General features: G+C 41.5%; 1 protein-coding gene across 1 annotated transcript; it reads right to left on the bottom strand.

Annotated features, from left to right (window-relative positions):
• Positions 1-17,834: 17,834 nt before the first annotated feature.
• Positions 17,835-67,157, bottom strand: LOC138260832 (ranaspumin-like). The gene is made up of 11 exons (XM_069209257.1): positions 67,008-67,157; positions 64,447-64,508; positions 63,640-63,705; positions 47,536-47,595; positions 47,186-47,239; positions 45,395-45,460; positions 31,653-31,703; positions 23,424-23,456; positions 23,119-23,148; positions 21,556-21,627; positions 17,835-18,029 (listed from the first exon to the last, which is right to left on the bottom strand). Exons 1-10 carry the CDS (start codon positions 67,054-67,056, stop codon positions 21,562-21,564), a joined length of 537 nt encoding a protein of 178 aa, XP_069065358.1. The 5' UTR covers positions 67,057-67,157; the 3' UTR covers positions 17,835-18,029; positions 21,556-21,561.
• Positions 67,158-72,089: the final 4,932 nt, after the last annotated feature.

The following is a 72,089-nucleotide window of genomic DNA, read 5'->3' as shown; positions in this document are numbered from 1 at the left end:
AAAGAGGCTACTTTCTCACAGCATGATTTAAATATGCCATCCATCATCTATTTGTTACATTATGTTAGCATACTTACATTATTGTTAGGTGCACAGAGAATGACTGTTTTGTTATTATTTGTATTGCCATGAAGTAGTAAATATTGGTTATGTGTTTGTTTTAATAGTTGAGGCATGTGTGTGTTTTCATATGTTTTGGGGACTTTTGGTGTTTCTTTAGTGATTCTTTTTGTTCTAATTATTGGCCTTTTTAGGCTTTCTAAGTCAGGGAGTTGCTCAGCTACTTCTTCAGAAATATGAAGAATTATCTTATTTAGTATAGTTCCTGTGGGTTGTTGCGACCTTGTGCTTGCTTCTCTTAAGTCCTGTAGGACATCTTTAACTAGAATTCCAGTGACATTTTTAGGGCTGGTGATTGTTTTTTCTTTTTCCTGAGGATGGACCACATCCCTGAGGGCATACTCCCTTATAAAAAATTAGGAAGGGGCTCACGGGGCCCACAACATAAGGCTCCAAAAAGCCACAGGGGCCACCACCTCCCCGGGGTTACTTTTGATAAATATTCAGGGGTTGAGCAGCCCCCCTCCCAGGGCCCCTGGTATAACCACTTCCCCAAGACTTTATTCATAAATATGCACAGGGCCATGTGGACCCCCGGACTATGGGGACCACTACCTTTCTGGGGCTACATAAAGAAAAAGTATAGGGGTGCCCTGGGGACTACAAGTCCCTGGGGCTACATTGAATTATAAAAAGGGGGGCCATGTAGACCCCCAGACCCTGGGGACCACTACCTCTCCAGGCCCAATAAGTTAGTTAAAATGAAGGAGGGGGGCCAACTCCGTGGGGCTAGCCTGTACTAAGCAAAGAATTGGGACCGCACAGCCCCCCTCCTGGAGCCATATATGGCCCTAGGCACTGCTACCCACTAGGGCTGGCTCCTGCTACCACCTGAGATGCTCAGAGAAGGCTGTTATAGTTAGAGTTATTTCAAATGACTATAACTTGTTCTCTAAGGTAACTATTTCAAGTGTTCTTTCAAGTAACTATAACTTGTGCTCTAAGGTAACTATGACTCGGGTCCCTTGCCATGCAGTGCTAGTTACCCCAGATATTGCTGCACTCATGACATCTTTTATAACATCCGTGATAATATCACTGTGACATAAGTAGTACCATTATTGATGAGAAAACGGTGCGTGGTGAGTCATAGTTACCTTAGAGCAAGAGTTATAGTTACTTGAAATAACTCTAACAGCTGAATCTCTATGGTTTTGTACATTTAAATTATGAGTCTAACTATAACACCTCTGTAACCTTCGTTTTTTAAGTGAATTTATTTGGTGTTTTGAATTCTATTTCCTAACTATAGTGTCTCTGTAAAGTTTTTTTTTCTGTGAATATATTTAAAAAAAAAATATATATATATATATACATATATATATATATATATATATATATATATATATATATATATATGAATATAAAACGGTAATCCAGCCGTGAAGATTGCACCACTACGGTAACTATCATATGTGGGTCCGATTTGGTGCTGAAATGAAAACGACTAAATAATGGAACATTAGATTGGGCAAGAAAAGTTTTAAAAGAATCCAACATGTGACATTGTGACTGGACATTGTTTGGCACAGGGTCCCCAATGGAGGGGTATAATCCACACAACAGAACTACTGATCCCATCATGCTGTAAAATAAACTCATCTGGGAGGATCACCGGAGGGCAATAAAGGCAAATGGCAGATAAAATCAGTACTCCGCCATGGTGGTCACAATGCCTTTCAACTAGCCTGTGATCAAGGGCTTGGTAGCCCGAAACGCGTAAGGCAAGATTATTGTTTTCAATGTGTATGCGTGTTACTTCGCAGTACACCAGAGGTCTGCAAAAAATCTTTATTTATTTAGTCATTCTGCATCTACGCATTTCGGTCCCTCTGGAACATTGATCATGATAGTGGCTCCATATTGCCTCTTCCTTTTCACATTTCGTCCTCTGCATCATAGTGAACAACAACAAGAAAGGACCAAACTGGATTCTATTAACATGGTATACATTTTGGTACTTGCACGAAAGAGAGAGCCTGTGGTGACTTTCTAGCAATAATTAATTAGATGAACATACAATTTAAAATATTGCAAAGTGTTTGCATCCATCCTTATTGGTAACATGCATTTCAATAATCCCGAGTCATATTACTTCCCGATATATATATATATAAACAATACAAAAAGCTTCCACAGAAGGACGCACACTCAGGAATTCACAAAAAAGTATATAGAGTATTTATTAGCACAACGCGTTTCGGCTGTCAAGCAGCCTTGATCACGTGTATAGTTCCACCAATGTATACCTATTTAAATACCCACCAGATACAAACATAGAAATAGGACTACATATTGTATTGTCTTTCAAAAAATAAGAATAAAATGGGAATAAATCTATAGAAAAATTACCAAATACAGCTCATTCAGAATAAGTAAATAACTAAGTTGATACTTTTCCATATATTAAATATAAAAAAACACATTATTTCCATAAATGACAAGTTAAGGAATTATAAGATCATAAACACCCAATTAGACCAGCTGAAATTTCTTGACTGGCTATTAATCAATACCCATATGGATATATAAATATAAATATAAAATACATGATTATAAAATACATGGTTATAAAACTTTAATGCACCTTATACTTATTCGTTTAGATGAATTCAATATTCTTTTTAACAAGTATAAATATCTAAAAAAATGCAAAAACATTTTTTTTTCACCGTACCCAATTGTATATAAATATATAAATATTTAAATATAAGTAGTAACCAGTCTTTCAATTTTAGATTTTAAATTGTACGTTTTAAATTTCATTTCTCCCACTTGAGACATTAGAATTCACTTAGTCAATATATTTTTTCTGAAATCCATATTCAACTATCACTATATTTCTCCCTGAGATGACTAAAGACCTACTTCCCCTCCGGATCTATACAACACCAACATTTCCTACACAATTTCTAAGTATCCGGTATCCTTGACACCCCGTGAGTCAACAACAACTGTGTATTCCGGAATCCGGAATCCATCCGGACTCCTCCATTCTGAAAAAATAATAAAATGAAATAAATATATTAAAAACACACAATCTCTACAGAAACCCACTATTCAATAAGATAAGACAGTATTGTTAACTATTAATGACTAAAATCCCCTACCCCATACTGTAATCCTGAGAATAATCATCAAAATAAGTGGGTATTAAGCTCCTCACTCATATTCAATCCTTCAGGCGTATTAGTTTCTAAATCCACAATATCTTTGGATTCTTTTATACGTAAAGTCAACTCTCTATTGCCTCCTCTATGATGCGAAGGTACATGTTCGATGCCAAAATAAGATAATACAGTGGCATCAGAATTATGATAATCCTGGAAATGTCTGGCTACCGGATAGTGGGGGTCTCTTGATGTAATAGCCCGCATATGTTCAAGAATGCATTTTTTCACTGCATGTTTTGTACTTCCCACATACCACAGGTGACACGGACATTCCAGTACATAAACAGTAAAAGGAGTACTACATGTTAGAAACTGCTTAATAGGTCTATTTGTCATTGTCATTTTATTATTTTTTCAGAATGGAGGAGTCCGGATGGATTCCGGATTCCGGAATACACAGTTGTTGTTGACTCACGGGGTGTCAAGGATACCGGATACTTAGAAATTGTGTAGGACATGTTGGTGTTGTATAGATCCGGAGGGGAAATAGGTCTTTAGTCATATCAGGGAGAAATATAGGGATAGTTGAATATGGATTTCAGAAAAAATATATTGACTAAGTGAATTCTAATGTCTTAAGTGGGAGAAATGAAATTTAAAACTTACAATTTAAAATCTAAAATTGAAAGACTGGTTTCTACTTATATTTAAATATTTATATATTTATATACAATTGGGTATGGTAAAAAAAATTGTTTTTGCATTTTTTTAGATATTTATACTTGTTAAAAAGAATATTGAATTCATCTAAACGAATAAGTATAAGGTGCATTAAAGTTTTATAACCATGTATTTTATAATCATGTATTTTATATTTATATTTATATATCTATATGGGTATTGATTAATAGCCAGTCAAGAAATTTCAGCATGTCTAATTGGGTGTTTATGATCTTATAATTCCTTAACTTGTCATTTATGGAAATAATGTGTTTTTTAATATTTAATATATTGAAAAGTATCAACTTAGTTATTTATTTATTCTGAATGAGCTGTATTTGGTAATTTTTCTATCGATTTATTCCCATTTTATTCTTACTTTTTGAAAGACAATACAATATGTAGTACTATTTCTATGTTTGTATCTGGTGGGTATTTAAACTAGGTGTACATTGGTGGAACTATACACGTGATCAAGGCTGCTTGACAGCCGAAACGCGTTGTGCTAATAAATAATCTATATACTTTTTTGTGAATTCCTGAGTGTGCGTCCTTCTGTGGAAGCTTTTTGTATTGTTTATATTTTTCAACCGGAGTGCTCTGCCGGTTTATGACGCACCACCCCTCTCAGGCCTTTAGGAGCCCGGTAGTGAGCACTTTGCAGTTATATATATATATATATACATTAATATATATATATATATCTGTATCTAGATACATATATATATATATATATATATATATATATATACATATTGTTTAGAGTAAGAAAGAAGCAGCTATTTTTTCAAAATTTGTTTTAAATGATGGGTAGCAATATTTTTGTTAATGAAATTTGTGTTTTCATTGCTTGGTCATGTCTCTTATGTTTTAGTTTATTCTTGATATTGCGTTTACTTATACTTTTGTTTCAGATTTTAGATGTTTAGATTGTTTTGGCTAAAATCTCCAGTCCTGCCACTATTTACATGTGGCATTCATTCTACATCATCTAGCCTCCTTCACCCTTATTGAAGTTTTCGCCATAGGTTTACCATTTTCTTCGGTAATTCACCAATGAGCATAAATTGTGTATGTTTATACACTCTTTTAGTATAATGTGTGATTTTGTCCTAATCAAGAGTTCTGTGTGAGTCATTCTTTGTTACTGCCTGCCTATTCTTTCCCGAGAAGCTGCATCACCAGACTTAAACATGGTACTTGACATGTTTTGTCTATTCCCTCTTTTTCCTGGGATGCAGGCTTTCCTCCATATCCTAACCAGGTGGCTGCGTGTATCCTTGGATGATGGGAAGCTTTGCCTCAGAGTCATTGCCCATCCTTAAGAAAAAATGACAACTAAGAGGTAGGGGTGAATGCTAGGAAGCAAAATAGTCTAGAATCGTGGTCAATAGCAGGAGCAAAGGTCTAATCTATTTTTTCACTCTCTTGAGATGTGGGAAGAAGATTCACGTTCTATGACAGGGACAATTAATTTGCAAGCAGGCTTAAGGCGGAAAATATGGATTCTTTCATGTAAACAATTAAAATGGTAGGTACTGGTTTAGAGGCTTGGATATTGGAGTATATATTTGAAACAGGGATCAAGTTTTAGATATGATCATTTTAGTTGTAGAATTAAGTGGAAGGTTAGTATGGCGGGTGGGATAGAACACAATATGAGTGACAGTGTCTGGATATGGCTGTGTTGTCAGGGTAGGTTGTGGGGTATTGTTGTTGAAGTGGTGATAAAATAGATAGAGACCAGGGGATGTAGAGCGAAGTATAGGGTTACATTTTTGGCGTCTGCATTCTAAAAGTCGTCTTGATGCCTGGACGATTTTTAATTATGTCAGAGTATTGAGTAATTTGGGTGATTTTGCATTACTCTGACATGATTACATCCGTTCTTGTCATTCAGGGTAAATTGGGGCATAATTGCCTAACACAAGAGTGCAGAAATAGATCACCAGCAACCTCGGGCTGCCGCTGTTCATGTTTTGTTGCATTTAGCTCTATTTTCTTGGTGCAAAATGTATCCCTGAGTCAATTTTGGATGCAACAATGCATTTTGCACTAACAATAGCTCTAAATGCTGGGTTATGCTCCTTGCATAATTCTGAGTAATCTTCCATAGTCTTTGCAGTACTTTATTCAGCAGTTATGCCACAGAAAAACGACATGAGTTATGTCCACCACTGTTCGTCATCACTTTTTTCTAGCTAGTAATACTTTCTAGAGAAACACATTGCTGTTGTTGTAATATCTCTTTCTTCTCAGCGTGCCAATTGAGAGAAGGGTGACTGGAATGTTGGTAATTATTCCTCAGATTTGTTATTGTAGAGTAGGGAGTTTAAGATGATAGGAGAAACAATGTTTGTGAAAGAAATAACCTGGAAATAGCACTAGAAGGATCAAAGAAATTACAAGAAAGTAATTTTCTGAGTGGAGAGGTCCATGGGAGTCAGTTGCCAGAGACATGTAAGCAGTACATGAACGTAGGGACATTTTCAGTGGCTTTGGATACTGGTGCTTGCTAGACCTGTGGCAAATCAAGCATGTCTTTATTTTGTTTTTGTTTTTTAGTGCCTTGATACCCTCACGGGTAGGTAGTGCGCTTTACAAATTCTCTGATTGATAGATTGAGTAGCAATCACTCTTCTGTGCTAAATGAAAATGACTTGCTGCCAATGTCATCCATAGTAAGACTGACCCCATCAAATATTGATAACAGTAGTAATCTGAAAGATTTCAGTTCTTTTGACTGAACACTTGATAATTTGACTTCAATGGCACATCTTTGTCTCTTTAACTCGTTACTTGGCATACCTTCTGGAAAGTGTGATCTTTTGTTGTCTGTACTATACCTTTTGCTGTCAATATTTTTGCTGGGATCCCCAGTTGTGCCACAATATTAAGGTATTCCTCTGATAATCAAGAATGTAAGGTTTTCAGATGCAAGGAGTATCAGAGTATGCAATCAGCATGAATATGTCCCATCACAATTTGTAAAAACAATTGAAACCATACTCTTACAGTAATATTTCCTTCCTTTTATTGGTGGCGGCATTTCGGCTTTGGAGAGATTGTAAATCACTAGTAGAGCTTGATTGTAAAGTATAATTGTGAAAAACCTACTGCATGGAAGCAGGCGATGGGGTTAGAGTAGGCTCTCTCTCCCTTCATTAAGCTCCGGATAACAAATGGAATTTTCAGATGACCAAAAACAATCAAGGTAGGAGTTTGTGGGAGAGATGCAATAAAGGTATGTTGACGTACGGAATCAGCCAACCCGAGGCAAAACACCCCCATGAAGACAATAGCAAGACCGGGCCAAGAAGACTCCATGCGGAATAATAGAAATAGCTACAAATGATCAGGAGGGCATTTGGGTTGTTACACCTCCCTAATAAATGTATTTTCTGAATAGTTGGGTACAAGTGCTTTCAGTTGGGTATAGTGAGATGTTTGTCGAAGTTCACCACAAATTTGTACATACACACAGACAAAAACGCACACATGCCTTCCTCTCTGTTTTGAAAGTCCTCGAACACATTGGTTATTTAACAAAATATTGTGTTTTTCAGTTAGAACTCAATCCGCATTCCTCTTCTTTTACACTGCCCCTAGGCCCCTCTCATGCTCCCTGCTTCTCGTATAATGTATGCCCCTGAAAATGGTATAATCTAACCTGTGTATGTTTGTGTGTGTTTGGGGGGGAGGTGTAGGAACCTCGTCCAGTTTGTAGTGGGTACCTTGGGTACTTACAACTTATACCAGGTCCAGTTATCCCCTATTATTGAAGTAGTAGGGTTCTAGCAGTTTAGGCTGATAGAGGTAGCTGTAGCAGAGCAGCTTAGGCTGAACTAGGAGACATGCAAAGCTCATGCAATACTATTATAGTTACACAGTACTGATACACAAGTGAAGACAATACTCAGTGTTACCAGAAATAAAGGTAGTTTATTTGGGTGACACAGTACCACAAATACCTTAGAGGCAATACTCCTTCTGGCGGTAAGTATTATACACAATATATACACTAGATACCAAAAATAAGGTAAGTAATTAGACATAAGATAGTGCAAAGAATAGGAAATGCTATAGAATGCAAAGGGAGAAAATATGTCTAGGGGCAACACAACCCATATACTAATAAAATGGAATGCGAACCACGAATTCCCCCCTAGAAAAGTGTAGTGTGTGCAGACTCACTGGGAGAGTAAGAAGACAGTAAAGGTAATTAAATTACCCCACCCCAGAGCCCAAAAAGCAGGAGTAAAATACTGCAAGTTTCCTTAGGACACACTATCCCTCGTGATTGGAATTATTGCAATAACCAACCAAGTCTGCAAACAACAACTGCTGGATTCCTGGACCTGAAGACCTGCAAAAGAAGGGGACCAAGTCCAGAAGTCGAAAGAAGTTCCAGGAAGGGCAGGAGCCCCTTTGAACCCAGAAGAGGGTACAAAAGAAGAGTCCCCGGTTCGATAAAGACTGCAGAAATGCACCCTAGGAAGATACCACCGGGTTCCTGCGTCAAAATGGCGCTTGCTGGACCCAGGAGGGACCTTGGAGGCCTCAACTCTGTGAGGAGGAAGAGGAGGCTCTCAGCACATTAGAGAGCCCTTAGGACACCAGACAGCGGAGACCACCGGAGTCCCAGGACACGGGGACAAAGGAGGTACAAAACGCAGGTGGTGCAGCACTGCAAAGAAGGGTCCCATGCCGCCTGAGGTCAACTCAGCAAGTTGAGTGTCACAGGATAGAGTGCTGGGGACCTGGACCAGGCTGTGCATGAAGGAAGTTTGCAAATAGTGCACAGAGGCCTCAGGAGGAGAAGAAGACACAGTGCATGGGGTACTGTCGTTCACAGGGAAGGCAAGGTCTTACCGCCTCCAAATTACGTCAGCAGGACCTCAGGACAGTCTGTGGCGATGGGGTCTACCCACTGTGTATCAAGGAGAATGCTCGTCACTGTGAGAGGAGTCCAAGAGAACCAGTCGTCGACTTAGAAGGTGCCTGTGGAAGTAGGGGAGTGACTCCGTCACCCCACCGGAGATTTCTTCGGTCCTTCTGGTGCAGGGTTAAGACAGGGAATCCTCAGAGCATGCACACCATGGAAACTGTTGCAGTTGCTGCCTGGAGCTGAAGTTGAAGAAGAAAAGTATCCCTTGTGGATACTTTATTGCTGTTACAGCGGTTCCTGGAGCAGTCTGCAGTCAATCCGAGGTTGAAGTAGTAGTTGCAGAGGATTCCTGCTGGAAAGTAGAATCTTTGGAGAACCCACAGGAGAGACCCTAAATAGCCCTGAGAGGGGGATTGGCTACTGACCACTCAGAGCCCACTAGAGTGCCCCCACACCTTGCAAAGCAAGATGATTGAAGTCTGGGACACACTGGAGGAGCTCTGGGCACCACACCTAGGGTGGTGATGGACAGGGGAGTTGTCCCTCCCCTTTCCTTTGTCCAGCTTCACACCAGAGCAGGGGACAAGGGGTCCCTGAACCAGTGTAGACAGGCTTATGCAAGGAGGGTACCATCTGTGCCCTTCAAAGCATTTCCAGAGGCTGGGGGAGGCTACCCCTCCCCAGCCTGTAACACCTATTTCCAAAGGGAGAGGGTGTAACACCCTGCTCCCAAAGGAAATGCTTTGTTCTGCCTTCCAGGGACTGAGCTGCTCAGACCCTAGGAGGGCAGAACCCTGTCTGTGAGGTGGCAGCAGCTGTAGCTGCAGTGCAAGCCTCAGCTGGAATGGCAGTACTGGGGGTCCATAGTGGAACTCCCAGGATGCATGGAATTGGCTCCCCGATACCGGATTTGGAATTGTGGGACAATTCCATGATCTTAGACACCTTACATGCCCATACTCGGCGTTACCATTGTGAAGCTACATATAGGTATTGACCTATATGTAGTGCACGCGTGTAATGGCTTCCCGCACTCACAAAGTCCCGGGAAATGGCCCTGAACTATGTGGGAGTACCTTTGCTAGTGCAAGGGTGCCCTCACACTTAATAACTTTGCACCTAACCTTCATCAAGTGACGGTTAGACATATAGGTGACTTATAAGTTACATTAGTGCAGTGAAAATGGTTGTGAAATAACGTGTGTGTTATTTCACACAGGATGCAGTGGCAGTCCTGTGAAAGGGTTTGACTGAGCTCCTTATGGGTGGCAAAAGAAATGCTGCAGCCCATGAGGATCTCCTGGAACCCCAATGCCCTGGGTATAAAGGTACCATATGCTAGGGACTTATAAGGGGGTCCAGTGTGCCAATTGAAATTGGTAGATGAAGTCACTAGCCTACACTGACACATTTAAAAGCAGAGAGAGCATAAGCACTGAGTTTCGGATTAGCAGAGCCTTAGTGATACAGTTACGCACTATACAGACACACGCATTAGGCCATAAACTATGCACATTGGGATCCTGACTAGCAGGATCCCAGTGAGACAGGCAAAAAATATACTGAAATACAGGTACAAATGGGGGTAACATGCCAAGAAAGATGGTACTTCCCTACAGGAGGGAGTGCGGAGGGGTGCAAAAGTACCAAGGGAAAACCCATGCATTTATAACTGACTTTATCAAAAGAATGGTGGTGCCAGCAGTAGACCATTGCGCATGATTAATGTCCCTAAGCTAGCAAAAGGAATGTTGGTCACTGTCACTCGGAGGTGTGGTTTAATATTTTGAAAAGAAATCAACATATTTTACAAGGTGAGTATCATTACATTGATTTGTTGTCAACAGATGAGAAACAATTGATGATCTGGTGTCCTAGACCTTTCACGCTCCCTGTAATGGACACCGCCCGCCAATTTAAGTAAAGTTATCCACCCTTGGAGCAGTATGTGCTCCCCTTGACAAACGTCTGTGGCTCTACAGAAAAATATTCATTAAGTTAGGACTCTGTTTTTAAGGATGTCGATTGACTTGCTGGAGAAGCCATGGAAAATGTAGGACATCAATTGAAAATGACAGATAAAGTGGTGCCTAGAAGCACAAGTAAAGTTTCTACAATTAGCTGTAGTGCTGAAGATAATATCTATTTGATTGTTGATCTAGGTCCAGAATGTAATAAGTTAGGTTCTAGTTATGTAGCTGAACTGCTTGATTTTTTTTCTAGTGAATTACACCAAGGGTAGATATTATCTTGGAATTTAGCAGGATTACAATTGGATCTGTCTAACGCTGAATGATCTCATTTTATTGACAAATTTGATTTATGCATTTTCCTGGTATCTCAAAGTGATTTTTCGCTCTGCATTTAGGAACTATAGCAGAAACACCCTTTTTAAGGGATGCGTCTTATTGGGACCAAAATATATTAGCTAGCGTTGCATTGCTAGAATTAATCAGATCTTCAGACTTTGATTCATTGACATCCTGGGCATCAGTACCAATACATGTGATGTCCAAATATACTACATTTCTAGTTTATATAGTCGCTCGGCTAGGGGTAACAAAAGCTTTGTAACAATCAGTCAGCAAGAAACACGCGCTGATAATATTAACGCTAGGACTTACTGATTGTAGCCGGAGATTTCAATAAAGCTTATAATCCACTGGAAACTGGAGACTTCTCAAACACTGCAGAGGAGGATTCCCGAACTACAAATCCCTTTTAATAAACAATGGTCACCACCTGCCATTCAGCTAAATGCCCTAACACTTTTGTAGGGACTTAGGCCTTTCAATAGTCAAAGCTGCTCTGACACTGTTGGAAAACATACTTATAATAGATCTAGCCATACTAGTGAGTTAGACTACCTTTTGCTGGCCATAATGATATGGCTATTATCGAGCCACATGATAGCGACCAGAATGTCCTTAGTCTGACTATTAAAGGCACTCTTCTGCACAGGAAAATCTCAGACACTATAATGCTAGAAAGGGCACTCTGTATCTCAAATAACAGATTAGAAATCAATTGGGGGGCCTTTATCCAGAAACAATATCTAGGATGTACAAAAGGAGGGCCTAGACAAATTGTGGCAAAAACAGTCTGGTCATGATATGGTTATTAAGGTTCATGAAGAAATCTTCTTCTCCTTACGGAACTTTTCTTATACAGTAGTGAGATGAAGTAGAATACTACCTTTTCTAAAATAATCTCTTAGAAAGGTAAGGAATGCAGATCTGGATATGATGATATATAAGACGGCTGCAATTTGGATAACAAATGGTGACTGTTTCATAAATGCAAGTTATCTAAATGAAAACACTTTGATGACAGCAAAAAGGGAATTGGATCATAATAATAGGGTAAATGCAGCCAAGGACACAAAAACAAGCTATCTTTGCACTAAGTAGCACATAGTGACTGAAAGAGCCTTGACCATTTTACTAGTCTATATCTTTCAAATGATCACCCAGGTAGTGACAAATGACTCAAGTTGATCTTATGTCTCTAAACAAAGAAAACCTTTGGAAATAACCCTAGCAGATACCCTACAAGCAATCAAAGGCATTGGCACCTGGTCTTGATAAGATACCAGGATATTTCTTTCCTTCAGACATATAAATATGAAGCACTTAGGTGAACACATTGTCTAATAGAACATTAAATAGTACTAAACTTCCTACCACATGGTCTAGGTGCAGAGATTATTCTAATTATGAAAAGGGACAGAGGAACAGTCCAGGCAAATATTGACTTCCCAGGTTTATAAATAGTCTCCAAAGTCTTTTTGTAGACAAATACTAGATAAACTATGAGACTGGACAGACGAGTATGGCATCCTGTCAGACCTACGAACTGGTTTTAGAAAAAAACATGTTTGATCAAATGTTTAGATTTATGCTGTTATACTGTAAAACTGTGGTACATGGCAAAGGACGCCTTAGGTTTGCTTTTGACCTGATACAGCAAGAAACATTTTGGCTAGTTTTAAAGGAGATAGGTTTCTCTGACAAAATTGTACCCTTCATAATACTCGTGCATTCCTATTTGCAGATGATACACTATTGATCTCCAAGTATTGGTTTTACAGGTCTTTTTACATTGATATAAAGACTTCTGCAGGCATTGAGGGTTTGAAGTGAACACAGCTAAGACCAAATTCATGGTCTTCCACACACAGAAGAAAATCTTGGGACACCCTCAAACTTAAACATGAAGGGGTATAGTTCGAAAGAGTTAGTGATACAATGTCTTGGATTAGCGAGATCATGCCTATATTGCAACAACATAGATGGCGGACTGTAAGACCTCCTAAAATTACCCTAGCAAAATCAGTCTCAGTTCTACTACAGCTATAGGATGTACAAGCATTGGGGGTAGACCTTATATGATGTAGAGCTCAGGGGGCACTCTAAGGTGCATAATCTGGTAAAAATAGAAAAAACATTTCTCAGGTCTATGGTTGATTTGACCAGAGTACCTCATACCTCTTCAGATGGATATGGGAGACCTCAGCTCTACTGGAGGTGAATCTGGTACACAGAATTATTTTTTCTTATGGAATGGCATTAGAGGAGGTCATTGCTGTGAATTCCACTTACAAAGTTCCTGGGTAGAAATTTGTCAAAGCACGGATAAGCATTTTAGGTCTGCCAGCCTTATATACAACCCCAATGGAAGCTACACAGATAGCAAATGATCTCATAAAATATAAATATTGGCTTCATGTTTTGGGGACCGGTTTGTGCTGTGTTTCTCCTAGTCAGGAAGTTTTACTTTTACATTCTCAGAGTTTAAATCCACAATACCTGGACTTTGTACCACCACCCACCCTTGGCTAAATAGCTATATGCTAAATTTAGGGATGGAATTCTTTCCTTAAATGGATTTCATAGCAAAGAGCCTACAGAAGACTCTATCATCGATTAAAATCTAGTGTGAAGAAATATAATTGGGGCTGTAGAACATGTATTGTTTTTCTGTACAGTTTAAAATCTAGAGCAGAAAATCAGTTGTCCCTCTATGAAGTCAGATTGAGGTGCTACAATATGCACCTGCTTTAGAATTTTGAGATTCTAGTGAAACCATTGTTGTTGGCTTGCCCAAATTTCTTATGTCTATGTCACAGCATAACCGTTTTATCAATTACATTCTATTTGTTTAGTAGTATTTATTAGTTCATAATGGATTTCATTATTCTAGCATATGCTAGAAAGATAAAAAAATTCGATATAATTTCTCAACCTGAATGCAGAGATGTGCGTCTGTGGAAGCATCACCAGTTGTCTGCCTCTGATTGTTTAAACAAAGCAGCAGTTAATAGGGAATTGTGTAACATCAATAGTACTTTAATTTTATATAAAAATGTACAAATTATGTATTATGTGATTGTTTAATGGGGATGACCAGGAATAAACATTTTAACTGACCGGATACAACATCACTTTCCTTACTCACTCCTCACTGGGCATGCGTTGAAAAACGTTGGTAACTAAACCCACTGCACTGACATTTTCTATGAGTTCTGTGCAAAGATGAGAGTCAAATTTTAATACATAGCCTGCGAGAAGACCATCTCAGGTCTTCTGATGCCAGTTAACATTTGCATGACCTGTTGAATGCTATGTCTTGTTTAGGGTGTGAACAGAGTTCATGTGGTGAGAAAAATAGCTTGCCATACCCAGAAATGATCTGAGGTCTAACTCATCTACTGATGAAGAGGTATTTCCACGTGTCTCATGGCTCCACCTGTATTCCTTGCTAGGAAAGGAAATGGCAAACAAACCTAAGCTCATGCTTGTCAAATTCACATTTCTCAGTGTTCTGCATCACTTACAGCATCAGAGGATTTCAACAAGAAACCTTGTGCCATGTTGATTCAGAAGAATGTGGTATATCATCAATGGAAGGTGAGCTCTACGTGTTCATATTCTTCATACAAAACCAGTTTTGAGTAATATCCAGATCATATTCAATGATAGCTGACCAATGTGGGGTGCCAAATCCCTTTCTACTTCGATGGCCAATTTCAGCAGACAAACATTACGACAAATGAAGATTATTCATATGCCTTTCTAGTGTGTGGCCATTATAAGCAATGTCCTCTTTACCCACAATTTGGACTTAGTAGTTAATTGCAATCTCTCCCTACAATAGTAAATTAATATATTTCTACTTTAATTAGCTAGGCTTACTTAGATGAGGAGTCAGTTATTAAGTTGTGATATAAATATTCAAATTAATTACTCATATATCATTAACATATGGGGTCATTACGAGTTTGACGGACAGAAAAGCCAGTCCACCAAACTCCCAACGGAGTGGCTGCCACCTACGCGGTGACCTCTCCGTCGTAGTCATTAAGAGATTCCTGCTAGGTCGGAGGGCAGAAACCTACGTATCCACCCACTGGCCTAGTGGGGCACAGACAACAGCATTGTCACTGGCTCATGATCAAGCCAGCGGCAATACTGTACCAAGCCAGGTGCAGCAGTACCCTCACTATGTTAACTGTCTATACAGCAGACAGTGAACACTGCAATGGTGCTTGGCAGGGGGGCCCCTGTACCTGCTCCCCATCAGCCTTTTCATGGCGGTGTTACTGCCATGGAAAGGCTGGCAGAGAACGAGGTCATAATCCCCAGGGCAGCGCTGCCCTAGAGGTTTTGGATCTCTGCCACCTCCAGACTGCCGGGATCCAAGATCCTTGTGGTGCTGGCAGTTCCCTGGCGGTCTGACCACCACATTTGTAATGACCCCTATAATGTCTAAATACATAAATAAATGTGGGCAGTGCTATGATTAAGTAAGAAAGTGAGTGATACCTACTTGGTGGAGCCTACAGCTATTACAAAAGTATATTGCTCTGAAATGGTACTAGGTTTGTCCCCCACTTGTGGCTGCAGACTAGTCAAAACCTGAGATAAATATGTGCAGGAATTGACTTGATAGATTGATGTAAAGTATGATCTAAGTATCTTAGTGACAATGCTCTAATAAGTGTCTCAATTGTTTGTCATTGTATTACTGGTGATTAGGTTTTAGTTCATCACCATGAGTCACATTAGCTGTGCTACACCTCTGTTGAGGAAAATAGGGCCAGGGCCTACACCCCTCAGTACATATAGGTCATCTTAATGGCTACAACCTCATATTTCATAGCTTTATCTAACTATCCCAACAAAACATTTGAACAGTGGATGCTGACAGTTGTTTAGACATGTACGATGATAGTTGCTGCTTCAAAGCCATTTTCTCCTACTCAGACGTACAGTTGTTGTTTTGTGCTCTACTGTTATCCGGATTGAATTTTGTCATGAGTGGCCCCACATCTAGATCTAATGAATCTGGTCCTTTGATGTCAAATTGCCACAACATATTCACTCTCTATGATATAGAGAACATATTTGTGAGGTTTAGAAGAGCACATGTGAGAGAAAGAGAGAAAGAAAGAGAGAGTGCAAGAAAGACAAAGAGAGAAAGAAATAGGTAAAGGAAATTAAAGTACAACACAGGGATGTGTTTTAATGTCAGAAGGCATCAATCATTCCTTCCTTTAAAGTGTGACAGTTCATGGAACTATATGTAAGGTTCTTGTGTATTGTTATTGCAATTTAAGCTCTTCTGAAGATTCCATTTGTGCCTTATCTAATATTTTCCCAGGGTAGTGTCAAAGGTATTTTATTTCAACTTTAAATGCCTTCCTAGTTTTCTTACAGTCTGTGTGAGAAACAAAATAGTTCGCTAAGTTACTAATACGCATTGTTTTGTTTCCTATCTTTAGGGTTTTAAAATTTCTCTTATCTCTGTTTTCATAGAAAAAGGATCCAGCTACTCAGTGGATGGCACCCATTTCCTAGGTACATGTTGTCTGTTGGTTTAGTATAATTGAGGCAGTCCTCAAAACCCATCAGTCCATTTATGCTTTTTTAAGGTGGGTCCTCCCAAGTATTTCTGAATGACTTGTTTAACATTGGACCTAATATTCGATTTTGCTTCGCTGTCAAAAGAAATCACTGCCAGAGATGCTTCTTTGTTTGTCCCTACGTGCCTAATGTGCTAATCCCTATTTGCGAACCAGGATGTCCAAATTGTAAGCCAGCTGGTTTGTGAACTGCAAAGCAATTTGACAAGTGACCAATGAACAAAGAAGTCACATTGCAAACACCATATTAACCAGGAAGATCACAATTTCAGCCACCTGTAAAGCCATGTGAATGTAGGGATGGTGGCCTGCAAGAGACTTCTTTAACATATGAAACATTTTTAATGTGACATTTGTCTACTAATATGACATGTATTGATTTAAAAAAAACTGTTTCCCATTTGGGAACACTTTAGGGGGAGCAGGCTGTAGTCATCCCAACCACTACCTACTTCCCCTACTGTTGCTTCCTCCCTGTTAGAAACTATTGATACATTTCACTGGGATTCCAAAGGAGGATTGGTATTCTTTTGTATCCCCACCTCTTTATAATTCAAAATGAGAAGCAAAACTGAATGAACGAGCTCTAAGATACCTTCCATACTTTTGTTTTCTGCTCACAGAGCCTATGAGTTTGTGGGTTCCATGTCTTCAGACAGCAAAAGAGTATCGGACATCAGGCCTTATGTGTGATGTACTTGCAAAAATACACACACAATTAACAGATTTGGCATTTACCTACTGAAATTAAAAGTGTCATACTTGCCAAGAAGGATCTCCAATCCTATGATAAAGATGTCATCTTACGGCCAAAGCAACTCATTAAGGGAAGGTTTGAAGTGAGTCAGAATATTACAGCCTACAGCTATCAGCAATAAAAATAATAATGTAATAAAAATTGTTCTTCCTGTAGATCTTCATACCACACATTCATTTTATATGTGCTGTAAATAGAAGTGTTACCAATGCACTCCAAAACTCTTTTCTACTTAAGACAGTATTCTTCTGACCTAATTAATGAACATTGTAACCTTTGTAGAGGGGGCACAGTAACTTGGATGAGACAGTATTTAGTATGCTTTTGCTACTTTATTGAAGTATTGGCACAAAACACAGCAGGATAATACAAAATTCAAAGTGAACAATATGCATGATGTGCACTTGAATAGAAGGCAATCTCTTGAATAGAAATGTAGAAGAGAGAAGGATCAGGCAGCCATCATCAGAATCCTTCTGCTGGTGCACAGACCAGAGACTGTGCTCCCTGGAAAGAGAAAACAACCATAAATACTGAGCAGTTCACTGAGGATAGTGAAGATAGTTCAGTTACTGAGTGAAAATGAAGTTGAACTGAGGCTGATGATGAGAGTTCACAAACCTTCACTCATGTATTAAAGTAACTGCTTTATAGTTTGTATAATTGTACAAACTGCATGCATGTGGTTGTGTTGCTAAATGAGTTGGAGTTTTGGAATTTAACCAGGTTACAATAAATGAAGGATCTATGTTTATGATAAAGAATTGAGTAGTTAATCAAGGAATCATCTGAGTTAGTATGATGCTGAGTTAAATAGTTCATCCTTAGGCCATTCTTATGAACAATCCTATTAGGCTCTCACTTTACTAGAGAATTGCTTACCATTTCCAGTCATCGAAATGACAGGTAGTGAAGGTCTAAACAGCCATCAGATATAGGTGCTTGTAGTAAAGTTAAGTAGTTGACAGTTTTTTAGTATAATCTATTTGCTTGTACCTGTCTGATATACCTTGTACATTACCTAGTACCTAGGAATGATTTTTTATTGTTATTGGTTTCTGTTGTTATGAATACAATAATGATCAAGTAAGTATTCAATATAAGGTCAGGCATATACCAATAAGTTACATTAAGTCCTATCAATGTAGGCAATCAGAGAACAGCATACAGTATCAAATGCAACAGTGATAAAGCATCTCTCACATTAATTCCAATTACAGCGGTGAGAGTTCACCCAAACATCAGTAACACCTCTATATGCTAATCAATTGTATTTGTTCCGTAGCAGCCATGTTTTATCAAAACATTTTAATTCAATTCTAGTTGTTATCTTGACAATGCCTCAATATGCAACCAACGGTCCTATCACACAACAGTTGAATATATTTTTGTGGGGTTTGATTGGAAGGTGTTTTTTTCACTTTACCACAAAACACCTTACTCCTATAGTACTACCAAATTTTGACAAAAAAATGCTCACCTAACCTTAGAGCATAGATCATCATTTGTCTTCCCAAACATATCTGTGTGAGTGTGCAGTAAATCCCTATGAACAATTTTCTGTTGCACCTGTCTGAGTCCACGTTCGATTGCTACATCACGTGGGTAAAATTGTGCCACTCCCCTTTGCATATTTAAATTGGTCAGGCCTTTCTGTCACTGAGTCCTCAGGAGACTTATTTTGTGGGGTGAGTTATGAACTAGCAGTTTGTATATCTAGGACATTTCCTTTGTTGTCAGCCAACACCATATTTGCGTTAAGAACGTATTTGGGATGTTGCTATTTCAATGAGTACACTTTCTCAAAGCATGTCCTAGCTGCAGTTACCTAATTGCTGGGGACTTGAGTAGCACTAATAAATTGCATAGTTGATTAAATAAAATCATAGATGACTAGCACAAACATCTTTGAGTTTGGAGATCCTATACATGTCCCACTTCCCACATGCTTCCATGTCTTTAAGGTTGAATAGGCTGAACTAGTTACTAGTTGGAATATTGTTCATTCTAATTTGACCATTTCCATTTCCCAATCCAAACCACTGGTGTGTGGGCAGTGATTATGGACCACCATCTTTTTACCATATATGGCATTTAATTATCCGTTGTCACCTAATGAGTGTCAGTTGAACAAGAGAGAGGGTTCATGTTGTGTTGAGAATGACTATTGTTCACTACCATCAACTTGGATGCACACTACTAAGCGTGCCTAACTGGTAAGGCCCTGCCGTAATCTTACGTTCTTCTACTCAGCATCACAAAGGAGATCCTATATGGACCTCTACCCCACAGAGTACAGAGAATTGTGGTTGGGCTCAAGTAAACATCCCAGACAATGTATTCTGAAGTATATATAGAAAATGTAAAAACAATATTATTTTATGTAATTCTGTTTGTCAAGTGTTGAAAAAGAGGAGCTTTTCAAAATGTGTTTATAATCACCCTTAAATTGTACAAATGCCCATGCCCAATTATTTTCAAAGAAGCACTGGTTATCTGTCCATATCTTGATTGACAAATATGTAAAGCTTTTCTAGAAATCTGGAAGCAACTGGAGTAGAGTAGGGGAGTCTAGTCTGTGAAATAAATAACCATTTTGACAGGTTAGGAAAACCTGATATCAAATATTAAACAAATTACTCCTGAGCAAACCTTGCTGCTCACAAGGTAGGGTGCATAATAGTTAATGGCGAAAATTCTGACACAGTAGAAATGGCATGTTCTACCACTGACTAGGCCTAAAACTGACATTAAACATATTTAGAGACCCAACCCAGAAGGGTAAATTTCCATAGAAAAAAAGTTTTTTTGTTAGAAAAAACCTGACCCACCAGAGTTACCCTTGGTGGCATGCTTCATCATTGGGTTTCCTCCCATTCTGCTGCAGAACGAGGCATGCTGCGAGCGACAGAATACGTGGGAGCACTGTTGGTATGAACGATGTGAAATGCTAGAAAAAGATAGGAGTGGTGGGTCCTTGGTAAGTCAAAAATACTACCCTCTGGATGATACCATTAATTTAATATGTCTCACAGGGGCGGTATGATTAAAAACGGGTGTTAAGAGAGTGGGTATATTATGTACCTGTCCTCCTTAGTGGTCTACATGTTTCAGAGTTTACCCCTAAACTCCTCATCAGGACCAAAGTGATCTCCCTAGTATCACTCCTTGTGAGCCTACCACTAATGGAAGTACTATTACTATTCACTTTGGTAAGGTGATATATACAATTAAATTACCAGGCTGACCTCCCAGAAATCGGCGCATTATCTCGCTGCGTGAATAGAAATGACGCATCACCTTCACAGTGCCGGAAGAACCAACGCATCTATTAACTTTCCGACACATCTCCTCCTCTGTAGCCCTCCGCGTCATAGTTTTAGATGCATTCCAGGTACTTTGTGTTAAAAGGATACACCCACTGATTCTTAAGAACTGAGGCTCATCTAAACCTTCAGAAAGTGATATCTTGACTTATGCATATTGAATTATTGTCGTTCTGGTCTTATTTTATTTAGATAAATATTATCTATTGTTTGGAGTACTTTTTGAGGTGTTTTCACTGTGTTACTGAATGAGTTATTCCACAAATACTTCACACAATGCCTTCTAAGTTAAGCATGCCTGCTCTGTTCCAAGCTATCGGAGGGTAAGCACAGGATAATTTAGGTTGTGTTGTGACTTACCCAGACTAGGATTGTGTTCCCTACGCAGACAGGGTGCATACCTCTGCCAACTAGAGACCCTCTTTTTAAAACCCTTGTATTTGTTTTTAGTCTCTGAGTCTCCTTATTTGAAGGTGGTGATGTGAAGACATTCCTATTATTGTCTTTGGAATTACTGAAGAAAAGTACAGTATTTCCTGAAGATTTGCATTTATATTAGGTCCATGGCTTAAGCTGATGCCTTTTTTTGTACCACCTGTTCATCACACAAAGGAGTTGAACTGTGACAGCCCCTGTGGTAAGAGGTGCGTTGCAGGGTTGACATCATCATGAAGGATGAATGTATAGAAACCAGAGGTTGGCGTTACCTTGATTCATTTGCCAAGAAGGCCACCGCCACTGAGAATGCCACCACTACCGAGAAGGCCACCAGTGATGCCCTTGTATTGAAAAGAAAATGCCTTATTATTAAAGAGAAGTATTTTTCAGCAAAATGCAATACATGAAAACAAAACATTATCAACCAGCTGAGGGTGAAATCATCCTGGTTCTCATTCATAATAATTCACAATGTGAAAGCTGAGATCCAGCTGTGTGTTTTAGTTGAATACTATGGTGTAGTGTGTGTGACTGACTACTCAAATAGAGGTGAAATTCAGTATAATAATGATGATAAAGACACCTCCATTGTGAAATGTCTTAATGTGTTTGAATATTAGATTTGGTAAGTATCCAGCTCAATAGTAATGAGTTTGAAAAAATGAAAGAATGATTCAGTGCTGCTGGGGTTTGAATTGTTTTTGTATTGAGTGTTACTAATCCTGGCTATGTTAGTGTGAGAATCTGACTAATTATTTACAGAGCGAGTACCTCATTGTAGAGATGATAGAATTGATGGTGGATAGTGTTGTACTCCTCATCAAATACAACACTTGTCCACTGCCTTCAAACAACACTTACAATCTGTATGGAGAAGAGTTAGAGATCTGTCATCGGAGAAGTTGGTCATTAATCAAGTATTGTTGTATATACACTCATCATTAGAGTGTTCTACTACCTGAGGCACTTCCTCACCATTAAAGTGTAAATATAACCTTAGCAACACAGTCAGATTCAGATCCCATGAAGACCTCTTTAGAATATCACGTTTTAGAAGAAGGAACAAGGGTTTATAAAGTTTTTTATAAGCTTAAAAGAGTTATAGGACTTTCTGCAGCAAGGAAATATGTCTTGCTTAAGAATGTTTCACAATAGTCTCTAAAATACTGGGTCCATCGTGTTGACAAGGAGAAAGTCAATCATTAAATATGAAGTCAGAAAATATGAATAATTATAGCATCATCCTCATCTTCATTATGATAATCAATGTTATTATTTAAGGAAAATATGTACAAATCCTATAGATTTTAGTTTAACATCAAAAAGGTGACCTACTATTTAGATTGATAGCACAAAAGGTAAACATGGGTAATATAATTTTATATTTGAGGCTAGTTACTTCATAAAAATAAGACATTCAGTTACTTAAATATCACTTCTACCTTGTAAAGATATTTGAGAATTGAAATAAAGGCCAGATAAAGTTTGTCTAGCTGGGAAGATGAGACTGTAGAGAACGAGCACACTGAGTGAGAAAGTATTAAACACTAGAGGAAGGGGAGGTTCATGGGGGAGAGATATAGAAACTGTGATGGAGGGAAGATGAGACTGGAGAATGCAAGATGACAGAGGGAGAGAGGCAATGAGATGTCTTTAGCACTGTCTCAAGTCAGAGGACCCACTGTGTGTGTCACCCCTATCTTTCCAGACTGTTGTCAGTCTGGAAAGCTCATTATAAGTAAATGAGCTGATATTTTGATTACAATGAAAGCCTGTATTTTATTTTTATTTGAGGTAACCATGCAACATGAGAAACAAGTTAAATGACTTACCCCGAGATTTAGCTCGTCAGTGAGGTTGGTCTAAAAAAAACAATTACATTGTGACTGTACTGAAAAGAAGAAAAATGTTCTGTAGCATCCAATGATCACATGTATTGTTTATGTAATGCAACTGTATTTGTACAATTATGTCTTACAGAATCATATGACGTCTTGCTTTGGAAAAAAAAAGCAACTCTGATATTTTTGTTGTACATTGTATTCAGGAGGTAACTTTGCAAATTCTTCACTTGTACAGAATACATATTATCCAAGATATTGTGCATGTACCAAAATTACAGTTCACTTGGCCTTACCAGAAGCTCTCCAACCTTTAACAAAAGATCACCCTGGAGAGGAAAATGCAGTTACAATATAGTTAGAAATGCAAATTGTCATGATTAAGGTAACCACACAGCATTCGAATTCTGATGAACACATCAAATATGAATAATTCTAAACTCCCCCCTATATATGGCTCAACTAGACATCACTAAGATGGAAAAACATCTATAGCAGAAATACATTATGTAGGCTTTCTATGAGTAATGGAATGTTTTAAAACTTTGGTTTTGAGCTTTGCTGTGGAAATGTTAAAACCACTGTATAAATAACATCATTAATGGAAAGACACTCATATAATTGTGAGAGAAAGTCCAGGAGACCATTCACTTAAATGGAAAGTGATTGATTAAAACAGCTATACATGTTTGTTACATGCTAGATGGACTTACTGCAGCGTACTACAGAGTATGTTCAAGATGCTTTGAATATGTCACATTAACATTAACATTAATTTCACGCAGGCCACTTTTTATTGTTAAGCATCATGGAGAAGTCCTGTTCAGATACTTGTTCCATGTCATTACTTTATTATTACTTTATTGTTTGAAGATGTCCGATGCATTGGAAGCACGGCATTGGCCATCGTGGAATCGTATAAAATGTTTGTTGCATCTGCTCTTAGGGGAACACTTCTTGGAATGGTTTTTACTGTACTATATGGAAAAAAACATTCAAAGATTTCTGACTTTAATTTTTAAATACTTTACTTTCAAGAAATAGCGGAAAGGTATGTGCTTTGATGCTCACATCCAGAAGTAGTAAATGGGTGTGTGCACTGAAAGAGGCAGTGAGAGCCTGTTAGGAATGTCTGTGGAGCTTCCAGGTCATCAAAAAAATAAATAAAAGAAGTAAATATTTTAAAAGAAAAAATATTTTAGAAAGGAAAGTACACATTTTCCAACTGGCCCTAGAACTGAAAGGTGCTATTTGTATGGCAGATATGCCCATGGTTCACAAGTAAATTGTCATCGCTTGCATAAAGTAAAGCCAGTTACTCAATTGGGCTGATCTCTTACCCCAAGCGTTAGTCTGTGGTGGACAGAAGCAACATTTGAATGACAATTTTATGGCAAGACCCGGAGGCTAACATTATGCATATTTCTCTATTGCCACCACTCACAGCAGCTCCTTCAGAGAATATAGAACTTAGAATTCCAATATAACAAAGCCAGAGAACCCCCCAATCCTCAGTTTTCTTTTTTGCTGCTGCTCCTGCAGTTAAGTACTATGAGTGGGGTGTGAATGGTAAATGGATTGAGTGATTACTTAATTAATATTTTCTATCTATATGTTATGTTTTATTAGTATTATGTTCAAGGTGCAGTCATTTCATCACAGAATTCATTTAATCCTTTTAAATGGTTCATTGTATGTTTTATAAATGTTTCTCGATTTATATAGGCATGGACATTTAGGATGTTTTATTTGTTTCTATGTTTCTAAAGTGCTGACGTTTTCTGATATTTACTGTGTTTCATGTTTTATCCGTTGGGACGGTTCATTGTGGAGTGACCTCACGCAGACCAGTGTTATGCTAAATAGGTGCTGACTGTGCTGTCTTTGCCATGTTGAGAGCTTGCGGAGGGGACTCTTGACTTATGACAATGTCTCTTGAATTCTGTCCTCCTGCAAGCCACGTAGGTTTCTGTGGCTCTTGAATCTCGCCGCAAATATTTATATGCACTATTCCTCATGGTTGGTTATGACTGGGAAGAAAGTGCAGTTGGCATTTTCCTTCTCTTGCCGCTTGGATGTTGAGTGAGAGTTTTGCCGCTAGGATGTTAGTGAGTAGATTTCAAAAGCCATTATGAGTTGCATCCCACACTTTTTCTTTAATGCACTCAAACTAAATGTTTAGATTCTGAAAGTGAAATCTATTAGAGTAGATTCCATTTCATTGGCTGAAGATCATTTAGGGCAGCCATATTTAAAGATTAGGAAACTCTGGATGTCTTTCTGGAAAAACATGGAGTTTTAAGATGACATTTATAAATGGCAGTTACTACTAATGGAATGAGATCTGTTGCATCTAGTAGAACTGCCAGTGGGTGTTCAGGATTTGAAGTCAATAGATTTGAGAAAAGCTGGTATTATGCTTGCAGAGATATTTAGATATTAGATTAAAGTTATTATTAGAATAATTTGAATTTGGCATTATGAGTGAGGACAGGTTTTAGGCAGATGAGGAGACAATGCCGAAAGACAAGTTAAAGATTGCTTTAGAGAAAGTCTCCTTAGACATAAGTTCAGAAATGAAGAAAAAAATTGAGGCTATGATGTCATGTTATAAAGTCACCCCTCAAGTGGAAAAATGTTGGTCTGCGGGTAAGACCACCCACAGTATTAAGCAAGGAAAGGTGTCAAGAAAGAGAAAGCACCTGTTTGAAGAGTTTTCATAATCTTAAAAAAGGAAAACTATGTTGGCAGAACATGGAAGTTGTGCTTACATGAGCCAAGAGAGTGTTGAGGACACACACAGGAGGCAATATAAAGGCCCAAGCAGAGAAACTAAAAATAAGAAGAAAGGTCATAAACATAAGATGGTACATTGTGACAAATCTTCGGGTAGTGCCGAAGTTGAAATAAGCTGCTCTTCTAATTTTGAATCAGTTGAGTCAGAGAGTGATATGTAGTTACAATTAAGGAGACAAATGAAAACGGGGAAAGATGCTTCTAGTGACGGTTTATTCAATCTCATGTTTGATTCAATCTTTGTTCCTTTCCTTATAAGGCATCCTCCTTCACCAGAGTGGTCCTCTCTGGAACATGTTGGAAACTATCTGCATGCTTGAATGAGAAAAAAAATTCCTAATGAGGTCAGGTTAAGTTTGGAACGTCCTAGACCTTGTTTAGAGGATAAAGTTTTGGTGACTCCTACATTGGATCCCAAAATCTTGGCTTTTTTTGGCAAAGAGGGGCGTAACCTGCATTTGGGGTTAAGATAAAGGACTGAAAATGTGCCAGCACTGCCTTTCAGATGTTGTTGGACCACTGACAAAGATTTTTGATATTGTTGAAGAGGCACATATTAAAAATCCAATGGTGGACATTGAGGATCTTCCTCAATCGGTCTTAGGGGGTGGTATGTGTTTTAGGAAACGAAAATACTGCCCTCTCTATGGAATGTAGGAAAGGCATACTGCTTATAGAACCCAAATTGGTAGGTTTGGTGAATAATGAGGCAGGTCGTTCAGCAAAGGGGCTTTTATTTGGAGAGAAATTCATTAAAGCTATGTCTAAGTTTGTAGGAGCCTATTCCTCTATCCAAAAGTCACAGAGGGCTGTTAAGAAAGTATTTCAGGATCATGTTTTTTAGTGGGGCTGGAAGAACAAGGGGTTGTTTTTGAACTGAGGATTGCGAAATATGAGAGCATCATTTACCTCTGGATATGGACCCATAAATTGTTCTTGGAAATCAACCTTCTACCCACAATGTCAGCATCCAAGAGGATGTGGAGGGGATAGCTATCATCGGAACAGAGGATCAGGTAAGGTTAGCCCTTACTGTTATCTCTGTAAAATTGGTCAGCAGACGTGCCCAGTTTTATCACAACTGATTTTGAGTGACCAAAGACCCAAGGGTGTTACTTATGGTGCAAGGTTATTGCATGGATTTTCAGAGGAACCAGTTCAAAGTTGGGTTCCCAAGGAAGTTCAGTTCAGTCCAGAACAGGTAGGGTTGAGCTGAGCCAGAAACAAGGAGGTTTTGTAAGCAATATTTTCTTAGTGGAAAAGAAAGACAAGGGAATGAGACTGGTGATAAACTTGAGCAGTCCCAACGACTGAGTGGTGAAATCACCAATCGAAGGGATGCATATGTTAAGGGACATTCTACAAGCAGATTGGATGACACGACTGGATCTGAAATATGCTTATTGGATGGTTCTGATTTGGGAACTTCACCAGAAGTACCTTATGTTCAGGTGGAAAGACTTGGAAATTAGTTTGCCTTTGTTTGGTCTATTGTCTGCCCAGTGGTGTTTCATAATGATGTTATGTCTTGAAGCATCTTATCTGAGAGAGGGATTTGATTGATTATGTATCTAAAAGATATTTTGATCATGGATCAGAGCAATGTGAAGGAACATACTCAGATGGCTGCGCAGATGGCTGTCAGTTTCTAGAATCATTAGATTTTGTGGTCAACAGGAAAAAATCTTGTTTAGTACCATGACAGGAGACTCAGGGAGTCATTCCGGGTCTGGCGGACCTGAGACCATGGCGGTCCGGTCTGCCCTATTCTGACCGAGGCTGAGCTGCCGCTGTTCAACTGCCGACACCAACAGATTGCAGTCAGTCTGGCGTTTCCGAAGGTTGTAATCCCCCAGGGCAGCACTGCTCTGAATTTCGAGTCCCCAGCCACCAGCCTTTCCATGGCGGTTTACATTGCAGTGGAAAAGCTGGTGGAATGGGAGTGCCTGGGGCCCCTACGGGTCCCTGCACTGCCCATGCACTTGGCATGGGAAGTGCAGGGCCCTGCATGCACAACCCCATTGTGCATTTCAATACCCGAATTACTGGCAGTGAAATGCGCGACGGGTGCTGCTGCACCCCCTGCACTGCCACATTAGTGCCACCCCACTTCACCGCAGGGGCGGTGGCCGTAAACACTGTTTTCACGTCTGCCGTCCCTGTGGTGAACTTGGAATAGGGCAGGCGGTGTCCCGGCAGCACTAGCAGTCAGGTGGTGGGTTGAGTTTGGCGGGCTGCCTCCACCACCCACAAAATTCAAAATGACCACCTCAGTTTCCAGAATTTCCAGTGAATGTTGTGGAAATGGTTTTGAAGTTACTAAAAGAAAAGCTAAAAAAGGATAAGGAAAGAAATTCAGAACGTTTTAAAACATGATTAGATTTTTTTGAGGATGTAGGCTTGTGAGGATGACCTTTTGTTATCTACAATTCAGGCTATTTAACCTGCTCCTTTGAATTACTGCGCTCTTAAGAAATTATAAGTGGTACATTTAAGAAAGGGAATGAAATCAGAGGTGAGGGATGTGCTCAGATGGTAGTTGAAAAATATGGAGGCATGGAACGGTAGAGCAATTTTCAGAGTGGTCGCAGAGCTGGTAATGGCCTTTACAGAGATAACTCCTCATGGCAAAAAATGTACCTTTTCATTCCCTGCCCAATGTTTATTCTCCAACAAGGCAAGTTCAACCCTTAACGTTCTTAAGTTGATAGTTAAATTGTCCAGGACTGGGCTTCACTCACCAGAGGGGAAATGGTCTGAAAAACAATACAGGGTCTCTTTGTGCACCCACTAATATAGCTGACGATCTAACATACCTCAATACGGCCCACTGCAATCCATGGAGAAACACCCAAAGTTGAGTTCTCCAGGGATAGAGGATGCCTCTACAGATATGGTCCAGGAAAAATAGCTTGAATCATGGAAGACAACCGACCTACCATTCTCACTAACATTTCTCATGAAATCATATCCAAACTGAACACTTTTGGAATCTCTTTTCTTATTTTTTTTAATTTTTCCTTGGGTAGATTCAACTGACCCTCGACTGTACCCACCAAAAATCATAAAAACAGTGATTCCTGGTTCATGGTCAGACACGCCTTCTGTTTGTTCACTGCAAACCTAGATCCTCCAACAACTGCACAGCCATCCTCACTTGACTTCCACGTTTAACCTGTCCTGATCCATTATTAAAATGTTGTCCAAATAAATCAGCAGATGCACACTTCATTCTCTTAAGTACGTCACCAGGGAGCAAAGCACCTTTGTAAAAGACCATGGAGTAGAAGATAGCCCAAAAGGAAGATTGACAAACTTTCAAATCTTTCCATTCCACTTGAACGGTAGTCATTTTTTATGTGGTTCCAAATTGGGACTGTCAGATAAGCATCCTTCAGACCCAGACGAGTCAGCCAATCTCCTGTCTGTAAAACATCTCTCAGCATATGCATCCCTTCCATCTTGAAATGATGGTACTCTACCCAATCATTCAGATATCTCAGATTTATAACTGGTATCATGCTTTGCCTTTCTTTTCTACTAGAAGAATATTGCTTACATAACTCCACTCTGGAGAGCTCAGGTATGGTACCCTATTCTGCTGGAGGTGTCAGTGGATGTTCTAAATATGTTACTGTGCTTTCCAGCCCTCCTAAAGGGTCCTGCAGGAGGGTTTTGTGAGCTGGTAATCTCACATCAGTTGAGGTTAATGTCATGGAGAATTTCCGGAGAGTATGGGTGGTGCCATGTCTTTCAGACCAGGTTTCATCACTTACTAAGGAATCATGGGCTCCTGGTACAAGAATGATATATAGATTGGAATACCAAAATAGGTTTGCTGGAGCATGGAGAGAGACTGTGATCCCAATTAAGTGTCTTCAGTGGAGGTGCTAAACTGTTTGGCTGAGAAGCTTGAGGATGGCTTGTCTCATAGAACAGTGAATGTGTTTAGATCATCAATTGCTGCAGGGCATCAGTTGGTTAATGGATCTTCTGTAGGACAAGATATAGTAGTACGTAAGTTGATGAGAAGTATAAGACTAGCAAAGCCTCCAGTTTATCAGTATAACTCAGTATGAGATGTGTCTAAAATTTTAGAATTTCTGATTGGTTGTGAGTCAAATGAGTTGTTGCCCCTAAAAGATGTATCCACGTAATTGACAATTTTGTTGTGCTTGGTTTCATTTAAAAGGCTTACTGATGTGAAAGTGCTTGATATAACAAGTAGAATTTATTCACCGGAGGGTATGTGTTACTATCTAACTAAAAGAATAAAAATAAATTAATATTCAATATCACATCCTTTTTTTGAAGACGAAGAGACTTTATATGTGATTAAGTGTGTAAAGAAGTATGAAAGAGAAGGGTGCAGATGAGACCGCATGGAGTGTATGAGTTACTTAAAGCAGTTTCTTCTCCAATGCTTGCAAAATCGGTGAAACAGATAATGAGTAGAGCAAGTCGTGGCCATTAGTGTGTTTGATGCACACTCAGTGAGAGAAGAGGCTGTTTCTATGGCTTTCATGATGGGAGTTTCATTGCAAGATATTCTGCATGGTGTTAATTGGTCAAATTATGTGACTTTTAGGACATTTTACTTAAAACCAGTTGTGACTGTAGCAAGTTGTTTATTAGAAAAGCATTAAACTTGCATAATGTTAGCTTCTGGGTCTTGCCATAAAATGTTGATTAATAATGTAATTGCCAACTAAAATGATGTATGCTGTATTGTAGGTACAGAATGCCCACTCAAAAAAAACTATATTCCACTATGTGTCCAAAATCCAGCAAAGACCTCCACATGTCTAAAGCATGCAAGGGTGATTAATGATGGGAGAAAATGTGTTGCAGAAAATGTTCTAAAGGAGAGGAATGCATACAATACAACAAATTATCCCAGGTCATAGATCAAAAAGACAACATGATGGCTACAGCTTCCAAGTTGGATGTTTTGTCAATAAGGGTCATTGTCTACAAGAAGATCAGAACTAGTGAGCTGTTCATTGTCTTGGAACATTGGCACAAATATTCACCCAATATTTCTGCAGTCATGACTCCAAGAAACCTCCTTTTGATAACGTATCCGTAGCTTGACAACAAAATAATCATTTATCATGAAGACAATTAATTGTCTGATGCATCAGATCTCTCACCTAGACCTTAACACATGCCTTCTTTATTGGCTAGAAGATGTAAGCCTTCTTCACATGATATAGTGTGATTAGTCCTGTGGCGGCCGAAATTTACTGTTGTTCATATAATACATAACACATATAGTGGAATTACTCTGTTTTGACTTCGGATAGAGCTCCTTGTGATGAAGGGCATGCCTTACTAGCCCTTGGTTTTTCTTCCGTGCTGAGTGCAATGAGACTTGGTGCTATCATAAGATAATGCATTATTTACTAAAGTACAATCATAGTTAAGTACTACTGTCTTTAGTGTGTGTCAGAGGACATTCCATCATTCACTTGTAATACAAAGCCAGACAAGTAGGTGAGTGGTTTAACTGTAATTTATTTTAAGGTGGCTTCCCAGCACAGAAACACAAACTTTAGCTGCTGCAGAACGTTTTGAACCAGAAGGACTACAATAAATAGGCCAGAGGAGTTCAGAACCCTTATCGCTGATGAAACAGACATCCTAGGTATCTGATATAAAGTAAGTGACAGGCCAATGTTCTTTCCTTTTAGGAAACCATCAGATAAACCAAAAGAGGAGCGACTTACCAGTAGTTCACACAGCAGATCAAAAACTGGTTCCTCAATTTTAAGGTTTTTCTGAAAAGTAGAAAGGCAATCACAGTGAGATGTGTTTTTGACAGAATACCAAAATGCATTGCTTTCCAACCATTTATTGTTTTAATCTGTTTTATTTGGTTTTTGCCTTGTTACAACAGTAAAAACTTAAACACCATGACTTGTACAATCATCACACATTGGATAAAAGTACAGAAGCAATCCTGCTTTGAAGTAATATATAGCCTCAATAGACAGTGACAAAAGGATATGGTCTAGCCGACGACAGGCCCTCCTCTCCTGCTCCATCCACAGCAATCTTCAAGTCATTGTCCGAGAGGCACCGAGGGGTCTTCCTCCCATAGGGGGATATCGCTCCCCATCAGGGTATTTCGATATGTTTTGGAATACTAGTCTAGATAAAAATAGCTCTCCAGGGTCCCCACACCGTTTTATTCTGGAAGCTTGATGCACTATAGACTGCTGTCTCCATCTCTATATAGTGTGTTGTATATTGTCTCATGCCCATTGCTCACTAAGTCAGTGAAAGAGATGTCCTACCCCATCTTCTGGCTATGTCTCATTTTGCCAGGGCAAAAACCTAGTGTGCTGAAAAGATGCTGTATCCTGGGTAGGTCCACAGCATTGGGTATACATAATATAAGGAAGTGGGAGGTGTGAGGGACCTGTATCCCCACAACGCAGGTCAACATTGAGGTTAATGTCTTCCAGTATGATTTATTACGGCAGCATTCCCCAACGGTAAGATAAAATTACCCCTTCCATTCTTACATTATAAATAATTTGGAGCCTGTGCCCTCCCCATCTTACACAACCAGTGTTTGTGATAATAGACTCTGTGCAGAACCTCAGTAGCCTAAGTCTCACGATATTTTCTATTATCACTTCCTGATGACGCATTAGGACTGCTTCCCGGTCTTTGTCTTTCATCGGTCCCAGTTCAGCCCCCATCTTGAACCTGAGGGGGTAGAGATTGTCAGGTCAATTATTTCTGAATGTGCAGTAAGTATACAGCACAGTCTTAGAGGCCATCCCTTCAAAGAGTACCCTGTTTTCTACGGGGTTGCAGTCTTTAAGTTCTCACCTGGAATTAATTTTTTTAATAAAAAATGATCATATAATGTTTCATTTTGTAAATGGGAGAAATGATTTTTAACAAAAAATTGGAAAACCTTTCATTTAATTCAAAGTTCTCAAGAAATTATTTCAAAATAATGCATCTTGCTTTTTGTCAGTATTCCAAAGCAGTTTAAGTTTGAACTATTAGAAAATGGCAAGATGATATTAAGATGGAAGCAATATCAAATATCAGACGGTCGAACGCAAAAAAAACATATGAGCTATAAATTGCAGAGCTGTAAACATGACGTGCCACTGCTGGCATAGACAGGATACCGCTCTATATGCCACATGATCTATGCAGGTGGAGGTAGAAGGGAGACAGAAGGACAAGAGTAGAAAATGTGGTGCCCAAAAAATGCACTGGGCAGCATACAATTCAAAGTTTCATCAGTAGTTGGGAGTTTTCCATAGTTCCATAGCAGCGTGTTTGAGTGTAGAACTGGTTTAGCCTGAAAATAGTCTAGTTTGTGAAATATTCAATGTGAGTAATGGGAAATATCCCAAATCTCAAGTTGGAACACATTAAGAATCCTACATAACTTTATATACTGAATCAGAGCTAGTGGGGAGGAGGGGTGTAAGAGGCTGGCCTGGTTTGCAGTGAGTACCAAGGGGTACTTACACTCTGCACCAGGTCCAGGTATCCCTTATTAGTGTAGAAGAGGTGTCTAGCAGCTTTGGCTGATAGAAAAGGGTGGCTTAGCAGAGCAGCTTAGGCTGAACTAGGAGACATGCAAAGCTCCCACTATACCACTGGTGTCATATGCACAATATCATAAGAAAACACAATACGCAGATATACTAAAAATAAAGGTACTTTATTTTTATGACAATATGCCAAAAGTATCTCAGTGAGTACCCTCAGTATGAGGATAGCAAATATACACAAGATATATGTACACAATGCCAAAAATATGCAGTAATAGCAATAGAAAGCAATGTACAGTCACAATAGATTGCAATGAGAGCACATAGCTTTAGGGGCAACACAAACCATATACTCTAGAAGTGGAATGCGAACCACAAATGGACCCCAAACCTATGTGAGCTTGTAGAGGGTCGCTGGGACTGTAAGAAAACAGTGAGGGTTAGAAAAATAGCCCACCCCAAAACCCTGAAAAGTAGGTGTAAAGTGCACCTAAGTTCCCCAGAGAGCATAGAAGTCGTGATAGGGGAATTCTGCAAGGAAGACCAACACCAGCAATGCAACAAGGATGGATTTCCGGACGAGAGTACCTGTGGAACAAGGGGACCAAGTCCAAGAGTCACGATCAAGTCGGGAGTGGGCAGATGCCCAGGAAATGCCAGCTGAGGTTGCAAAGAAGCTGCCACCGGATGGTAGAAGCTGTGGTTTCTGCAAGAACAAAGAGGACTAGGAACTTCCCCTTTGGAGGATTGATGTCCCATATCGTGAAGAAGCTTGCAGAGGTGTTCCCATGCAGAAACACCGCAAACAAGCCTTGCTAGCTGCAAGGGTCGCGATTAGGGTTTTTGGGTGCTGCTGTGGCCAAGGAGGGACCAGGATGTCGCCAATTGTGTGAGGAGACAGAGGGGGTGCCCAGCAAGACAAGGAGCCCTCTCAGAAGCAGGCAGCACCTGCAGAAGTGCCGGAACAGGCACTACGGAGAGGAGTGAACCGGAGCTCACCCGAAATCACAAAAGAAGATCCCATGACGCCTGAGGACAACTCAGGAGGTCGTGCACTGCAGTTTGAGTGTCGGGGACCCAGGCATGGCTGTGCACAAAGGAAATCCTGGAAGAGTACACAGGAGCCGGAGCAGCTGCAAATCACGCTGTACCCAGCAATGCAGTCTAGCATGGGGAGGCAAGGACTTACCTCCACCAAACTTGGACTGAAGAGTCACTGGACTGTGGGAGTCACTTGGACAGAGTTGCTGAGTTCCAGGGACCACGCTCGTCATGCTGAGAGGGGACCCAGGGGACCGGTGATGCAGTCTTTTGGTGCCTGCGGTTGCAGGGGGAAGATTTCTTCGGAGCTTCTAGTGCAGAGAGGAGGCAGACTACCCCCACAGCATGCACCACCAGGAAAACAGTCGAGAAGGTGGCCGGATCAGCGATACAAGGTTGCAGTAGTCGTCTTTGCTACTTTGTTGCAGTTTTGCAGGCGTCCAGAGCAGTCAGCGGTCGATTCCTTGGCAGAAGGTGAAGAGAGAGATGCAGAGGAACTCTGATGAGCTCTTGCATTCGTTATCTAAAGAATTCCCCAAAGCAGAGACCCTAACTAGCCAGAAAAGGAGGTTTGGCTACCTAGGAAGGAGGATCGGCTAGCAACACAGGTAAGAGCCTATCAGAAGGAGCCTCTGACGTCACCTGCTGGCACTGGCCACTCAGAGCAGTCCAGTGTGCCAGCAGCACCTCTGTTTCCAAGATGGCAGAGGTCTGGAGCACACTGGAGGAGCTCTGGGCACCTCCAAGGGGCGGTGCAGGTCAGGGGAGTGGTCACTCCCCTTTCCTTTGTCCAGTTTCGCGCCAGAGCAGGGCTGGGGGATCCCTGTACCGGTGTAGACTGGCTTATGCAGAGATGGGCACCATCTGTGCCTATCAAAGCATTTCTAGAGGCTGGGGGAGGCTACTCCCTTTTCCAAAGGGAGAGGGTGTAACACCCTCTCTCTGAGGAAGTCTTTTGTTCTGCCTTCCTGGGCCAAGCCTGGCTGGACCCCAGGAGGGCGGAAACCTGTCTACGAAGATAGATCTCGGTCACAGGGAACGCCGTGCAATGATCTGACCACGGCTACGATGTTCCCATAAAGATACTAGCATATTTGATTAAGTTTACATATCAGGATTCCTGCAGTACTATACTGGGATGTGATAATTAACTGCGTTCATCTCACGAGATTTCTTAGACCACGATAAGAGTACCGTTGAACACAGGCAGTACCTGATTTTAAGCCCTGATGAAGTCCGTGAGAGGGATCTCTCATTGGACGAAACACGTGTTGGCTGTGGAGGCTAATTGTATATGATTTCAAGGACATTTTCCTATCATGATTGAACTACTTCAAGAAATAAATTTATCCTGAACCAGAGCCTGGCGTGATTGCCTTCCACACAGAGGATTTATTACATCACCATACTCTTATATTTACTTTTGTGAGTGCTCTGACAGCTGTTTGTTGTTACTGTCAGTTTCCTTTGAAACATTGGAGGAGTCAGGAAGATCCTCCTGTCATGAGCACCATGACAAAAAATATTCTGTGAACTTGACTGTATGGACTTACTGTGAGCGCCCGTTACCTATGTCCTTCTTCCTAGCGGCTTTCTTCTAAATTAGAGTTAGGAGGAACTCTCTGTATTGCAGGGGAATAACCAATCTCCTGGCAGCTCCAGGTTTTGGGTCCCTTGCCTCTGTATACAAGAGGTTGTCCTCCCAGTAAACTCTGTGAGAGTCACTGACATCCCCATTTTGCTGTTTGACAGCTTGCTGTCTTAGACCCTCTAGTGTGGGACAGGTCTGCTGTGCCACACTCAGCTCCTACCTGGCAGGCCCCCCTCCACCCAAAAGCTCAGCAGTGTCTGCTTCCAGCTCCTCTGGTGAAGGTTCTGCACAGGGTGGAAATTCTTCTTCCTCAGAAGTTGAATCCACTGTAGAGGGAGGGATAGTAGGTAGGGATTTACCTTTACTAACCCTAGCTTTAGGGAGCACTTGGTCCATTGTTCCAGGATCCAAGTCACCCTGTCCTTTTTGCTTTTTGGCCTGAGCCCTTGTCAAAGCAAAAATATGCCCAGGAATGCCCAGCATTGCTGCATGAGCCTCCAACTCCACTTCTGCCCAAGCTAATGTCTCTAGCTGATCATCTAGCAGAATGGCATTGGGGTGACAATTCCATGATCTTAGACATGTTACATGGCCATGTTCGGAGTTACCATTGTGACGCTATACATAGGTAGTGACCTATGTATAGTGCACGCGTGTAATGGTGTCCCCGCACTCACAAAGTTCGGGGAATTTGCCCTGAACGATGTGGGGGCACCTTGGCTAGTGCCAGGATGCCCACACACTAAGTAACTTAGCACCCAACCTTTACCAGGTAAAGGTTAGACATATAAGTGACTTATAAGTTACTTAAGTGCAGTGGTAAATGGCTGTGAAATAACGTGGACGTTATTTCACTCAGGCTGCAATGGCAGGCCTGTGTAAGAATTGTCAGAGCTTCCTATGGGTGGTAAAAGAAATGCTGCAGCCCATAGGGATCTCCTGGAACCCCAATACCCTGGGTATCTCAGTACCATATACTAGGGAATTATAAGGGTGTTCCATTATGCCAATGTGAATTGGTGAAATTGGTCACTAGCCTGTTAGTGACAATTTGGAAAGCAAAGAGAGAGCATACCCACTGAGGTTCTGGTTAGCAGAGCCTCAGTGAGACAGTTAGTCATCACACAGGGAACACCTACAGGGCACACTTATGAGCACTGGGGCCCTGGCTGGCAGGGTCCCAGTGACACATACAACTAAAACCACATATATACAGTGAAATATGGGGGTAACATGCCAGGCAAGATGGTACTTTCCTACAAGGGGTCATAAGGCCAGCTCAAAAAGACAGAGCATACACTCAAAATAGCAATGTTTTTAGACGGACAGAGGTAAACAAAAAAACTATACTGGCTTCAGGAGATACTAATGACCAAGACAAAGTGAACAAGGTAAAAGTCTGTGAAAGTCAGAGAAGCCAGTTTAAGAATATTCATTAGTCAAACATCAGGTAAGGGAAAATGTTTTTGGGTCATTTTGTTTAGTTATGATCATGGTTGTTTTTTTTTGTCTACTTCCTTTGACTGACCTGGTGACCCTGGATCTCTATGTTGCCTGGTACAGGCTTCATTGCTTCCATCCAATTTACAAAATGAGCAAGCATTGGTAAAGTCAGCAGGTCTGGTGCTACATGCCAAATGTTTGGTGTTGCTAATGTTCAGGAATGGTTTTGTAATACTGTAGAAGTGGACTACTTTTTGGGTGTGTGCACATTGTGCAAGATTGGAATGTTGTCACTCACAGAGAGGCAAATCAATGGCTATAGTTGGCTGACCTTCTGGTGGGAACCCTAAAAATGTGAAAAATGAACAGATGATGAGAGATTACTGAAACCTCCTATATGACCATCTTTTGCATCATGTTTTCCCAGATTTTTGCCTTATCTGTGTTTTCTGGCTGTAGAACTCTGTGCACTTTACCCCGTGTAAATGAGTGGTTTAGTGCCTGTGCTCCCTCATTCAACATGATTAAATTGGTATGCTCGTAATTGGCACATTTAACTTACCCGTAAGACTATAGTATTTGGTACAAAGTGTACCAATATCTTGTAAGTTAAATGTCACTACTGGGCTACTGTAACTATTGTGCCATCTACTACAGTGATAGTACAAATAAGAGTTTTAAAACTGCAAATTTGACCTGTCAACATAACCATGTTTGTCAGGTCAAAACCTTCCTTTTAAATACTTACATGTCCCCTTTAGTAAGCCTTATAAGGCAGATGTTGTGGTATTAAAAGTATTACATGTAAAAGTTAAATATTAAACAAGGATAAAAAGGTCCCAAAAGCTATTTTCACTGTGGCAAGGCTGACTACTCCAAAGGAAAACAGTGGTTAACCTTATTACATTACATTTAAAAATGATGCTTTCAGTTAGGAAGCAGCCAGAAATCTAATTCAAGGACTCATTTTAATAGTTATGAAAAATGCAATTTAATGGTAAAATTGTTTTTGATTAATTATTAAGGTAAAGGTACTTTTAGAAAGTTACATTTTACCCTGCCTAATATCTCTGGGAGTAAGTCTGCATGAGCTCCGTCTGTCACCTAGCAGTTGAATACCCTTTTGATGATGTGGGGAAACTGTCCTCAGAGCAGAGGCAAAGGCCTTGGGTGTGGGAGATGTTGGTTCCTCAACAGAATAGCGAGTAGGCTGTGGCCAGGAATTTGATAAACTCTAAAAATACCCACTCTGTCACAGGCAACGAATAGCTGGAACCTGGGCAGGGTGCTTCTTGGCTCCCCCAGCAAGGCAGGCTCCAATCACATGGGGAGGGGAGCTGTCCTCAGAACTGGTTTAGAGTGCTAACAGAGGAGGTTTTGTTCACCAATGTGGTGGGCACACAGGCTCTGCACAAGGGGAGAAGGGTTTCACCATCTTGGATTTATGCAGAGAGGGGCACTGTGGGATTGTCTGCAGGAGGGCAGACAGGAAATGTTGCTTACCCATGTGAACGTTTGCCCTATTCATTAGGGGCGGGGCCAGGAATCACCCTACCAACAGACTGTTGCCAGGCACTGCTGGACGAAGATGTTGCCAGGCACTACTATACCTGTGGAAATATCAGAAAGGGTCTAAACCTGCTGTCTGTTACCTGAGAAGGGCAATGAAGGGCTGGACATGCTGTCTTGTGTACCCAGGACAAATATGTGGTCTTTTAGGGTTATAAAGCTGACCTCTAATCTGATTCAGCAGGACCTCGATTGGAATGTATCTGGCCTTGCGGGGCCCTCTTCGGCAACAGCCTACAGCCTTACCCTGCTGGAGGAATCCAAGTCCAAAGAAAAGAAACTAAGTCTGAACAACTGCTCAGAACTTTCCAGCCAAAAGTCAACACTTCACTGGGACCTCGTCCAACAGCAATCTGACATTGTGGAGCCCCTTTTGTCCATATCCTGCTGTCTTGCCCCACTAAAGATTTCTGACTTACATTTGAGAGACTAAGGGCCTCATTACAGCTCCGACCGCCAAAGCTGTGGGGAGGAGGCAGCCATCATACAGGCTACCTCCCCCCGGTCATATTACAATGTTCCCACCGGGCTAGGCTTAGGTTTATGTAGTGACTCCAGCAGGTCATCCTGGCAAGGATTGTGAATTTTTGTTTGAGGTGGGTAGTCACCCTCATCAATTTATACTCCAACTTTGTACAAAAGCTACATTATATATGCACATAAATTTGATAAACTTGAAAGGTTTTGGCTAATGCCAGGCCTTAAAAGATGAGGCACAAGCTTGTCAGTAGAACCATCGCTGCTGAAGTTCAATACAAGGGCTGTTCCAGCAATTTGTGCTGCCATGGGTCCATCTACACCTTCATAGAACCATGGAACAGCTCTTTGCATGCTGATGCTGGTAACTAGAGTGGGTGGTGTGTATCACTGTGGAAATGTATTGCCCGTGTCAGTGGGTGGGACCATCTATAAAGGACTGGAAAACATGAATACCATGAAATTGCAATACTTATAACCTATGCAAACACATCAACCTCGCTGCTAGCCTGTCTGTTAGCAATGACTTTGCCTCCCAGTTTCTCCCCTTCAGAATCAAAAAAGTGCACTCATATAACTAAACTGTGGTCCGGCAACACACCAGAGCTATGTATAAGAAGCCATAATGTGAAAAGATAAAATATAGTGGAGAGAACAATTAAGACACATTTGGAAGGCATGCGCTTACTCTTCCGTTAGGTTGCAGGAGCATAAGAAAGACAATAGAAATGTTGGGACAAGACAGGAGTCATTGCTAGCATTGTACTAATGCGGCAAGTATAAAGTAGTCACTTCAGCCTTTATAGTCTCCTACCCGCCACTCTAAGTCTCCAGGTGTAGCATGCCATATTGTCCCACCTCTACTGAGGTGGCCATTATTGTGGACTCCACACACCTATTCAGGCTGTTCCATCAACCAAAGGTCCAAGAGAAGTTGTGGACTCAAACTTCCTTATAGTATCAATTCAGGTTGGTCAAAACTTGTCAAGAACTTCCAAGAGGTTCTTGCTCAGGCTTCAGATGCATTGCTTTATCAAGGCATCTAGTACATCACAATTGTAGGAGGCCGGCTCTCTATATAGCATACTAAAAAGATGTGACATGTGCAGAGAGTCCTTGCAACCCCACTTTGGCATCCAGAGACAAAAAAGCAGACCACCTAATGCTCTGTTTTTGTTGTAGAATGGGTGAGCAGTTAGGATAATCCAGGAGATGTGCTAAGCATTTGTTGTACAGTATCATACTCGGAAGAATAACTTGAGGCCAATTTTAAAAAATGATATAGGTTTTGAAAAATATTTCAAGACCAAGGACACCAATATAAGGTAAGTACTTTTTTAGTTATGATTTTTCAAAGTTTAGAAAATGTTGCATTTCTGTGCTCAATTAAGCTCAATAGGAATCAATGGGAACAACTTTAAAAATGCATAGAAAATCAGGCAATGCTCTCACAAAAATCACCTTCTAGTTTTAGGTCGAGGTCATCAAAGTGTCCAAAGGGCCAGCCAGAGAACATCCGGCAGTTCCCGTTTCAAACAGAAGCAGCAGCTGGCTAATGGTCTTAGAGATGGCGCCCAAAGGAGATGGCAGCCACTGCAAAGACGGACTTAAAGATAAGTCTAGTGGGTCCCCTTGGAGGCTGGAGATCACAAGGGGTTAAGGACCCCTACAGCACAGCTGGTTTGTTGATGCAAAGGCCAGGGAAGACAGATGCAGCGCAGATAGGTCAGCAATGAGTCGTGAATCTTGGAGTCCTTGGAGTCAGGAGTAGGTCACTTGGAGGGTGGACTGCAGGTCAGCAGGGACACTTTGGGGTTGGTTCTTGGGTGTCCTGAAGTTCCTCAACTGGTGCTTGCGTCTGGGCTTTTGGGAGTTTAGAGGGGACTTTGCTTCTGGGTGTTCAATGGTGGGGGTCTGGTAACACGGATGGTGGTATGCCAAAGCCCTGGATAGTTACAGTGCCACCAAACTTGGCATAATGGCAGATCTTGCCCTCAAGGGCTGTTGCACGGAATTTGGCTTGGCTGCTGGCTCTGAGTCATTGGGCAGAAGATGGCCACTCAACCGGAATTTGTGGTTTCCTTGCCTGCTGGGTGCATGGAGTGAAACCTTCACTCAGTGCGAGGTTCTTGGTGATTTTTAGAAGGCTAGAGGTGCTCTGGGGTTTTGTAGAGTCCCTCTGCTTTCCAGGCGAAACCTCAGTGGCAATAGTCGAGTCCTTGGAGCAGCAAGCAGGGTTTGGTGTCTTTTTTTGTGCAGCAGGGCTTCAGTTCTTGTGCGTTGGATCCTCATTGTACTGGTCTTCTTTCTGTCCATCAAATATGAGGTCTTGCTCCAAGGATGCACTCTTAATAATGTATTTAGGGTGTGCTAGGGGGAGTACCTGGTAGTGGCCAATGGGCCACCTACCATAAGGTTGCTACACCCACTAAGTGACTACTTCCTGTGAGAGGGGGTCACATCCCTAACCCTTATTTGATATTTTCCTGATATCCAAAATGGAGGAAAATGAAATGGAGTCGTCACCTCACCTGCCACACCTGAGGGGTGGTGCAGGCTGAGGATGGCTACTCCTCATATTCTTGCTATGGTCCCAGCTGATTTTCCAAGCTAAAGTGGGGGTAAAACCATTGGGTGGCCACCTACTACTAGCAGCAGAGGCAGATATCAGATTTCAAATGCAGCATCGCCTTTAAAGCTGCCCGCTGCCGCAAAATGCCTGAGTGCCTGCTTGGGAGAGGAGGTGCAACACCTCCTCCCATGAAAGGCTTTGTGTTCTGGTTCCTGAGAGCAAAAACCTTTCATCCCAGGAGTCCAAAATCATGTCTGGTTGTGGCAGACTAGTTAGGGCCAGTCAGCAACCATGCCAGGGCTGTTAGGTTTTGCAGGAGGCACCTCTAAGGTGCCCTCAGGGTACATTTTATAATACATCCAACACTGACATCAGTGTGGGTTTATTATTCTGAGTTGTTTGATACCAAAAAACCCTCATTGTACTGGTCTTCTTTCTGTCCATCAAATATGAGGTCTTGCTCCAAGGATGCACTCTTAATAATGTATTTAGGGTGTGCTAGGGGGAGTACCTGGTAGTGGCCAATGGGCCACCTACCATAAGGTTGCTACACCCACTAAGTGACTACTTCCTGTGAGAGGGGGTCACATCCCTAACCCTTATTTGATATTTTCCTGATATCCAAAATGGAGGAAAATGAAATGGAGTCGTCACCTCACCTGCCACACCTGAGGGGTGGTGCAGGCTGAGGATGGCTACTCCTCATATTCTTGCTATGGTCCCAGCTGATTTTCCAAGCTAAAGTGGGGGTAAAACCATTGGGTGGCCACCTACTACTAGCAGCAGAGGCAGATATCAGATTTCAAATGCAGCATCGCCTTTAAAGCTGCCCGCTGCCGCAAAATGCCTGAGTGCCTGCTTGGGAGAGGAGGTGCAACACCTCCTCCCATGAAAGGCTTTGTGTTCTGGTTCCTGAGAGCAAAAACCTTTCATCCCAGGAGTCCGAAATCATGTCTGGTTGTGGCAGACTAGTTAGGGCCAGTCAGCAACCATGCCAGGGCTGTTAGGTTTTGCAGGAGGCACCTCTAAGGTGCCCTCAGGGTACATTTTATAATACATCCAACACTGACATCAGTGTGGGTTTATTATTCTGAGTTGTTTGATACCAAAAAACCCAGGGTTCAGAGATGCCATCATGTAGCTGGGGAACTTGTAATGACCAGTGTCCTGCACATGATTTTTGCTATGGCTTCCCTGTACACTTACTATGTCTAAGAATTAGCAAAGACACAGTAGGGACATATTTGCTCATGCACACATATGCCCTCACATGCTTTATAGTGCACCCTGCCTTTAGAGCTGCAAGGCCTGCCAGAGGGGTGAGTTACCTATATTGCATGCATTGTTATTGGGCATGGCACTCTTGGTGAGTGCCACGTCAAGTCTGCAACTTTGGTTACACATTGTTATACACTTGCAATTGCAGTCTGTATGAGACTGGTTTGGGGCCTCTCAGAGTGGCACAATTGGTGGTGCAGCTCTGTGGGGGGGCCCTCTTCAGGACCCATGTACTAGGTACTAGGGGTACCATTCACAAGGGACTTACAAAGGTGGCTCAAGTGTCAAGCATAGTCCAATGTTGGGAAACAAAATCTGGCCTTGGGAATCTGTTTAGCAGGTGCCCAGGGCACTCACAGTTTGAAATCAAATAATTCTCCACGCATAAAATGGGGGTCTGCCAGGTCAAAAGAGGCAATTTCTTACAACAACCATAGCTTAAAAGTGAAATCTGAGGGAGGTTGGCAAAGACTTACATCACCTTGGTGGCCACCTCCACATAAATCAGTTCAGGCAGACCTCATTTTATCTTCCATTTGTGGTTCTCCATTTACTTCTCCAATTACACTGAAATTAATATTGTCTAACTCTGAGAAATGGAAAGGATTTCTGCGCACACACAGGGTGGGTCATATTCCATCTTATAAATCTTTTTAGTTTGTGTAGCCCTATTTCAAGCAGAAAATATGAGCACTTTTTAAAAACTGAAAATGGTCGGACATTTAAATTGGAGAAACGAAAAAATAAGAAGTAGTATGTTTGATTTAAACTCAGCCACTGGTAATTATGTTGGGGCTCATTCCAGTTCACCATATTATTGTTCACTATGCCACTCTAAATACAGAGTCACCATATGTAGATCACCATAGGTTCTGATTCTTGGTCATGAATGGTATCAAGCATGTCAACGGGTTCAGAATACCCTGTATTAGTAACCATTTTTTTTGTGTGGACAAAGTTGCAAGGATCAGCCACCTCTGGGAAAATTGCATAGGCTTACTTACTCCATTTTAATTTGTTGCTGATTTGTGAGGCACAGCATATCACTAAGGCCTCAAGACAAAGTCATGCATGTGCACCATGTATCTATCAGTGTGAAAAATACAGTTTTAGAAGGTTTCACCCAAAAACAATAAATCTGAGGACTCCAAATGAAGAAAACTTGAAGGATAAGGGTTATTACCTGGCTTGATGGATGAGTGAAAGAGAGTTCAGTGGGGTTGAATTTTCATCTTGAGAGAGACTATGAGGAGCAATTGTATGGACATATGTCTGGACAAGGACATAGGGTATAGAGTTTGGCAGATGGGGTTACTCCGTAACAAACGTGAAGGATTCTGCTGTATTACGATTCCATTATATCCTATGGACATTGTAACACAGTGGACAGGATATCCCTCAGGTTTGTGGCAGAGTACTCATCCGCCAAACTCTAAATCTGGCCATGTATTTGAACTGATAGCATTCCTTAATATGGAGCTATGGATGTCTTCCATTTTACATGTGTTAATGGTATTATATTTTTGAGTGACTTCTAATGAGACTTCAAAACCCTTATGGTTTCATTTTCAAGGAACACCGTGGTATTTTAAGGGAGCCTTTCTTCGCTTACACAGTACAGTCAAGAATGCTAGCATGTTTGCACTGGTATTTAGTGGAGATATATCTTTATTAGGAAGTTAAAAGGTTAGTGATGAGGGAGGTGGTCCTGTAGACAGCCCATGCGTGCTCATTCTGGAGAAACCTTAGACATATACTATATATATTTATATTATGAGTCAACAATCTGTGCCTTTACAATGGGTTTCCAGGGACGGGCCTGCCTTCTCTTTAACTTTGTTTGTATATTGTTTGCTTAAGATGGACCTTGTATTTCAAAGAGTCCTGAAATGGTGTGTTTATGTGAGTGTGTCACACAATACATTGAAAAAGGCATATAACACAAATTCACCCCAACTGAATTAGCATTACCAGAAGATTTCTGACAGGGTCACGAAGTTGTTGCAGAGCCTTTCCAACTTTGGCTGCAATTTTCTCCTAGAAGAAAACAGACAAACTGTTAATGATTTGAGCCTGGATTGTCCTCAAATCCAAAAAGATTAAAAGTGCATTAGACTCACAAATGAAACACATAGGGATGCATCACAAAGCATTTCTGGCCTGGTCTATTACATGACCGTGAAAATATTTCTGGAAGTTCTTGGTGCAAACACCTTTTATCCCTGTCTTATAAAACACATTTCTATTGCTGGTACTGTGTGAGAAGAATATTTGTACATATCTGTTGTGCTGCATGTTCTAATGATGATGATATGTTATTTTGTTGTTTGTGCTGCTGTGTTTTGTTCCTCTAGCATGACATTGTATTTTTGATGTGTTTTACTGTGTTGTATTCACCTTTGACTGTTGTATTGTTCTGATCCCTTTATGTGTCAGTTGTGTTGCCAATTTGGATTTGGGTTATGCCACTGTGCTATGTTTTGTTGTTTAGCTTAGCTACATCAGCACATTCTGCTACATTTCCAGCGAAAGGCGGAACACTCTTTTAAATTTCCAGTGTCAAACACCCATTTACCACTGTGTAAGTGGGAAAATACTTCTGCGGTTTAACTTTTTAACAGATCAGTTAGCTATAAACTGTGGCAGAGAACTATCTTCATTTAGCACTGCTAGGGCTCACCTTATAACCATGGCAAAAAATATGATGGACAAAATGTTGGCTTTTACTAACATGAAAAACAGGGAGACGTATCAGCCTGGCGTCTTTCATAGAGACCCTCCACTCTAAAAATCTAAATGATCCTAAGCACTGACCACAACAACATGACATACTGATCCTGCTGAACTATTTGAAAGTGTTCAGAAGATTTAAGAAAGTCTAATGACAATCAACACATTGCTATTTTCCCTGGAAACCATCTTGGTAGACAGGTGAAAAACCTCCAGGAACATCAAGCACATGTTCAGTTTCCTTGTAGTCACTTTACCCAGTACTAGGCTCAAAAGAAAAAAATCTGACAATGGTCCTGGTTTAGATTTCATAGGATGGGTTACTCCATCACAGGGGTGACGGATATCCCATCTGCCAAAAGATAAAACTCAGGGACATAAATGGGATTTATATTTCAGTTGAAGGGATATCCGTCAACGCTGTGACAGAATAACCCAACCACCAAAATCTAAAATTAGGTCAATATTTGCACAAAGTGCTTGATTGTTGTGCCATTTTCATCAGGATGTGTGAGTAAACATTTACTTTGCTTGGTATATCATACCCACTCCATTACATCAGGTTATGCCCGGAGGTGAAGCTAGAGTAATGTTGTAGCTGATCCAACCTTGGGGTTAAACTTTTTGGGGTAGGGAGATAGGCTTTTCATCTGCACATAGCTGGTACTGCCTCATTAGTGTTATCAAAGAGCTACACTGGAGTGATGATAAAATCTTCAAGAGTATCCCACCCCCCTTCAAATATGCCCACTAAGTCTTGAACTAAGGTCCTTGTTGGAGACATCACAGAGACAAACATTTAAGTATTGTTCTGAGACTCTCAGGGGAGACATAACCAGAGACAGACAACAAGAACTGTACTGATGTGAGACATCCCCAGAGATAGCCACTAAGTATTGTCATGAGGTGCTCAGGGGAGATGTTACTGAAGACAGACAATTTGGATTAGGGACATATCTCTGAATCAGGGATAAGATGTGAACGGTAATTCTGGAATCAGACAACAGCACAAGCTAAAAATTAAGAACTTACCACTGTTGGATTTCCGCCTAACAGAAGGTGATCAACCACACATCCAGTGTCTTTCTGGAAATAATAAAACAATGCAAAATATTCTTATAACCATAAACATTGAAAATAAGCCAGTATTGGAAAATTGCATATGTTATATGCTGTATGTTGTGAACAACTAAAACAATAAATACAAAGCTGTCATTACTGAGTAGATTTTAAAAGATCAAAGACTGTAAAACTTTCATTGATGTACTATTTCAATATTACAATACACTGAAATTATGTTCCTTTATTGGCAGTAGAAGATTACCCTCAAACACATCCAAAAATATAGCAGTTAATAAAATATTAATTCAGCAACACTGTACCATGGTTTCTTTGACTTCAGCTAAAAGTTGTGTCCATTCTTCCAGGCTGCATTCTTTGGTCTGGGGGAAATGTTCAGAAACTGGTTACAAATAGCATATACAGTTCATGTCTGAGTGAGACGAGAAGGCTGCAGTTAGGATATTTTACTCATAAAGGGCCACAATACTGACTGCCTGCTTGCATCTCTACCCTAAAGGTAGAGGCGTTCCAGTATCTCCAAGAGGGGCATCATTCCCTGACTCCAGCAGTGGCACACTCAATGGATAATATCAGTAGTAAAACACATATGTGACAGGAAAAGCATCAAAGAATGATCCATACATGACACATATAAAATCACATATTTACATTCAATATAAAATGACATTCAATTTGCTGAGAAAAAACATTTTCAAAATTATCAATTTAGTATCTATACATTGAGTTCAATATTTAATTATTATCATAACTGTAATACTTTGGCTCTTGTTTGCCAAGCCGCATGTAGAAAATTTGAGATGGAATAAAGCCGCACACAGACTTGATCACACATACATGTTCTTATAGCATCTTGGTAGTTCCTAAATCCCAGCACCAGGCAAAGTGGCTTAACCCATCTAGATCTTGGTCTTGTATAGTCCATGCAAAAAAACCTTAAAACATGTCCCTCTGTTTTCTGAAATTGGTGAAAAACAAGACACAGGGTACACTGAAATTCAGAGGGCATCAACATACACATAAAGGATACTATGAGAAGGATGCCAAATCTAAACTTTATGTACCAAGTTCTGGATGAGGAAGAATTTATATAATCCAAAAATGCTTTGAATATATAGTCACATTTCTGAGATAGAAAACAATTAGTCTATCTGCCTAGGGGTAGGGAGGTCTGTTGTTTCTCAGAGACCAAGTACCAGAACCTCTCTTTCACAATGTTGTAGGCTCTGGATGTAATAGATGAAGTCGAAGACTCACTCAACCCAAGATTTTCTAAACTATTTTTATGTGCATCAGCCAAAGTATCTTGAGCTCTTGTGGTTTTGAAATGACGTCATACAGCCGCTGCCTATATGGTTCTATCTCTTCACTCACAAGATTTGAAACCAATATAAAATGTGCCTTAACTTAGCATCTCTATCTATTGTTTTTAAGTCCCAGTCTAATCACAATGGCAATAGCGGGGAGTTAGCGGGGAGTTATGGGGAAGTTTCAACCAGTATCTCACAAAATAATTTTTGGGTTTTCCCGAGGGACTCTGCAGCACTATGCCACCATAAATATGAACGATACATGGCAGAATTAACTGCCTTTGCTCTATAATCTTGAGAGACGAAAATACAGTGAAAGTTGCTGTGTGCTTTGCAAACATGACTATTGCATATCCTCTATGTTTCAGTATCAATGTGCTTTCCTAAATTTGCGCAGGCCATGTTTGAGATTCGGAAAGTGTGATGTCAACAAAATCGAACACCATCACTTTCTCCAAAAAGATCGCTCTCAGCCTCGTTTTAGTTCTGAAATTTCTATGGGGATTAAATGTAGTCTTCGGTGTGTTAATCTGCAAGACATCATTGCTACTAAAAGTGGCAAACCTCTGTACCAAAATTTGAAGCCCTTTCTGGGATCTACATATTAATAAAGAATCATCATCAGAGAGTAAACTAATGAAGAGGATATGGGTAAAAGCTAAAATCAGCCCTTCTAACATCTATCCTTTTGGACAGTTTGTTGTTTCTTCTGGAACACGGACCCACCTATACTCACTAACGCCTGCACTGCACCTACACAGAAGACTACAAACAACCAAGCACAACTCCACTTCATCCTGCTGAAAGCCTGCTCCTTATGTAAACACACCATGTAAATTTGGGACACCATCACCACCAACGACCCGAACATCGCCTTCATCACTGAAACATGGCAATCATTCTCCTCAGACCCAGACATTGCCACTGCTACCCCTGATGGCTATAACATAGTACACCGAGATCGCACCAACAAACATGGCAGGAGCATCGCCATCATCTTCAAGGAAACCATCCAATGCACCATCACCGACGATGATCTAACTGCAGACTGATACTAACACCAGGGGGTGAGGCAGCCTCGCATACAGGCGACAGGACCACGCCCAGCCTTCTGCAACTCCATTGCCAACCTCACTGCCTACCTCACCATTGACTCCCTTCAGTGCTTCCTATTGGACGATCTCAATTTTCAGCTTAACGATCCCAGCGACACCAACTCCACTTCCCTCATGAAGAACCTCAGCAACATCGACCTCACCCAACTGGTCACCAAACCCAGGCACAAAGCCGGATACACACTGGATGCCATCTTCACTTCTAGCAACAGATAATTTTCACCCATGTGACTGAACTCACCAGGACCGACCACGTTATCATCTGCTTCACCATCTCCATTTCCCAGAACACCACCTCAAAGCACCTTAGCACCCCCACTGAAGCTGTGACAAGGTAACTAAGAGCCGATGGGCACAGGCCATAGGCACCACTAAACCCAAGCCCATGGAATACCTCCATCCCAACTAGGCTGTCAAAAACCTCTCCTCTCGACCACCAACTGTTCCAACAGAGTCGCCCCAATGAAACCAACTAAACCCAACAATACAGCCAAGCCAGTGAGATGGTACACTTCAAATCTCCACATGTGACTTCCACCAACTTGAGAAACAATGCACGTGACCAACGTCCCCTCCAACAGAGTCACCTACAAGGCAACCCTCAACAACTACCACCACCATATCAAGACAGCAAAAAGAGCACAATGGATTTTCAACCTCAGAGCCATTGCTATTAGCAAGGAACAAACCCCTATCCTCAACACCTCCATCTCCAAGTCAACCTTCCCGGACGAATGGAAGCATGCAGAAGTCAGTCCCATCCTAAAGAAACCCTCTGATGACCCCAGCAACCTCAAAAACTACAGACTGAGCTCCCTATTTCACTTCTCGGCCAATGTGCTTGAGAAAGCCATCATCCTACAGCTGACCGACTACCTCGAATGAATCCACCTTCTCGACACCTCACAATCAGGATTTAAGGCCAACCACAACACGAAGATTGCACTGATTGACACCACAGACGATATCAGGACCCTCCTTGACCAAGGAGAGCCAGAAGCTCTGATCTTTCTTGACCTCTCTGCAGTGTTCAATACACTCTCCAACAACACTCTCCTCAACAGACTCCACAACATAGGCATTCAATGGAATTCCCTTAAGTGGGTCACCTCTTTTCTCTCAGGCCTCATGCAGAGCATCCACCTTCTTTCCTTCACTTCTACACCCAAAATAAATCACCTGTGGTGTACCCCGGGATCCTCTCTCAGCCCAACCCTCTTCAACAACTACATGACCTCCTTCACAGACATAGTCAGATCCTAAGGATTCAATATAGTCTCCTTCTATGACAACACTCCAATAATCTCACTCATCCAAGACCCCCCAGAGCGCCAAATCCAACTTCCGCAATGCCATGACCAACGTAGGAACATGGATCAAAAACAGTTCACTCAAACTAAACACCAACAAAACAGAATTCCTGATCTCTGTAAAGAACACCTCCATATGGGACCACAACTGGCGGGCAGCAGAATTCCAACCAATGCGATCTTCATCAGACCCCGCCTGAAGCCTCTACATCATCCTCGACTGCCAACTATCCATGAATCGACAAGTAAACTAAGTCGCCTCCTTCTTCTTCTACATCTTCCATATGATCCGCTGAGTCTTCATATGGATCCCTACATATACCAAAAAGGCAGTCATGCATGCCCTGGTCATCAGCCACCTCAAGTATGGCAATGCTCTCTACACTCAAGTGTCCTCCCAGCTGCTTAAAACTCCAGACTCTTCGGAGCACTGCAGGCAGGCTCATCCTCAACCTCCCCAAGCACTCACGCATCACCCCACACCTCAGGAACCTCCACTGGCTCCCCATCCAGAAGAGATGCCAATTTAAAATCCTTACACTTGCATACAAAGATCTCCACAACCTATTCATCCCACATCAACCACTTCTACGTCCTAGCAAGACAACTAAGCTCCACCTTGCCAAACCTCTCACAAACCCCCTGCATCCATTGCAGCTGCAGCAGAGGCAGCTCCTTCTCCTACACAGCAGCCAAGTCCTGCAATAGCCTGCTCCCACTCCTCTGAAAAGCTCCCTCCCTGGCAGACTTCAAAAGGAGACTCAAGACGTGGATTTTTGACAGAGGCATGGCACCCTCAGCACCCTAATACCCTTAGGGGTGATATCGCTGTGCTTTACAAATGTCATGATTGATTCATTGATTGATTGATTTTGCCGGACCAGAGCATAATTGTCTGTGTAAATCCTTCTTACAAAATCCAACAAGTCTGAAGAAACTTCTGTCTCTGCAGGTACCCTCCATAGTTTGACTCTGGGGCCATGACCATGTTAAAAGCTGCCTGTAAATCGAAGAAGCAACATATAAGGTGCTCAGGCCAATGTCCACAGTCCTTCATTTAGTCCAAAATGAAGCAAAAGATCTATTCAACCATACTTGTCTTTGGTCTAAATCTGGCCTAGTATGGATTCAAAATCTCGTTTTCAATAATCCAGGTTATGAGCCTATTGAGAACAGGCTTGAAGAATATCTACTGCATATTATCAAACGAACTGATTGATTGCTAGTTGCCAGGTATATTACAACATCCTTGTATAAAAATTGGTAGTACTATTTTTGCACTCTTCCATGAGTGTGGTACCAGACCGCCTGTTCCTATGGTATTTGAGAGGGCATTTAAATAAGGTAACAACTGATAACATTTCAGAACATATCAAAGTAATAGCAAAGGTAAAAGTGTTCTTTTGCTGGCCATAAAGAAATTCTATTTGAGCATTATGAATGTCCGCTTCTAAATAATCACTATAAAGAGCTTTAAGATGCACAACCCATTCTTTTCACGGGATAGGAACTTCTTATCTCATAGCATTCTTATGCCCCCCACTGCATTTATTGTGAACCAAAAGGTTTCAACATATTTTTGTATGTATGTGAACATTGCTCCTTTAAAAAAAAATTGTAAGCCTTTCCTGTTACTTCCTATTTACCTTTGCCCCATCACCTGCTTAATAGCAGTAACCAATAGGCTCTTAGTTGTCCAACAGTCACAATCAAACTACTACTGTCCCTGTTCTGATATCTTTCAAAAATGTTATTTCAGGTTATTGTGCCTACACAAGCATGGTAGAGGGACGCAATGTAAATTACAAGTTCATAGATTGATATAATGACCATTGGGGTGCCATCTATATCAACCCACTTTACATACCTTCTATTGTTAGTGATAACTTATTCATTGCCTCCAGAGTTCCCAGTGTATGATAAATCATCAATCAAAGATACAGTTAAATGGAGGACCCAGGTTTATGGCCACTTTCATGTGACCATCATGTCAACCATTTCTTGCCTTAGGCATACATCAAGAAGTAAAAAATAATATTGCAACTATATGTGCCTCTCTGAGGGGAAATGGCCGTTGTAAGCCCATAGACCATATAATATTGTGAGCTCAACAAGTAGCAGTGCTGACCTGTTAAGTTCTGTCTTCAGAGGTGCAGTTAATTCCAGGATGCCCCAATAGGAATCCTCATCCTTTGCTAAATCTGTTACCAGCACACATGGTTCAAATGACATATTGAAGTCTCCCCAAATAATTATAAGACAATACTTGCTTAAAAAGGTTAAAAATCTATCAAGCAAACGTAAAGGTAGAGACTGGATACTTATTCATGCTTCTGCAGTATATTAGTGGTGTAACACAAAATGATAGAGCCCGCTGCAGAATGTGATGAGGGGCCCCTTAGCCTTATATATCTTAGAAATATTCAGGCTTAACCGGCTTTTGTTACACCCTGGGCATGATGGATCTTGCCTCCCCCCGCAACCGCAGAGGCTGTAGGGACTAATGCTACACCACTGCAATAGATATTAATTAGGAAAAAAAGTTTAATATTATTTAAAGAAAATGTAAGTTTGATCCCAGTATATTTATTAATTTGCCAGTTTGAATTTCACAGATTCATCAGCAACATAGAATTCAATACAGATAAAAGACAGGTGGAAAATACTAGATTAAAATGAATTAAAAAAACATCCAATGCTAACATTCCCAATCTCTATCACAGTGCAAGGTCATCCTTGCTTTTCAAAAAGAAATCATCACTTCTCTTTGTGCTGCAGAATGTAGCACACATAGAAAGAAGAAACAACAACAAGAAATAAAATATATCTTCTCATTACGCCTGCCCTGGGGAGGTGGAAGATTTTGACATATTCCCAGGTTTATGTCCTTGTAAAATCAGGGAATGCGTCAAAACCCATGGAAGTTGTGTGGGAAAACACAATGCAATGCTCATTTAACGCCCCCCTGGTGCAGATTAAGGCAAGCAGTGACTTGTGCTTCCTTGCCTTACTCCAGTATCTATGAGGCCAGTCAAAGCCAAGCAAAGTGGTTTTGCATGGCTTCATAGATATGGATTACAGTCTGTGCTGCTGGAGCGTCCAAAAAGGTGACTCCATGGTTGAGCAGGGGGTTGTAAATATGTGCCTCCAAGGGCTTTATTCTTACCAACCATGCAGTATAGGAAAAGCTGAAGTCATGGATCACAATCATTGGGATTGTATTTGCTCTACAACCCTCTAGGACTCCCAGTACTGCTTAAGCCAAAATGACAACGATAAGCATTTAATACATTTTAACTGCCGATAGCTATACGCAGGTCAAAAAAAGAAAGAATGGGTTTAACATTTTCTTGACCTAAATTACAAGCAGAGCATGTACCTTTGCTAAACTTTAGGTTCAACCAATATCTTGTGAGAGAGGACAGAGGAAGTGTACCCTGCCTTAACTGGATGTGCTATTTCCTAGATAGAGGTGATAAAAACAAATCTAGGAATTCCTCAAAATAAAAATCAACCTTCATATTTATAAAAGTGTCCGTTAAACTCCCCCAAGATGGAGTGTTCACTCTTCTGTTCAGGGCATCTTCTAAAAAATTTTTTTTACAATTAGGCGTGTACTAGGGGTAATGGAGGTTAGAATCTCCCATGGCTCTCTCAAGGCTAGATTATTTATCCAATTTTGTATGTACTTTAGCCAGGGGATATTTAACACCTGGGTTCTACTGATCACATTGCGAAGTCTAGCTCTGTGGTGAGCTAGTATTTTGATAGACCACACTTAAATCCAGTACAAGTCGGGTTTCAATCTGGTGTGGTCATTTATCTCCTGAACACCTAGGTCTAAATGCAAGTGGAAGAGAGGACAGCTCTGTGGGAGCCTTAATAAGGAATGCATAAAGGAACTCTCTGGTGGTAAAAGAGCTTCAACTCCACAATGGCCCCACATTTCAGATCAATTAATCACAGCACTAACAGCCTGAGCTCTACAAACCTTTAGTATGGGGGGGTCTGGGTAATTTTTACAATCCCTAAAGAACTTGACAATGGCGGTTGCCCTACGCTTTAAACAACACCTGTTTTCTCAATTTGCTCACCCCACCTGTCCTTAACAGACAGTCCTATACCTGGTTAACCAAAGTTGTTGAATCTTCCTAAATTAGTACCCATTCGTATTATCTACTTGCGTGCATCCTTAACATTAAAAGTCATTAGTTTCATTTTTAAGGCATTTAATTCAGAGCCATTAGTCCCACAAAACTGCCTAAATCTCTCAATCAAAGTAAGGAGGCCTTTCTGTGTTTTTGAAATCAAAATTCTATCATCAACAAAAATAATGCTTGGATTTTCAGTCCATCCATCATTGTAGAGTCATTTTGAGAGGTGGATATTGTTGATGCCAAAACACAACCCTGTTGGACCCCTTGATTGATTTCTATTTTCTTTGTAAGTTCTCTATTAGGGTCACTATAGGCCCATGCGTAGTTGCCAGTGTATAACCGCCTAGTTACCATGTCTAGCAGAATCTCCTTATCACTATGAACCTGCCAAAGCTTGGCCATTTGGACTGTATCAAATATCGCTTGCAAATCAACAAAGGTGATGTATAGGCTACCCTTCCCCATATTCACGGTTTTACACCTAATCAGTTGAATTAAGAAGGCCTGGTCTATCATGCTAGTTTTTGATCTAAAGCCTTGGAGGTGGCTTATCATTGAGTACACAGACATTCAGGATATAGGCTTATCCAGACCTGCTTGCAGAGTATGTTTTGCACGTTGTCTATTAAGCTGATGGGTTGATAGTTTCCTAGATCTTTGTGAGACCATGTTTTGTGGGCCATGAGGGCTGCTGCATTGTCACCTAGGGAAAAATTAAGTATTTGTTTAGTGTTAGATGGGGATTGATCAGAGGATTGCCCACAGAAGATGGAGCAAGAAAATTCTTAATATTCCTTGGAGTAAAGCGCTCTGAAGTGAGCCAACGGCTTACCAGCTAGCACAAATGCCTCTTGCTTATTATGCCCCTCTTGCCTCCATGGGTGTCCAGATGCAAGAACTGCTTAGAATTTTTATCCTTGGCTTCTTGCACCAATTTGTCCATGAAGTATATCCCAAATTATCTTAGCCACCCACAGAGCTTTTCTTTGTGTAATCCAACTGTCTTTATTAATTATCTTCTTCCCAGTATCTCTGAAGAGCAGTAAACGTTTCCAGATATCACAATGTAGGGAGTTTCTCAGACACATGCCCAAACCACCAGAAACCTGGCTGCACTTGAATATTCATCTGCAACTTGGAAGTTTCCATAGTCCAACCTATAAGCACTATCAGTAGCTCATAGTTCATAGAATAAACAGAAAACAAAGCTACCTGTAAAATGTCCTCAATCTTTATGTGACAGTTTTTATTGTAAGCCGACAATGTTCCATCTTATCATAGTGATGTAAAATGTCCTCAATCTTAATGTGACCGTTTTGATTTTAAGCTGACAACGTTCCAGTTTATCATAATGATGTTTCTAGGTTTTACACATTGAGAGACCACTATGGATTTTAATCTGCTCACTTTATTATCCAGCATAATATCAACAGTATCAACGTTGCCCACACTAGACTGAACAAAAGGAGTACCGTTAATGATTGAGGGGTTATGAATATATTTAATCTCAAAATATAAACTTGGACATACCACATCATCAGCATGGGGTGCAATAATCTGATGCTAAGGGTGTAGAAGAGGTACCCATTAATTTAGACACCATTTTCGAGTCACAGGATAGATTTCCTTGAAATAAATCATCAATAGTACGTACTTCCCAACTGCGGTACAACTAAGACATTAGAGATGGACATTATTAGATGTGGTAATCCCCTTCCTTATAAATCAGTGTGCTCCACCTGGGACCTGTTCTACGGTGTCAGCAGTTGGACAGGAGGGTTTCAAAGCATTCTTCGGTGAGGGAGTTTGTCACTTTTGGTGGCCATTTTAAATTGGAGGATTGGTCCTCAGGCCACGCGTGACTAATCCCTTAGCTAATCTAGGGTAGGCAAGGTTCATCTTGATATAATCCCAACCTCCACTAGGGTGTGGATAGTGTTTCACACCAATTATGTCCGATTAAATGATAGAAAACCTCATTCTTCAACTAAACTTGCTTAAGGGCTTTAATAATATAGACCTCACTCTCAGAGGCATTGCTAGCTCTAGGTGTGTGAATCCAAATGAGGGGAGATAAATAACAATTAAAACTGTTAACATTCCTCAAGCTCCTTTCATTATCAGTGCATAAAAAATGGGTCTTAGCGATCATGGGCCATTTCAATGGGTTTATAGGTGTGTAATGCAGTTGAGCCCTGAGGGGTCATAAATATCTGATACATTTCTACCATTTCCATCACCAGAGACTTTTCATTGTTAGCATCTAATTCAAGTATCATGTGTGCTATTGATGCTACCCACTATTCCTCTCTCATTTGTATAAAGCACATGTTCTGCTGTGCTAGCTTTCTCAGGCATCATTCTCTGGCTATGTAAAGCTCTATCTATACTAGGCACAGAAGTATTAAGGCATTTGCTATTACTGGTATCAATTGTAGATTGGACATTCAATATTAAGCCTGGGGTCTGACTACAAAATAAATCAATCAACATCACCATAGTTTGCTTTAAGTCAGCTCTTTTTTTTCTAAAGGCTTGTCAAGTTCTCCAACTTCTATGGAGGACTAGAGTATGTAGTTTTGGCATGGGGCTGAATCCTAAACTGTGGGTTTTTTGCACTCTTCATTCTGCAAGGGTGAAAACCTGTTAGTACAAACGATGTATGGGATTAGAGATAGGCATCCTCCACATCTGATTAAATTGTCTTTGGGCCCTCTGTAGACTGGTTGTAATCATTTGTCATTGGCTAGTTCTGTCAAGGTTTGCTTAGTTAGAGGTAGAGATGGAAGGGCTTTGGGGACTCTAATTTTCAAATATCTTTGTCAGCCATCACACAATGCTCATTCAACAACCATTCTGCCTCCTTGAGTAAATTATCTATAACCTCCGCTACAGATTGTTCTGCAGTGTGTTTATTTGTCTTTTTCCTGCTCCTGAAGATCCTGAGGGTGAAGGTTGTTTTGCTTTTTACCGTAGCTGCAGAACCAGTTACAGTCACAATCACAGAAACTGTACCAAGAACACAGTATTTAGGGGAAGAAACCTGTTATAGTAGAGGTGGGGGAATCAAACAGTACCTTATGGAGCAAATATCATCCATTGTTAAGTAGATGTAATAACACTTCCAAGGGAACTAGTAGTCATGCGCTCCCTTATCCTGGCTTTAACAGGGGCAGGCAGGCCCTTGACCCTGCCTTTTGTACAGGTGTAGCCATGGTACTGCAGGGACATCAATGTGTAGGAGGCTGGCCTGGTGTGCAGTGGGTACTTATGGTATTTACACATTATACCAGGTCCAGAAATCCCTTATTGGTGTAGTGTAGTCAGTGTCTAGAAACCAGGCTCTCTAGAGGTAGCTGTGGATGAGCAGCCAAGCCTTATATAGGAGACGTGCAAAGCTCATGCAATAGCACTGTTTTAACACTTAGTACTTACACACATGAAAGAGAACATTCAGGGGGTCATCCCAACCTTGGCGGAAACCGCCATGCGGCCGTCAATGCGGCTGCACTCACGCGGCCCCATTCTGACATTCCCGCTGGGCCGGAGGGCGCTAACTAAGTTTGCGCCCGCCGGCCCAGCGGGAATGAGGCCGCAACACAGGAGCCGGCTCCTAATGGAGACGGCGGTGTTGCGGCCGTGCGACGGGTGCAGTTGCACCTGTCGCGCTTTTCACTGTCTGCCATGCAGACAGTGAAAAGCAGGCCGGGGCCTTGTTAGGGGGCCCCTGCACTGCCCATGCCAGTGGCATGGGCAGTGCAGGGGCCCCCAGGGGCCCCAGGACACCCCTTACCGCCAACCTCTTCCTGGCGGTGCAAACCGCCAGAAACAGGCTGGCGGTAAGGGGGTCTTAATCCCCAGGGCAGCGCTGCCCTGGCGGATTATCACCACCCGGGTAAAAACAGCAGGAAACCGCCGGCCCCGGCGGTGCGACCATCAGAATGGGGTAGGAAGCACCGCCAGCCTGTTGGCGGTGCTTCCGTCATTCTTGCCCTGCCAGTGTTACAAAAATAAGGGTACTTTATTTTGGTGGCACAAATACCAAAAATACCATAGAGTCTATACTCTCCTAAGTAATACACAAATATATACACTAGTATGCAGAAATAGGCCAAAAAAACTGTTAGAAAACAAAGCAAATAGTGAAAATCACAATAGTTAGAAATGGGCCTGGGGTAGCACAAACCATATACTAAGAAAGTGGAATGCACAAGTCAGTCGCCCACCTAGGAAAGTGCAGTGTGTAGAGGGGAGCTGGGAGTACTAGGAAAGGCCAAAGGTAAGTACCACGACCCACCCCAGCGACCAGGAAAACAGGAGTAAATCACAGTTTCCCAGAACACACAGAGAAGTAAAGAAGAATAGTGCAAAACCCAGAAGAAACTGCAAGCCACCAATAAGGATTCCTGGACCAAAGGACCTGTGGAAAAGGGGGACCAAGTTCAAGAACCACAGGAGAGTCCAGGAAGGGCAGGAGACTGTACCAACCTGGATGAAGTGGCAAAAGGTGAACCACTGGTGAAAAGAAGAGTCAGCACTGCACCCAAGAAGATGAAGTTGGGTTCCTGGAGGCTGCAGGTGATGTCCAACGCCTGATGGAGGATTGCCGTCAGGTTTGTGTCATCGGAGTCCGCAAACAAGCTTTAGCACACTCAAAGCTTGCTGTGAGTGGACCAGGAAGGACCAGTTGGACTCCACCCAGGAGAGGGAGTCAGAGGGGGCCCTCAACAACACAGAGAGTCCACAGAAGACCAGGCAGCACCCACAGAAGTCCCACAGGACTGTGACAAGAAAGTCACAGATGAGGCCCGTGCAGCACCACAAAAAAGGCTCTCACGCCGCCAGAGAAACACTCAGGGAGCTGTGTGTCGCAGGAAGGATTGCTGGGGCTGGAGCTTCAAGTTGTACAAAGATCTTGAAGGAAGAATACCAAGGAGCATTGGCAGCTGCAAATGACACAGTGCATGGGGGTACTGTCCTACGTGGTCAGGAAAGGGCTTACCTTCAGCCAAGTTGGACAGTTGGAATAGAGGACGGTCGGGACCAATTCAGTCTACAACCGGGGATGCAGGATCCATGCAGCTCAGCAGGGGAGGGGATCCAGGCAGCCGGTTGTCATGGCAGTTGGTGCCTGCAGAAGCAGGGGAATGACTCCTTCACTCCAAGGGAGATTCCTTCTGATGCAGGCTGAAGACGAACTGTCCTAAGAGGATGCACGACTAGGGAAATGTTGCAGTTGCTGGAAGACCCCAGAGATCCAATGTTGCAGAAGGCGTCTTGCTTCTTTGTTGCAGCTCGTAGGGTCCTGAAGAGTCCAGATGCAGTTTCTTCAGTCAGAAGTAGAGGGTGCAAAGGATGCCTGCTGGAGTCTTGCAATCCGAATCTGAAGACACCCAAAGGACAGACCCTAAAAAGCCCTGAAAGGAGGATTGGTCACCTAGCTGAGTGACCACCTATCAGGATGGGGCTCTGACGTCACCTGCTGGCACTGGCCAATCAGATGCTCCCGGAGTTCCCTGTCAATCTTGATTCCAAGATGACAAAACCCAGGGACCCTCTGGAGAAGGTCTAAGCACCATCCCCGGGATGTGATGGACAGGGGAGTGGTCACTCTCCTTTCCTTTGCCCAGTTTCGCGCCAGAGCAGGGACTCAGTGTCCCTGAACCGGTGTAGACTGGTTTATGCAAGGAGGGCACCAAGTGTGCCATTCAAAGCATTTCCAGTGGCCTGGGAGGATATTCCTCCACTGCCTGCAACACATATTTTCAAAGGGAAAGGGTGTAACACCCCTCTCCCAAAGGAAATCCTTTGTTCTTCCTTCCTGAGCTCGAGCTTCTCAAGCAACAGGAGGGGAGAAACCTGTCTGGGAGGCGGCAGTAGCTTGGGCTGCCTGGAATCCCTCAGAAGGCTGTAATGGCAATATTGGGGATCCTCTAAGGCGCTCCCAGAGTGCATGGAGTCATACAACCAAAGCTTGCAAAAGCCTTGGGGTATGATTCCAACAGTACATGTGTAAAGTGGCGTCCGGGAACTCATGAAGTCCTGGAAAATGGACCTGGAGTTCGTGGGGGCATCTCTGCTAGTGTAGGGGTACCCTCACACACAGGTACTTTGCACCCTGCCCTCTGGGCTGGAAGGCCTGCCATAGGGGTGACTTATAAGTAACCTTGTGTAGTGAAAAGTGGCAGTGAAAGGGTGTTTGCACCTTTTCACGCAGGCCGCAGGCTGCAGTGGCAGTCTTGCAGAACCCTTTGCTTGGGCTCTTTATGGGTGACAAAATATATGCAGTAGCCCAATGGGATCCCCGGAACACCAATGCCCTGGGTACCTAGGCACCATGCACTAGGGAATTCTAATGGGACACCAGTGTGCCAATTGTGGGTGAAATACAGTGATACCAGTTACCAACAACTACATTTAGGGGAGAGAGCATAACTACAGAGGTCCTGGTTAGCAGGATCCCAGTAGACACAGTCAAACACACTGACAAACAGGCCAAAAGTGGGGGTGGCCAAGGTAGAACAAGGCAACTTTCCTACACAATAGCACTATAGTCATTGGCAAAGGGTGGTGGGGCTTGGAGTCCAACTGTGCAGCTTCTCACATCATGGGTTGCAGAGATGTCAATTGTATTATATCGTGCTGGAGGGCTCACCTCCTCAGGTGCCTGGCAAAGAATGATGGGAATTGGGGTCCCTTAGTACAGCTTCTCGCATTAAAGAATGATCATTTCGTCTGTAGCAAAAGTATTGCAAATTTAATTACAAAGCAAAGCGCCTGTGGTTCTTTTGTGGCTATTCACAATAAATTCTGAACATCAATTCTTTAAAGCGATCATAGTTGTGAATATGTTTGTATTGTTTCATTTTATATAAGGCCATCAACATGTTTTACTGTTATGAATTAATAGGGAAAATCTTGTCAACCCTCCACAGAAACAATTAGAGTTTTTTAATCAGTTCTGGGTTCTGAGGAGGGTTCACAGTTGGTTATCATTCATGAGCTAAAAATAATAACATTTGCTATTGGATTCATAAATTGATTTTAACATGGTGAAGTGTCAGGCATCCATTGGTTCGCTCGGATATGCAGGGTATACTATCTGATTCACACTAACATCAGTGTTTTACAGATTTGTGAATAACTATACATATGTTAAATAATGTAGTTCACATTGTGAACAGAGTAAACAGATTAATGGATCCGTATGTTTAGTTGCAGGAAACACATTCTGGTAGAGGGGCACAGAGTTACAGCCACTGAGTTGTAGGGCCCAAACAATTATTGTTTTTGACTGCTAGGGTACATCATGTCTAAGGCACTGGTTTTTAGAGTACATAAAGTGGGAGACGCCCTACTGTGGGGAAACTGGAATTGTGTGCAATGGGGTGTAGAACACACAGAATGGCCAGAATTGAGATGCAAAGCACTAAATGTGGTTAGCGATAAGGTGTCTGGCACACCCAGCTATGCAGTGAGTTTCAGGGCACACAAAAGGAACAGAGGATGAAGAGTGGTGAAAGGAACTCCAGGTGGTAAACAGTGAGATATAGGGGACACAGCATGGAAAATAATTTGGCAGAGGTTACACAAAGTGACACACAATTCAGCGTAGGTCAGACTTGTGGACTCTAACCCCTAAAATGAAAGTCCATGGTTTTGGAGCACTTGGTGCTTTGAAAGGAGACTTTACAAGGGAGAGTTATGTGAAGACAATTATTCACCGTTGAGTAGAATTGAATAGAACTGAAGAAATCTTTTAGCATACTAGGTGGAATTTTGTTCATGTGGAAAGTGATAAGGCATAGATATCAAGATAACTCATCTGAAAGCAGTGATTTGGAATTTTGGCTGAAAGAATGCCAGAGGTAATTATACTAATCAGGGTTGTTACTAATTGGTAATCCTGCCAGTCTAGCATTTTATAGGGCTGAAATAACAATTAGTAATAGAATCCAGTGTGCTAAGGGTACTCCATTTTTTTCTCTTGGGATGACAGAAGTTTCAATGGACAAGATGTAATTCAAGCTGTTGAACTAAAATGCACACAACATTTTTTTATGAAAAGGAATCAACTCAGTGATGTAACACATCACTAATTAATGAGCTTGCGATAATGATTATTATTGTCAGAGGAATTACTTAGGCACCAAGAAACACTTGATTATTCAATATTGAAAGAATACCGGATGTGGGAAGGAGCACTCAGGAAGTGGGCACTGATGTGGTTCTTTCATTGTTAGTTAGGTATTCCAGACAGGGCTATCATAGAAGACTAACAACCATTACAGAGAAAGGTAATGACATGTAGTGTGGATTCCTCTGTGGGAAGCATTTCCTCAGGGAGACAGTGATATATCTAAATATATATATATAAATATATATAAATATATATGTAAATGTCCCCAGAGACACTGAAACCTCTGAGTGGAGACAGCACAGTTCCAGAGGAGCTGTTCATGGAAATAGTGAACAGTAACTATGAATCAAAATGTGAGAAGAGAATATCTTTACCTTGCAGTTTTTGTATGAGCAGAAAAGGTTTTGTAGGGCTGCCAGAAGGTTTTTCACATCTTTTTTCTAAAAGAGAATTTTAAAAAAATATGTAAAAGTAGTTTATTTATCATGCATTAGTCATCTGGTCTATCTGGATTTCTCTACTGGGTCCCATAGGGATGCATAGTGCCATACTATATAACGTAGTCTTTGATGTTAAATCCAAGGATCATCACTAATGCATCATTCTGATGTCTAAATTATAAATGTTTGAATAACATTATTGGGGATGGAGTTAATGTGTCAATGTGTGTTAATATGATGCTTAAGTGTCTCTGTGTGCATCTTTGTAGCATATCCCGACTACACCTTTTTTCATAAACATTTTTTATTAGAATTTCAATATACAACAGAATTCGAAATTAAACAGTGACATTTCCTATATGAAGCAAGCATATGTGACACATTAGGTAAAATACGTCCTTCCTAAAACCTTTAAAGGGTTTACACTTTATATGGAAATCTACATCAAAATCTCACTTTTGAGAATGTTGTATTAGGACACATATCCTCATTTTCAGTGAATGTTATTCATTGAAGTTACTCTTAGCAAATGTGATAGCACTTTATAGGCTTCGCTGAACACTCCCCTCTTTGCATGGAGCTACTTATAAAATGATCTCTTGAACAGTTCAGAACTTAAAATCTCACAAAAATGTATCCCGATAGAAGCTACAAATTAGTTAACACACAATACACTAATTTAAAATGTTCACTTTTTTCAAGTATTGCTATCAGCAACACCTTTTCAATGGTGGAACTTACCAGAATTATCTCAAGACAGTTTGTGTTGGGGACATTACCACCACTGGGTGGGCGTACATGACCTGAAACAATAATAAAAGCGTGTAAGTGCCTCTCTCAGAAATATGCTGCAGTGTCGGATAAAGCCAATTACAGTTTTTGTAAGCACGTTATATATTTTCCTTTCACCTACACTCTCTCAGATACTGCTTTGGATATACTTTAAAACAATACAGACAGTACATTGTTCAATATCAAGATCACGTTGAAGCAGTAAAGTTATAAAAGTCCCACACCTCTAAGTAATCTTTGGTCATTACCAGTAATGACCAAAGATTACTTAGTAGGACAAGTGGGTAATTGCCATATTGGCCATAAGATTGTTATGTCCAAATAGAATGAGCCTAAATTATACAACAGAGCCTCCCCATTTGCCAGACATAAAATCTATGAACTATCCCACACTACATAAAAAAAAATGGGATTCTGACACTATTCTTCAATCTCTCCATTTCCACTTTATGGGTTTAGGAATGACTGAACACCAAATGTACTATTCTAAAGACTTAACATTCAGCTGAAAACATTGTTCTAAGTGCACAAAGCACGTGTAACTGGATCACAGAGCTACTTTTGTGTTACCAACAGTGACACAATAACTTGTAAGAGATCATTTTAGTGACTTCCTTCTAATATGATTTTGATTAGATTTTTATTTTTAGTGCATGCATTTACTTTGAGGACCTCAGTCATTATTACAAGACACTTTATGCTATGAACTGTACTATCCTCGGTTTGATTAACATAATCATGACCACCATGTTGGCGAACAAAACCTAGAACAAAAATATAAACACAAGACTTCAGTCTACAATGTGTTGCTACTGGTATTGTTCAAATACTCGAACGCAAATAGATTTGTGTAGTCAACAACATATATTTTTCTTTTCACACATTCACTCACTTACTTTTAGAATTGATGTATCAATCTTTATATACACACATTGTTCCAGAATATAAACAGCATTATCCTTCTAAAAGCATTAGAGGTCAAGTCATAACATCAGTTGGTCGGCTTAAAACATTCTTTATAACACAAACATTATTTTGAAAACAATGTATGTAACAGTCAGCTGCTAAAGCTATTCTAAATGTAAAAAGGATGCATGATTGAATAGAAGTGATACTTCTATAGAGCCTGTAGTGATAACATATTCTTTAGGAGATAATTTGAGTGATTTGCTTCTGAACTGCAGTTCATATCATAATTATCGGGGAATGGACACTGTGCATGCAGATCATTCATTTTGATTCCATAAAGTACAACAACATTTTTGGAATTATTCCTGTTTATTGTCCATAAAATATTATTGAATTTGTTTGAAATTGGTAACATGGAACTCAGTTGGAAACTCCACTTTCAGTCAAATCCTGTGTAACAAGGGCTGCGAGAGTTAATAACAAGCTTGAGGGGTAAGAAGTAAGCCTAATGATAAAAGCAGCTGTTTAGCATTGGATATACTATCCATTATCAGTTCTAGGATCACTTTAGCATCCTTATAGAATTAGTAATAATCAATTCAATATATTGGAAGTTATGGCTTTATGGAGCATGTGGACCTTTCGTTATATAATCAGATTCAAATTTATTGGCTCAGAAATTGGTATATGTGCCTTTTTGGGGCCTTATGTTTATTGGGTTTCTATGCAAGTTAGTTATGAATCTGCTATTAGCCCTTTCAATACTACATACTTTCTTCATGAACACATGCAACCCTTTCGTGGATATCAATTCACCAAAATACTAGATATGAAGTGACATCACACACCTTCTAATCCCTGACATCGGACGTTTGACTTCTCATCCTACCTTTTGCCCTTGATCTCCCTCTTATTTGCTATTGGTGGCGTCAGGGCAAGGAGCTAGGCTTAAAATGTCTGTACGGGCTTAGAAATGTATACTAATCCTGACTGCCACCTTCGGACAGACTTCACCAAAGAACTGTCTACTTGGAGTAACTCTCCCAGGCTGTGATATATGTTTCTTGGTGCATTGCGTCACCTCTAAACAGAACGCTGCAGAGTACGGACTAATACAGTCTGTTCCGGTCTGGATGCAGTTATGACAATTATACCGTGCCGTCATTTTCTGACAGGTTTCAAGAAAATCTGCTGCCTGTTTGAAATTTAGAAAGTAACTCCTGGAAATGGGAAATAAACTGCAAACCTTCTCCTCCAAATACCTGCAGCATGTGGAACCCTTTCTCTCTGGGCGCAACCCTTGACAGTTCACCCCCAGTGCACCAGACACTGGCAGCAAGCCTGAACTACAGGGAGCTGTACTGGTGAACATGTAATGCTAGGGGTGGTGTGAATCTCAGTATCCCCCGCTTACTATGTTTCGAATTCCCATCATTCAACTTGCATGATGCCACTTCCTTGGAAGTTCAATAAATCTACTCTGTTAGGAACTGCAGGCGTGGGAGGTGAAAGAAGGTGCCAGTTAACACATTAAGACAATTAAATGCAGACCATTGTTTAATTACCATTACAAAGCACTTTGTAAAATATAAGTTAGTTACCATAGCAAGTGCTAACGCCCACCAGCAGGAACACCACAGCAATCTTCATGACTGAGAGATGAGATGATATTGAGTATTTGGCAGCAATACTCTGTTCCAACTCTTGGTGAATCCATCAATGCAGGGCACCTACATTTATACTGGAAGCATCGCCTCTGAGTCCTCCCAGAACATCACACCATAGATCAAATGACCACTTTATCAGATTCAATCTTGCCAATGCGCTCAAGTGAGGATAATTTAAAAGGTGCCTGTTTCACTCACTTTTGTTCCCTTTTCAAATAGGAAACCTCAGGTGTGACTTTCGTGTCTATATTTGTTGTTCCCTGTGGAAAAAGCACTTATGCATAAGGAATAACAGATTATTCGTCAAAGAAGGAATTAAATCTAAAAACAAACAGACATGGTATTATTTTTCTCTTTCTACCCCCTGTTTTCTTAAGTAATCAATTGCATTAGCAGCTAATGTATGTGGGATGGTGTGTGTTTTTCTACTTTCCGGGATTGTTATTTGTTAGGGATTAAGCATACATTTTCTGCAGCAAAATCATTGTAAAGGATTCACTAGCTGCCCCAAACCCACCACACTTAGCCAGCCTTAGTGTCTAAAAGTCTCTTGCAGCAAGGACTTCTCTCTGGATAAACTATTTCAATCATTCTGTCTGAATTATGCCGGATGTAGTGACATATGTTTTGTTGGATTTACTTTAGAAACTGCCCCTTCCTTAGGGCTAGATTGGAAGCCCCAATAGCTGTGATCTGCTACTCAATACATATTTAAATACATCATAGTATGTCACAAGATATGAGAGTGTTATTTCCTGCAGCAGCAAACCATGTGCCCCTCAAAGACCAACTGCATTCATTAATACAAAAGAGGATATCTTCTGACCATTTGCTTAATCCCATACTTAGAAATCATTGATTCTCATGTGGGATTTTATGGCAAGAACTGAAATAAGCATTATTGCATTTCTGATCATACCAGAAAAGAAAAACATGACTACTTGACAATATAAAATGCACAGATTTCACGAAAGTAATTTGCCTGTGCACTTATGCTTAGATTAGGCATTTAGAGACTCCCTTACCTCAATTTAACTACGTTCACATGGCAGCTCCTGTTTCCTTCACTTTTTAGTGATTAAATATATTTGTTTTTTAACTTTATTTTGCACTGCTACTTACTTGCACAACCTCTTCATCCACGTCGGGATACCTCTGCTTCATTCTCATACTTGCCATCCATTCTTACCTGTCCTAGTAACACACTCCCACCCTGTCATATTTCATGGCTTCTTTTGAGACATTTCACTGGGTCTTTCCAACCGTCTCTCTTTGTTTGCTTAATTTTACTAAATCATGCAGGACAAGCTTGATTGCTGACCAGCATCAACTTGGGAGACCACATATTTTTGGTAGCACTTAGACTCTTCTTCCAGGGCCACCTCATAATCTATGTTTGAGAAAACAGAGCTTTTTGCTGTGTCCCCCCACTTTTTGCCCCCACTTTTGACTACTATATGCTGGTTTCCTGACTCTGAGGGTTCCCTGGGCTCTGCTAACCAGACCCAGGGCCTGGTCTCTGATTAAAGGTATATGCAAAGTAGTCATAATTATAACTGGCATGACAACCTACCTGTACATTCCTAGTATATAGTAGGGTGTGTAGGTTTAGAGGCCCAGCAGATTTAATGCACTTAGTGTGCACTGCTGTGTGCCCTGCTGTCACTTTAAAAGCCAGCCTTGCTTAGCAGGCTGCTTTTAAAGTACATTTATATACAAATTCGACTTTGGAATTAAAGTACTTCCAAAGTTTCAAACTACCTTATTTCATTCAGCATATATGTCACTCCTAAGGTCTCCTCTAGGAGCAGGAACATTATGAAATGTGTTTTATATGCCTTGGTGAACGAATAAACACCAATTTAGTTTTCACCATTGTAGTACATGAGCTCCATAGTTTAAAATGGGAATACATTATTAAAGTATAATTAGTGCTAGGAAAGAGCTATAACTGTCATTATTAGACTTAAAATGATAGAATACATCCAACAACTTGTAACTGTTACATTTCTTACAACTACCACAGAAAAGAAGCAATAGAACTTGCGTTTCTGATGAACCAACATCCAGCCTTCCAGCAGTTCTTCTTTGATTGTCCAGCCTCTGCCAGGCTGGGCCAAGCTGCTGTAAGGTCTCGTTTAGGTCTTGGCAGAGGTGATACTCTGTCACAAACATAACGGATATCCCATCCACCATATTACGATCTTCAAAGGAGATAATGGGATTGTAATACCTCAGCCGGAATATCCGTCCTGTTTGTGATTGAGTATTTCTCTCTCACAAGACCTAAATCAGTCCCTTAATGAGGTGTGAAGTGGCCTGCATTGAGACAAAGATACATATGGTGGGTAGAGATCATAGTTAGGACAAGACCCAGAATCACTCTCAAGTCCTGCCACCCCAGCTGGACGGGATCCCAGTAAATAGATTAGCAGAGGGGCTGGAAGGGGAACGTTACGGAAATTAGGCCACACCAGTGGATTGGCTTAGCCATAGGTTAACGCCAAGGCACGACTTTCTCCATTTTGGATTTTGAAAGAATAGTGCTTTCGGGATTGATTTTTGCCACACTTTACAGGAAGTCGTTACCCCAGAGTGTGGCAGCCGGCACCCCATTGGCCAGGGGTGCCCCCTGCTTGTCAGCCCAGTAACACTGAATAAGTATGGGAGACTAGCCCAGTAACTCAGATCACTGTCTGCAACTACAAAGGGAAGAAGGACTGCCCTGCATGAGCCCTGGTCTGAACCACAAAACACTGCACTCTGCTTGACTGCACCTGCTACACAGTGAGGAACTACAGCTCAGACAAAGTCCTGACTTCCAGAAGTGAAGGAGTGGACTCCCTGAAAGCAATAGTTTAGAAGAGCGTCACCTGCAACTTCTGCACCAACAAGGACCCAGCTGTCCAGCTTCAAGTGGACTTTTTGCCAGGTGCATTCTGGGAAATGTAGTCCCAACATCTCAAGGGCCATCTCAGAGTTTCTAGACCCTTGGGTTGGTGTTGTGGACCACTGGAGACCCAAAGGAGAACTTCTAGAAGGAGACCCAGAATTGTGGGGCAATTTTGGAAAAAGGCTGCATAAGGTGACGGACCTGTTGAGGAGAGGCAAGCCACAACCCTGGCTGAATTTCAGGTTCACCCCGCACAAACTCCAGAGCTTTTTCCCGACAATGAGACTTCCAGGAGTTGACCGGGAGCTCACACTTAGCCAAGTCGATGACGTTGTATAGAATCCTGGGCTGATGAGGAGCCTCACCCCAAAAGGAGAGGAAGAGCTCCAGAAAAACGAATAAGTCCGAAGGTAAAACTTTGACTGAGGCCTCCTGCTCCGTATATCCGAGTCCAAATTGTGACTTGGTACGAGTCAAGTGTGGCCAGATGTCCTCAGTTGGCAGTGTTGTTTTTTAGGCACTAGAAAGCACATTGTTTGATCTATTCTTTACAAATTCATAACTCCAGTTCCCTACATTGGACTTGTTTTGGTGTCATTTTATTCATAGAAATATAAGCTATATTTAGAAACTGGTGTCGGTTTGTATTAATCAATCAATCAATCAGGGGATTTGTTAAGCGCGCTACTCACCCATGAGGGCTCAAGGTGCTGAGGAGTTGAGGGAGGAGAAGGTGAGGGGGAGGGAGGTGCTGCTACTGCTCGAACAGCCAGGTCTTGAGAAGTTTTCTGAAGGTAAGGATGTCCTTCGTCTGGCGCAGGTGGGTGGGAAGTGTGTTCCACGTTTTGGCGGCAAGGTGCTGTGCAGTGCTTTGTGAGCGTGGGTGAGGAGTTTAAAGGTGATTCTCTTGTTGACTGGGAGCCAGTGCAAGTTTTTCAGGTGGTCTGTGATGCGGCAGTGGTGGCGGATGTCTAGGATGAGGTGTGCGGAGGCATTCTGGATGCGTTGCAGCCTCTTCTGGAGTTTGGCCATGGTTCCTGCGTAGCGGGCATTGCCGTAGTCCAGTTTGCTGCTGATGAGGGCTTGGGTGACTGTTCTTCTGGTTTTGGTGGGTATCCATTTGTAGATCTTTTGGAGAATGTGGAAAGTGTTGAAGCAGGAGGAGGATATGGCGTTGACTTGCTGGGTCATGGACAGTGAGGGGTCCAAGATGAATCCTAGTTTCCGTGCATGGTCGGTGGGAATCAGAGCGGTTCAAAGAGTGGCAGGCCACCAGAAGTCATCCCATGTGGAGGGGAGGGAGCTGAAGATAAGGACTTCCATCTTGTCGGAATTGAGTTTGAGGCAGCTGCTCTTCATCCATTTGGCGATGACCTTCATTCCTTCGTGGAGGTAGGTCTTGGCGGAGTCTTTGGTGAGGGAAAGGATCAGCTGGGTATCATCAGCGTATGAGATGATGTTGAGGTTGTGGGATCGGCGATGTTAGCGAGCGGGGCCATGTAGTAGTTGAAGAGGGTCGGGCTGAGGGACAAACCCTGGGGTATGCCGCAGATGATTTCAGTGGTCTCCAAGCGGAATGGGGTGATGCGTACTCTCCGGGTTCTGCCCGCGAGAAAGGAGGTGACCCAAACCAGGGCTCTGTCGCAGATTCCAGCATTGCTGAGGTGTGAGTGTATGGTGTGGTGGCAGACGGTGTTGAACCTGGCCGAGAGGTCCAGGAGGATGAGGGCACCGGTTTAGCCGCTGTCCAGTATGGATCTGATGCCGTCGGCGGTGGCGATGAGGGCGGTTTCGGTGCTGTTGTTGCTGCGGAATCCGGATTGGGAAGGGTTCAGGGTGCTGTTCTCCTCTAGGAAGCGGGTGAGTTGTCTGTTGACGGCCTTCTCAATGACTTTTGCCTGGAAGGGGAGGAGGGAGATAGGCCGGACGTTCTTGAGGTCCTTTGGGTCCGTCTTGGGTTTTTTGAGGAAGGCGTTGATCTCAGCGTGTTTCCAGCTCTCCGGGAAAGTGGCAGACTCGAAAGAGCTGTTGATGATCTTCCGTAGTTGGGGTGCGATGAAGGAGCTTGCTTTGTTGAGGATGTGGTGAGGGCAGGGGTCAGATGGAGAGCCGGAGTGGATGGT

This window comes from Pleurodeles waltl, chromosome 10 (genome assembly GCF_031143425.1).
Source record: "Pleurodeles waltl isolate 20211129_DDA chromosome 10, aPleWal1.hap1.20221129, whole genome shotgun sequence".
In the NCBI taxonomy this organism is placed as follows: domain Eukaryota; kingdom Metazoa; phylum Chordata; class Amphibia; order Caudata; family Salamandridae; genus Pleurodeles; species Pleurodeles waltl.
The sequence above is the reverse complement of the archived record's forward strand: the minus strand, read 5'-3'. Positions and strand labels throughout refer to the sequence as shown.

Bases quoted from the DNA above. Each gene is read 5' to 3' on its own strand.
- LOC138260832 (XM_069209257.1), bottom strand. From the start codon at position 67,056: ATGAAGATTGCTGTGGTGTTCCTGCTGGTGGGCGTTAGCACTTGCTAT. The intron at 31,704-45,394 runs GTAATGCTAATT...TCTACTTTTCAG, and splicing joins ACCCTGTCAGAAATCTTCTG to AAAAACCTTAAAATTGAGGA. The intron at 23,457-31,652 runs GTAAGTCGCTCC...TTTCCTCTCCAG, and splicing joins ATCTGCTGTGTGAACTACTG to GGTGATCTTTTGTTAAAGGT.